This window comes from Lissotriton vulgaris, chromosome 3_1, assembly GCF_964263255.1.
Source record: "Lissotriton vulgaris chromosome 3_1, aLisVul1.2, whole genome shotgun sequence".
Taxonomy (NCBI): Eukaryota; Metazoa; Chordata; class Amphibia; order Caudata; family Salamandridae; genus Lissotriton; species Lissotriton vulgaris.
This window is the reverse complement of record NC_141689.1, coordinates 123,275,551-123,347,639: the sequence shown is the minus strand read 5'-3', so window position 1 is coordinate 123,347,639 and position 72,089 is coordinate 123,275,551. Positions and strand designations below refer to the sequence as shown.

Here is a 72,089-nt window from a genome sequence, read left to right as displayed (position 1 = left end):
GCAATCATTTGCTGATTGAACGTGTACAACAAATGCTTAGCACTACCCTCTGATAAAGCCTTATTGCTTGGCCTCACTACCACAAACAGAGAGTAAGGTGCTATCTACTTTTACCTATGCATACCTTTGGGGTTCCACTCGACTCTGTGAACACTATACCTCACTTTGGTATAGTATATACAGAGTCAGCTTCCTACAACTATTTCATGTTACCAATCTCTTTGCCTAAACTTAATGATGATCACAGAGGATCATTAGGTAAAGACACAACATAAGACGACATTAAACTGGTCATCTATAGCTTGCCTACTAGTAAAGCACCTGGAGAAGATGTGCTCCCTTAAGAATTCTATCAACTTAATAAAGGCCTAGTAAACCAAAGCTGTGTAACATGTATAATGAAATGAAAAAAAACAGGATCCATTTGAGATTAATTTAATAGGGCGAGGATCTCCTTCAAATCTAAAGATGGCAGAGACCCTATATAATGTTCCAACTATAGGCCAATACCTCAACTGAACTGTAATATGAAATTCCACACAAATATACTTGCAAACACACCGAGGACCCTCATACCATACATCTCCTTTGGTGAACTAGAAATTATATAGACCACCATGCAGCCTAATCTCTGGAATCAGAAAAAATCAAGACTCAAAGAAGTGAAACTGTATACCTCTACAAAGAAGGGAATATTGAAATTACCATATGGAATCATAGTGGCTCGCTCACCAGTTGGCATCCTCAGTTTATCTACTAGCATCACACACTCTAACTCCTACCAGGGTTCAACTAGAAAGACATTTACAAATGCACATAAGGTCCTAAGTGTTTACAACATGGTCCACTGTCGCACAGACCAGGTGGAAACCAAATGCTTCATCACACTGACACTTCAAATCCCTACTCCAAAAACAAATGTAATGCTATCGAATCCTTCACAAAGGTTCTGATAGCACATCAATACTACCAAGCTTACTTCTCCCCTTATGCTCATCTCTCCATACTGCATCCTTCAGGAACCTGTCTCTTACTGATCTTGCTAAAATCCTCAACTTCTTCCAAGACACCGCCTACGATGTTGATCATGTATTACCCTCAACACTTGATCAAAATCCTATATGGAAAGCTCTTTTAGCCTGCACATCATTCTTTACTCATGTTTTCTTCCAAGAAGGTCTCCTGAAAAGACTGACATGACCCTGAAACCATTGCTAGATACATCTCTCACCTAACCTTCTGTTGCAATACCATTGAAAAAGCAGTCTGTGCACAGTTCAAGATTACATCAATGTCAACCATCTTCTGCATGGCTGCCAATACAGCTTTCGATCATTGCTGCAGGACAGAGCCTGCTATGCTGCATATCAGAGGCTTCTTAGCAACCTTTGGTACCATCAATCACCCCACAGACATCTTTACTTCTCAATTTAGATTAATTGTCAATGCCCTTCACTGGTTCTCCTCCTACCTATGCAACCAATACTATGCTTCCACATGGGTTTCTTCAGCTCTATCATTAGTGGAGTCCACCGAGTTCCATACTGTTCCATTATCTTTAAAATTGTACAAGAAGCTCCTTGGGACTTTATTTAGCGATAACTTCAAAATGTATCAATATCGCTAATAACACTCAACTCTACTTGAAAGTCTACCCTGGTTCAGGCATGCAATGACCTCCAATGTCTGCACCTTTTCCAGCCATGAATGATGAGTACCCGCCTAAAGCTTAAGCCTGTGAAGAGAAAATGCCTTTTATATTCCAAGAACAGAAAGCAACAATGTGATCTTCGCCACACAAATCACTTTCTGAAGCAATGTAGTTTTTTCAGCAATGTAAAACACATCGGATGTACGTTGTTACAATGCATGCTTTTACCACACATGCCTTTACAATGCAGGTTTTTCAACACAAGTCAGTACAACGACTTGCGTTGGGGGGTGCTGGATAGTGAATAGTTTAATTTACTATTCCAACTCCAGTCCCCGTGGTTACTAGGGAAGGTGTTGGATAGTAAATTAAACTATTACCTATCCTAGAGTGCCCCCCAGCGCAATTCGTTGTAATGACTTGCGTTGAAAAACCTGTGTTATAAAGGTACTGCGTGGTAAAAGTTGCGTCGTAAAGGATGTTTCCCAAACACATCTACGTCAAAAGGGTATAGGAGTAACTGACACTTCAACTGGGCCCAAACTGTCCCCCTCCAGCCTGTACAAGCATCCACAGTGAAAACTGTCTATCGTCCCACCACAAGTGGTTGTAAAGCATGTGCTTTGCTAATCTATTCTTTGATGAGTTTGAAAGCTTCCTCACGAACACAGAAGACAACATGAAATATATTCCTTTCTTCAGAAACATTCTAACGCATTTAGTGAAATTTGCTATCAGAAACTTGTCATAACATTCAAACAGCCCTAAAAAGGATTATAGGTGCTCTATCTGTTTTGAAGCTGACACTTCAACTATAGATTTTACAAGACTGGGTTTAGGTTTCATTCCCTGTCCAGAGAAAATCTGTCCAATATAACCAATCTCTTTGTTTTTAAAGATTCATTTGTCCTTTCATAAGGTGGCTCCTTTGTTTTCAAGTAAACTTAACACTTTACGTAACACTACATTTTATTCATTTTTGCTGTTTGAGAACACCAAAATATCATCCTGGAATATTACTACTTGCAAGAAATCTTTGAACATAGTTGACATTCAACTCTAAAAAACTGCTGTAGCAGATGTTCTATCAAACATCAACCTGCAGAATTGGAAAGCACCATCTGGCATAATAAAGGCAGTTCAATGTCGTTAATCCTTATCCAGTGCAACCTGATCGTATACTGCCCTTAAATCCAGTTAGGTTAACCAGCTAGAATGGCCAATCTTCATAATAAAATCTTCAATTATTAGCAGTAGAAATGATCACCCAGATGGCAAGATTAACACTCCTTACATCCACACACATCCTGAGTTCCCCGGGCTTCTTTTGAGCTAACACAATGGGAGATAACCATAAAATTGCCTCAATTTTCTCAAATAATACCAATAAAAAGAATGCAGCATGCATAGCAAGAGTTAACAACAAGGATAAATAAAAGTAGTTCTACCACTTCTATGCATCCTGTTACAAAGTATGGAAGTCCAGAAGAAGTTAGTTCCAATAAGCTTTATTGAAGAATAAGTTACAGAGGTATAATGTTGTAGCCTGGATGGTAAGTAGGCCTGTAAGTATCTCTGTAAGTACGCCACACCAGGAACAGCCCTCCTAGCTGCTCAGCCTTCAGTCACCAACTGATTCAGTTCACCCATCCAATATTCCATGACATATACAACATTCCACACACACTCAGAGCTGAACAGCAAGGGGAAGAAAGAAACAGTGAAGGAGAGAAACATTCACCTTACTACATATCCCCCTTCTTTACACTTAAAAACAATAACAGAAAATTAATCAAGAAATAAATAAGACATGAAAAATGTAATAAATCATAGATAGCAGAAATGCAAACACGATAGAATATAAGAATAAGATGAGAATAGAATAAAAGAACTACTACCATAAGGAAAATAGAAATAAGACAAGGCACAAACATCAAGTCAGAATAAAGAGCTCCTACAATCAATAAAATGGAGAAACAACAAGGCACAAACACCATCCCTCTCTTTCCAAAGGGAACAGTAAACCCAAGAAAACTTGAGTCGAAAGTAGAAAGGACAGAACACACACCACAACTAGTGCGCCTGATGTCAAGGCAAACTCAAAGTACAATGAAACTGTGAAAACAGCGACCCAGCGCAGAAACATGAGAGTGAGTACTGAAGAACGTAGGCAAATAGAAAAAAGACTAAATGCCATAGCTGAAGTGTACGCCTACAGAACAAAGAAGAATATAATGAAAACGAAAAGGACAAATGCAACAAATAAGAAATAAACACCTGACGTCTCAGGTAAGCCAAGAAAAACCAGTGAGAAACTAGGCAATGAGCATATCAAAATATTACAAACTAGGCAATAAAAATATCAATATATTAGAAACGAGGCAATAAGAATATCAATGGATTAGAAACCAGGCCTAGTACAGAATATCAAGAAGAAAGAACGTAAGTATGATTTCAGACCCCCAAAAAATGCAAATGAATAGAATAATAGTGGGGTACGCATATAAGAACAGGAGGTGCAAGTATTGAAACACAGAACCAGTAAAATGTAAGTAACCTCCCTCTAAAAATTGAATATGGCCGAACATCAGACTAAAATCCAATAGACCTGCAGAATAAATAAGACAAAAAGTATGGTAAGCTAAAATCAAATGAAAGCATAGTGAAATATGAAAATGAAGGCAATAATATATAAAAAAAGAAACATGGAAATTAAACCACGAAAGAAATAACACCGGTACCCGACTTAGTACCCGAGTGTGGATTCACATGAGAAGAAACCTGTTAAAAATAAAGCAGTAAGCAATATCCAAATAAACCAGAAGATGGCGCACTGAGTACAGCTACACGGATGTCAAAAAGAGCAATAAACAGTATTCGGTGCTTCCGAAAGGAAAAAAAAAAGAAACAAATTGAAAATGTTGAGAAGAAAAGTTGTCCCGGGCCATGGGAAATAGTCAGTGTCAAATAGCCGCATGTTGACGTTATTGAAGAGTCAAAATGAAGAAATCACACGTTGTTTTGAAGATAAGAAAAGTACCTCCATAATCTCAGTGCTCCATGGGGGCGAAGTTCCCAAAACATGATTCACACTCGCTGCAGCAGAAACGCCGATGTAGAACAAGGATGAGAATGCAGTGCAAATGCTGTTGACAGAGATGTCAGCTAGGCGCAAAATGGAGGCAAGTTTCCTGCGTAGTTGTACCGTGTGGCTCCCGGCACGCAGAGGAATGCAGGCGTAAGTAGGCAGCTGAAAAGAACTTGGCATCATGAAGAGTGGAAGAGAGGCGCACAGGCATTCTGCAAGCACGCGACACTGAAGCAGGTGAGGTGCGCGTGAATATATTTGAAATTTGAATGAAGCGCTGCCGTTAGTTTTCCTCAGGGGGCAACACAAAGAAAAATGAGAATTTTACAAAAACAAAGTACAATCATTGCTTGGCCAAAAAAAAACACTGCGAAATTCAGCAAAAAGTGTAGCTCCTCTTAAATAAAATACCGTGGAAAATCACTGAAAAATGTATTTGGAAGAACGTTGAAGGAAAAAAAAGCCACAATTTAGACAAAGGTCCAAATAAATTACATATAGGTGATGACTGCTCTAGAATAATAGAGTAAAGACTCTGCTCTCGTAAATATGCTTATCACGGTGCCACTTGACTCAAACAGTTGGGGAAAACAGATAGTTTGAGTTGTAGAAAGTCACTGACTGATATAAATTACACAGAAAAATGCAGAAGGGTGATCAAGCTGACTGTAACTCTGTGAAAAGTATGTCTGAAGAGACCGGGTATTGTATGCCAGGCACTTGAATAAAGGAGATCCACTAACACACAGCAGTCATTTGATGAATAGAGTAGTGAAGCCAAGACAGAAAAGTAATATAAAAGAAGAATCACCAAGCTTGCAAAAAAGTACTGGCACGCCCGAGTTGAGGCTGACCGTGTCATTTGTCACTGGTGGGGCTGGGGCTGCCAGCAGGTAATGATATAATGGTATAAGCTTGGGTTCTTTGATGAAATCGTAGTAATGAATCCTTAGATGCTGAGATGAATCCTTAAATGATAGAAGTAGAAGAATTTCTTTGAATAATATGTCCATTGAATCGCGCAGGAAAGACCAGATTGTCACCAATGTTACAAAGTATGGAAGTCCAGAAGAAGTTAGTTCCAAGAAGCTTTATTGAAGAATAAGTTACAGAGGTATAATGTTGTAGCCAGGATGGTAAGTAGGCCTGTAAGTATCTCTGTAAGTACGCCCCACCTGGAGCATCCCTCCTAGCTGCTCAGCCTTCAGTCACCAACTGATTCAGTTCACCCATCCAACATTCCATGACATATACAACATTCCACACACACTCCGGCTGAACAGCAAGGGGAAGAAAGAGAACAGAGAAGGAGAGAAACATTCACCTTACTACACATCTCCTGGGGAGGCATAGAATTCTGATGCATTCCCAGCTGCATTAAACATTGTAAATCTGTAAGTGAGTCAGGTTCCATGGAAGTTGTGTGGAAATACCCCAGCAATAACCATGGAACACCCCTGTCATGCAGAGTAGTGCATGAAGGGGCCTATCTTTACAAGGCCACGAAAATCCACACAGGGTGGCTTTATGTGGACTTATACATTTGGGCAAGCCTATTTCGCTGCTGGTGCACCAAAAAAGTGACACACCAGCAGAGCAATGGGCTTGTAAATACAGCCCATAATCAGGGGAACCACACCTATAGTAGCTGACTTTCCATGATTGATACAATAACACACTTGCTTTGCTCGATCCTGCACTTTCCCTGTGCTCTGACATAGGCACTGATTCTTCTAAAAATGTTGCATCTTCATAAGACCCCTCTACTCCCCTACTATGTCAATTGCTTTATCAAAAGATGAATTCTTACAAGTAAGTAAGCACTCTTATATTTTCTTTGAAATGCACCTTACCCCTAATTTATCCCTAATCAACTGTGAGATAAAGTCACCAAATTTACATTTTGCTGTGAAGACTTTCAATTCTGTAACAGAGGCATCTATCCCTCGGAAGTCTGTAAAACAAATGATACCTATGTACCACTAAATTCTTAGTTTGTGAAAGATACTTATCTAACTGACTACAGCTGTGTGTAGCTGAAATGAAAGTCTAAAAACCTTGGGGCTCATTAGTATGGCGGGCGGACAATACCAGTGGGAAATGGGACCGCCCGCTAAGGGTGCAGCGGTCCCACACATCCCATTAGGATGCGCCCGCCACACTGCCATGTGCATCCTGCATTTCTGACATTGCAATGCCAGAAATGCATGTTGTGCTTTTCAATGCACAACGTGACAGGCACCGCGCAGTGCCTGCCATGTTGTACATTGAAAAGCATACCCCCCATGTGCACCTTCCATTCCCCAGAGACCCTGGGGGCCCGCAAAGGGTCCCTGCAAGAGATGCCTGCATGCCTTTCCATGGCGGCAATGCTGCCACGGAAAGGCATGTTCCGGCCCACATCTTAATATGGCAGGCAGTGTCTAACAGTCACTGCCACCATATTGAACCCTTTTCCACCCGGTCGACTTGTTGACCGGGCGGAAAAGCGGCGGAGGGTCTTTCCATCCGCCGCAGACCCCCCAACCATAGTAATATGGTGGGGGGTCTTTGCAGCAAGGATGGTGGGCGGATTGCCCCCGCTGGGCCGGCGGTGGCCCCTTGTTTTCTGCTTAATTAAGAAAAATCTTAAGAAAAATCTTGAACCTGCCCCGAAAAGCTTCAGTGCCATAACAGAGTGTTGCAATGAATTTGGCTTGTATTGCTGTTAATAGTGGTTTAAAGGTTTGGGTTTGCAAATTTCAATGTATTCACTGGAAAGCTGAGAATAGGGACGCAATTCTTGTTTTCACTAAACTCTCATGTATGTTGTGTGACAGCTGGTCTTGTAACCAAATGCTATGGTATTTGTATGATGTACCTTGGTGAATTGGTTTCCCCTTCGTGACCAGCTGCCTTTCTTATTTATTTTCCTGCCAAAAATCACTACCTGTGTTTTTGAGAAATTAATAGCCATTTCATTCTAGATACGATAGATGTTTAATTGGTTGAGTAGCCTCTATAGGCCCATCCCAGTTAAATTAATAAGGACAAGATCATCAGCGTATTGTAGTGAGGCTACTTTCCTGGATGCCAGTCTTGGTTGATGATGATTAGATGTTTTTCAAATAAGCGCTAAGATCTACCAGAAACAGATTAAATATGACAGGGGCCAAGATGCAGCCTTACATCAGGCCTCTTTTTATTGCAATTTTTTTTTTAATTGGTGTTTTGACCAAGCTTAACCTGAGTCCAGTTATTCATAAACAAAAGTTTATTAATTTTGAGGGAAGTTCCCAAGTGCACAGCTTTTTCCATTTGAGAAATTCACAAAACATGCATGTAGTAGTTGTTTCTTTGACACGCATTTGTTCAGAATCATATTGAGAGCTACCAAATTGCATATAGTACTGGCTTTTGATTGGAACCCTGTCTGATTATATAGAATACAATTTTTCATAGCAGCCTATTCTTCAAGTACTGTCAATATGAGTCCTGCAAATATTTTGGAATCACTGTCCAGTAAGGCTATCATTCTGTAGCTCCCTGGAGAAGCACAAGGGCCCTTCTGTAGAATTGAGCCATATCAAGTGTCCAGGATAGTTTCTGTGGCCAAGCAAATCTTAAATAAGATTTGAAAGCGGCTAATCCAGAAATCCTGATCTTCTTTGTATATGACCCCTGCAATGCTATTTGGGCACGACGCACAGTTCCCCCTGCTTTTCTCGATTGTTTTTGTGATTTCACTTTGTGTGAAGGACAACATTGTTTCACGTGAAACATTAGTTGTGTTTATTGACCGATTGCCTTGTATGTCAGATAGAATGGCTATATGAACCTTCCAAGCTTCTTCTGTGATGTTATTTGCCGCTGACCCAGTGCTGTGATTTTCTAATTAGTTTATTAATGATCTTAATGACTTTGAGTTGTTTTTGCATGCTTGAACTATATAATGCAACTCCTTCTTTATATTTCCCTCTATCACTTCAGACTGATTCAGATTGAGGTGAGCACATGTGTATTATGCAGCAGTGAATGAAACACAACTAAAACGCGGTAAGTGCCAAGGAAACAAGCAGAACAATACTTGCTGGCATGAGTCACCTTGAAAAAGCAGCTTAGAGAGCCCGCTTGTGGCCGAGCAGCAGCTGCCCGCGAATAAAAAATGTTATGGAATAGAAGGTAGTGTCGCTGGCAGCATGATGCCGTTGGTAGCCGAGGACCCGTTCTGGTCAGTAGACACAACCATAACCAAGTCATAAGTTTAATTAGAATAAAACAGATATTTAGGATCAATGTGTAACACTACTCACTTCTTTCAAAGTCATGAGTATGCAAAATATTCCTGCCTTAATCCCAGCATGTTGCTCCTCACAATAGATACAGTCACTTTCTGGCTCAGCTGCAAATTAAACTTTCACACAAAGACTCTCCAGCTTCATGCCAATTCAGTAGTCATCTTCTTCACACAGGGTGGGGTGGGGGGCGCGAGGTCTCTCCCCCAGGCGGATTTGGGAGGGGGAAGGTGGTGGAGCAGAGAGTGGCCATTTGCTGCTTTGGGCTGCCTGGGGAATAGCCCAAAGGCAGCCCAATTTGAATCAGGTAGTCCAAGGGTATATAGTGAGGGTCGGCACTATCGGAGCCACCATTTTAGGTACTGGTGACCTGGTGGCTGGGAGCGCTGTAGCTAGGTTTTTCTGGTGGTTGGCTGTTTGCTGGTGCCGTATTTCATCGATTTTGCAATGGCTTGTGATGATGTGCGTGTTCTGGAGGCCATCCGCCAGATGAGTGAGGCAGGGTGGATGGATTTGCTGGTCGGATCGCAGGGCGGGGCGCACCCGGCGAGGCGCGTGTCTGCCGGCGTGACGGCAGCCGTTCTGGCCTGTTAGCCGCCACGCAAAACAGCGCGTGTTCAGGTGAGGGGCCAGGGCCGCGTTGATGCCGGGGGCGCGGCCCTGGTAATGGAGGCATCTGCGGAGGGGGCCGGGTGTCGGGCGGGAGGCAGGGGAGGCTGATTTGCGCAACTGGAGGTTCTACGCCACGAGGGAGCGCTGCCAGTGGCTCCTCGCAGCCGACTGGCAATGAGGACGACCGCCCCGGTCCTTCGGGGGCGGTCGGTGCTCAGGAGGCGGGGTGCTGCAGCAGCCCGCGTGTCTCCCTGGGAATGAGGCCGGGCCACCTTTGAAAGCCACGAGGCGCGTGGAGGGGGAAGGGTGTCTCCCCTGATTGGAAACCGGTGGAGTCGGCGGCCGTGGAGGGAAGGGGGCCCAGCAAAGGCGGTATGAAGTCAAGGATGCCTGGGGGGAGAGGAGGAATGGCATCACGGAGGCTTGGGGGAGAGGAGGAAAACGCTTGAACGTGGCAGGGGATGAGGGGGCAGGGGGACACGCAGGGAGGGGGGAGAGTCCTTCACCTACGAGGAGTGGGCGGTGCCTGGGAGGGGAGAGAGGGCGGCAGGGGGCTCGAAGGGGGAAGAGCGGGGATGCGGGGCTGGCCCGGGGGGGGGGGCGGAATTGGATGCCAGATACAGGGGGGGAGTGCAAGAGGGGTACCAGGGGGTATGGGGAGAAGCACTTGGGGGTGGGGAAAGTCCCCTCTTCTCTTGGAGTCCGACAACAGTGGGAGGGCTTGAGGCTGGTGGCACCTGGGAGGAAGGGCGGGAGGCGCGGGGGACGGGTGAGGGAGTGGGGCGTCGCGATGGGGAGGTGGTGGGTTATTCGGGGTGGGGGGATTTTGGGTCTTGCAGGGAGGGGGGAAGACGGGGTTGGGAGGTTGGGGGGCATCGTCAGAGGAGGAGGGGTCCGGGGTAGGGGGGTTGGTGTGGAGAGATGAGAAGGAAGGTAGGAGTTGGGTAGAGGGCCAGGTGGATGTTGGTGGGGCATGGGCAGCACGCGGATGGGGGGTGAAGGGGAGTTGCTGAGGCGGAGGTGAAGCGCAGTTTGAGGGACCCAGCACACCGGACCTACCTTTTCTTTTGCAGGAGGACGGCCGCCGAGGGGTTGCTGACTTGGCATGGCTAGGGACGTCCCCCCAAAGCCAAGGTAAAGGGAGGGCTGAGCCTCCCGCGGCGTGCCTGGCACCGGCAAGGGATCCCGTCATGGCCAGCCCAAGAAGGCCCGTAGCTGGCTCGCCGACCACTCCACCCACAGGGCCACTATGGCTTGGGGGGCACCGACGGAAGAGGACCACCACGTCGGATATTTTTACTAGCTTAGGAGTGGTGCAGGAGGAGTTTTCGGTCTCCGGCAAGGTGCAGTCGGCGTCGCCGGCCGGCCGGAGTTATGTGTTTGGTGGGGTGCAGTTGGTTGGAGATGAGGACAGTTTGGAGGAAGAGGAGTTGAGGGATGACGAGGGTGTTAGGGGGTCCAGTAACGGTGTTGGTAGTTTCTTGCAGGTGTCAGCGGGCCCGGGGGAGAGGATGGGCCGGACATTTTACTGGGAGAGGATGGCGTCTCTGGACCGGAGGGGTGATGAGCAACATGTGGAGTCCTTGGCAGCAGGTAATCGAGGGGGTGCGGCGTATATGGTATCGGTGGCGGTATGGGGAGGTTGAGGATGGGGGGATCGGATGTGGAGAGGAAAATATGTGGTGGAGAAAGGAGTGGGCCCGGATGATGGGGCGGTGGGGTTGGTGGGAAGGTGCTGGAGGAAGTCCACAGGAAGGCAGATGTGGGGCCCTCAGGTTCGGGGCAGGCGGGCGCTGGCGGCACTGGTGTAGAGGAGGCAGCGTGCGTGGACACAGCAGGGGCGGGCGGATGCTGAAGGTGCGGCAAAGCCAGTGTGTAAAAAGTTGACGATTAAGCGGCTCCAGTATATGGGAGTAACAAAGCCGCTGGGTGCGCACTTGATGATGTCCACCAAGGAGCGGATATGGAAGGGGAGTATGTTGAGCTGCTGAAACTGTTGCACCAACAGGTGAGGGCGAAGGAGGGGTCCAATTAGAATGAGTATGAACTCCAGCAGAGGCCGAAACTGCCTCTTAAAATGGCTGCATTTTAAATTTTCGCCAACGTTTATTGTGAAAAATTTCCAGAGCGATCGGTGTCCCTGTTTAAATACATGGAAGGCACAGATCACGGGGGTGGGTACGCATGGGCTCAGTATGATGAGGAGTTCCGGGCCCGGATGACGTGGGACCCCGAGGCGAAATGGGGGGAGTTAGATTCCGATTTATGTCAGCACACCATGGGGCTGGAGGGGTCTGGCAAGACCATATTTACGGCCAGCGGGTTGCCCAATATTTACCAGCCCTTTCAGGGTGCCCCACCCGTGGAAGGGTGGAGGCAGGGTCCAAAAATCAGTCCGGGTCAGTGGGGTCCTGTTGGCATTATGATTAGGGGGCATGTGCTAGGGAACATTGCCGATTTAAACATGAATGTTCTGGTTGCGGTAAATACGGCCACCCGTGGTTCGATGTTGGGGTGCCTCGGGGCAGCACCAATCAGGGCAACAAGGGCAGGCTGGTGTGCGGTCGGGGAACACCCAACAATCTGGAGGTGGCAGAGGAGGTAAGGGGTCTGGGCCAAAGGGCTTGTTCTCCAGTTAAGGTAGATTGTTTGCTAGCTGCCTGACAGGGTTACACGAACAGTGGGGGCGCGGATCGATTACGGACTGGGTTTTTGGAAGGATTTCCTTTTGGCTATGAGGGGCCACGGCTGAGGAGATGGGTTGACATTTTGAGGTCTGTCAGGGAGCACCTGGAGGTGGTGCAGGGCAAACTGGATAAAGAAGTCAGTGAGGGCCGCATGGCGGGACCCTTTGAAGACTGGTAGTTGGAGGATTTGATTGTGTCCCCCATTGGGGTGGTGCCCAAGAAGGAGGCGGGCAGTTTCGTCTCATTCAAATTTGTCATGGCCTGAAGGTGGCTCAGTAAACGATTACATTGATGAACAGGAGACCAAGGTGTCTTACTCACCGATTGACGCTGCCAAGGCCCTGGTGGTGGCTGCAACGGCGAAAATGGCAAAGTGCGACGTCAAGTCGGCTTTCCGTCTGCTTCCGGTCCACCCAGATGATTGGGGCCTACTGGGGATCCAGTTTAGTGGCAGCTGGTACGTGGACAAGGCATTGCCGATGGGCTGCTCGATGTTTTGCGTGCTTTTTGAGTGTTTTAGTACGTTCCTGCAATGGTTTTTTACGGACGGGTCACCAAGGAGTTACTCACTACCTGGATGATTTTCTCTTGGTCGGGCCCCAGACTCCACAGACTGCCAGGTGGTGCTGGACAGGTTTCAGGAGATCATGGAGGACCTAGGAGTGCCATTGGCACAGGAGAAGACAGTGGGGCGAGGCACGACGCTGTCATTCTTGGGCAAAGAGCTGGATTTGGTGTCTATGGAGGCCCTGTTACCAGCGGAAAAGAAGCAGCAGATGAGGTATGTTGGCAAAGCACAAAGTAACAGTTTTGGAGGTCCAGGGGCTGTTGGGGCACCTCAATTTTGCTTGCACAGTTGTGCGCGTTTGGTGGACATTCTGTAGAGGTTGTGGAGGTCCTTGGCGGGGCGTATGCCCCCGCATCACCACGTGCGGTTGTCCACAGGCATTCGCAAGGATTTGCGGATGTGGCAGTTTTTCCTGCAGCATTTTAACGGGGTCCCCAATGCAGAGAGGGCAGGACCTGGTTTGGGATGTCCAGATTTTTTCGGACGTGGCAGGGGGCGATGGGTTTGGGCTCTACTGGCAGGGCAGGTGGTGTGCGGAGAAGTGGCCCCCGGAGTGAGCGGGGGTGGTAAGAGCATCGCGTTCTTGGAGCTTTTCCCTCTGGTGGTGGCGGTCTCACTGTGGGATGAGGTTTTGGCCCAAAGAAGTGTGACCTTTCATGTGGACAACATGGCTGTGGTACAGGTAGTGCATTGCCACTCTGCCAGGGATGAGCAGGTGCTGAAATTGCTGAGGGTGTTTGTGTTGGGTTGCCTGAGCCATGACATTGTTTTTCGCGCGGTGCATGTTCCTGGGATCAATAATATCATAGCGGGGCTTTGTCTTGTTTGCAGTAGAGGAGATTCCGTGGGTTAGCCAAGGACACGGATCGAGACCCAACATGCATGCCTCTGCAGCTGTGGTACGTAGGCAACACAAGATGTTGCAGCTGGTTGTAGGATCCTTGGCGGAGTCGACGAAGACAACGTATGTGCCTGCATTGGGGGAGTTTGTGGCGTCCGGGGCATGTTGGAGGGCTTCGGGGCAGGAGAGACAAGAAGATGTGGTACAGTTTATACTGTCACTGATCGCCAAAGGCCTATCGCGGATTAGGATACCGGGCAAGCTGGTGGGGATTGCCTTCATGGGCAAACTCGTCGAGGATGCTGGAAGGTTGGCCCACGAGTGTGGGAGGTCTGGCAAGGTTCGGCTACCCTTGTTATGGGCATTGTTGGGGAGGGTAGAAGGGGCCTTGCCTTTGGTTTGCAGGGATGCGAAGGAGACTTGCATCTTCGCTACCTTAATGGCTTGGATGTTTGCGGGGGCGTTTCTGGTGTCTGAGTTGCTGGGGTCGAGAACCGGTACGGGGCTACGGTGGTTGGAGGTGAAGTTTCGGAGGGAAGATGTGCGACTTTGGTTGCGAATGTCTAAGACAGATTAGAGGAGTGTGGGCAGGTGGATAGCGTTGGGGCAGGAGACCATGGGGGAGGTGTGCCCAGTACGGTCGGGTCTGCAATGCTGGGCGAGTGAATCGGCAGAGGGGTTGGTATTTTGGCATGCAGATGGGCGGGGGCGTTGGGGTCCCAGCTGTTGGTCATGTTGCGGAAAACGTTGGATCTGCTGGGGGTGTAGGGGAGGAAATATGGCACGCACTCATTTCGCATTGGCGCAGAGTCAAAAGCGCACAGGTGGGGGTTGGGGGTGAGGGGACATCATGCACTTGGTGCGATGGTGATCCAATTGTTTCCAGCGGTACGTGGGCAGCGATGAGGCCCATTGAAAGAGCAGTTGTTTTTTGTGAACTATGTATTTACCCTTGTTTCTCGTTTCAGGTTCTGTGGCTGGTCCCCTTGCCCGTGACATGGTGGTGTGGATAGTGGGCCACTCCTTTGTGAAGCGGGTCCAGGTGCAAGCACAGGATAGGTATTTTGGGGGAAATTTGGGGTTTAACCCTGCTCTTTTTAAAGTCCAGTGGTTTAGGAGAGGGGGTATGCGGTGGAAGGAATTGGTAGGTACGCTTAATAGACTGTTGGCAGCAGGTCAATGTTCTGACGTGTTGGTTCTCCACTTGGGGGAGAACGACATGGTGCAAGAAACAGATTTGGTCTTTATGAGGACCATGAAACGGGACTTGGAGGTACTTCGAAGGAGGTGGTCGGGGTGTACAGTGGTTTGGACCGAGTTGGTCCCGCGGAGAGTCTGGAGAGGTGCAGTGAAGCCTCAGGCGGTGGATATGGCCAGAAGGAAGATTAATGTCGAGATGGTAGATTAATGTCGAGATGGTGCGTTTTTGTGGGCACTTGGGGTTTTCACACGTCTGGCATCGGGAAATTAGGTATGACACACCGGAATTGTTTCGAGGTGACGGGGTTCACCTTTCTCGCATGGCCATGGACTTTTATTTGTTAGAACTACGGGAGGTTTTGTCCAGGTTGTTGGGTGTGCATCGGGAGTGAGGCATCAAAGGGGCAGGGTATCATGGCCATGGTTACCGGGACGGTGGGCAGGAAAAGGAGGAGGCGATGTAATCACCTACCCTTCCGCCTTTTCCAGGGTGGCGGAGCTATTTTTGAAGTTGGCCAAGTTTGGCTGGAGTTTGGTAGTTTATCGTTAAGTTTGGGGAGTTGGTGAACAGAAGAGGAAAAAGGTTAAGTTAAGGTTAAGTTTGGAAGTTTACATTAGAGGGAAGTTAGTTACAGTTGCAGGAAGAAAAATAGGATTGTACATTCTTTGGAGGGTTGGAGTTATAATGTATGTGATAAGATTGTATATTATGTAATGTATTGGAAGTTCTATATTGTATCATTTGGGGATCCTGGGGGTGGGGGGAGGAAATGTCAAGGGGTCAGGTAATTCGATGTTTAGAGAGGTTTTAGTTTTGTAAGGCAAAATGCCAGTTTTTAATAAAGTGTGATGTGCACCTGTTTCAATGAAGCGGCTGTTTACACACACAAATGGTTGTCAGTGCTGCTTGCCCTCCTTTCCTCCCTCCCAAATCAAGTGAAACAATGTGGTTTGGGGGGCAGCCGAGCCCTGCGAGTTCTGTCCCCGGGGAGATTTGGGAGGGGAAGGTGGGCGAGCAGGGAGCGGCCATTTGCTGCTTTCGGCTGCCTGGGGAATAGCCCAAAGGCAGCCCAATTTGAATCAGGTAGCCCAAGGGTATATAGTGAGGGTCGGCGCTATCCCAGCCACCATTTTAGGTACTCTTGACCCGGTGGCTGGGAGCGCTGTAGATAGGTTTTTCTGGCCCCTCCCACCCTCCCTGGGCTCTTGGTTTTTGGGGAGGCGTTTTTGTAGGAGGTTTTTGGTTAGGGGGCTTTTGTTGGAACAGGTGCATAGGGGTGATGTTATGTAATGTTGTTGCTTTGAACAGGTGCTGGCGGAGTTGTTTTTGAAGTTTGCCAAGTTTGACTGGAGTTTTGTAGTTTATCGTTAAGTTTGGGGCATTGGTGAACAGGAGCGGGGAAAGGTTAAGCAGTTTGGAAGTTTACTTTAGAGGGTAGTTAGTTACAGTTGCAGGAAGGAAAATAGGATTGTAGGTCTTGGGAGGGTTGGAGTTATAATGTAGGTGATAAGATTGTGTATTATGTAATGTATTGGAAGTTATATATTGTATGTTGCAGGGTGGGGGTTTTTTATCATGTGGGGATCGTTGGGGTGGGGGGAGGAAATGTCAAGGGGTCAGGTAATTTGATGTTTAGGGACGTTTTAGTTTTGTAAGGCAAAATGCCATTTTTTAATAAAGTGTGATGCACACCTGTTTCAAAAAAGCGGCCGTTTACACACACAAATGGTTGTCGGTGCCGCTTGCCCCCCTTTCCTCCGTCCCAAATCACAGCGTGAAACAATGTGGTTTATTAAGCCAAGTAAAATACGTCTACATCAAAGGGGCATGGAAGTAACTGGCACTCGAATGTAGCTCTTTGGCATATAGTCACATTCCATGATTCATCAACACTCTGCTTAACACATCACCACAAACACCTATTACAAACTTGGCTCAGCGACATGAACCTCAACAGCTTTGAACCTAAATTTAGCAAAGCCAAGGTACTTAGATTTATCCAGGACACAAAACTCATCCTGCAGGAAGAAATTGCAAAAAACACGTAGCAGGTATACCTACTGTCCCTACTGGAGAATTGAAAACTATTCCTTTCTGAAAGTGACTTTAGAACATCGGTTCAAACACACATTCTCCCAATGGCAGAAATTACCTTCTCCACATCTTTCCAGTCTCACTACTAGCCTCAGTTAAGGACATCCTGCAAGCCACAGAGCCTGAAGAAATAAAGCCATATCACCCCCACAATGATGGAGATTTAGTGGCTCCTCTTGCCGCCCCACACCATCTTTCAAACCAGTGCCACTACCTACAAAGCCTACACACCTAACAATTGGTTCAAGGGAAAGGTCGCTTAAAATGTGCAATTCAACACAGCAAATTTAGAGTTGTAAACAGTAATAAATGATTGTCTCTGGTTCAGGGTTGTTGGACAGCCCTTGTGGTTGGTAATGATTACCTTCAAAGCCATCCTTACTGGCTCCTCCACCTATTGGATTAACATGCTCACCACCTTGGGGGACTTTTGGCACACTGACCACCAGGACACCATCAGGCTTGACTAGGAGGAAACATGGCGGCTGGCTGAGACGCCGGTCAGGAGCTTAGCGAGGGGGAGCCGCTTCACGTAACTTTCACTCACCACCGCTTGTCTTGGTTTATTTCTCCTCTACTAGGGCAATCCGCTGATTCAATGGAGCATCTTTCCAGGCATAACTATTGAGGTTTTTGGGGTGAAAGGTGGCACGGTGATCTCATCCTTGGGTCGCGGCGACAGGAGCACTGAGGGAGCTTTTCTGTTCTCTGCAGCTACGTGGAAGGGAGGAGAATAGAGCTGGCAGAGTCAGCGCAAGCAGTTTGTGCTTGGAGAAAGGCTCTGCAACATTGGCTGAAAGCAAAACAAGGGTAAGGAGGTAGGTGACCTGAAATTCCTGTTGGGAAAAGGGCTGAATTACAATGAGAGAAAAGGCAAGGTAGGCACAAATGGATATGTCCTTAGGGTAGAGCCACAACATGAGAAACAAGCAGGACACAAGCAAATCATCCCTAAGAATACATAGAGGTCACACACCAGCTGTCTGACAGGCGTTCTACATTAAGATCATGCATTTGCTCACCTTGGGTACTGGAAGAGGGTGGAGAGGCTGGTAAAGCTCCCTCGCAACCCACAGTGAAGCTGCAGGTCAGTCGGAGGAAAGTAAGAACAAATACAGGTATCAACAGAGACCTGCACCCTCTATCTAAAGAGACCACTACTAAATTGATGAAGGCAGATCTGTTTTAGGAAAAACAAGCAGCAGTGACCCTAAACCCCCAGAGAATTACTCCCTCACTTAGATCCTGTTTCAAGCTTAGGATTGATGCAGGAAATGCTGAGGGAGATATAGAGAGTATGGCTAGTAAAAAGAATTTCCCCCAGCACTTAGCACTGGAGAACGGAGTAAAGAAATACAACATAAAGACTACTCCTACCAGTGAGTCTAATGCTCCTTCAGGTCCCTCAGTTCAACCAATTGTCATTTCGCAAAATCGATTCTTGCCTTTGAATATGGAGGGATTACCCCCCCAGGTTGGAGGTGAAGAAGATGATTCTCAGTACAACATCAAGGAGCCAATGGGCTTACTATCCTGGAGGGAGTGGGTGAGAGCATTAGTAGTTTGGATAGTAAGAACATATTGCAGGAGATGCTATGCCGCCTCTTTCTTGAAATTAAAGAACGCTTTGATATCTCTGAGGCCAATCAGAAAGAAATCCAGGGAACTTGCTTGAGCCTGGAGGGAAAGATAGAAGTTCTTGCCCTACGAACACAAGAGTTGGAGTTTGGTGTTCAAAACCTACAGACTAAAGCCCAAACGAACATACAGGAAGTGGAGAAGTTAAAACAAGGGAGAGAGTCCTATTGGAAAGGCTCGAAAGACTTGAAAACAATGCCAGGAGAACTGATATTAGAATCCTAGGTGGGGCTGAGGGGCTGGAAGGATCAGACATAAAATCTTGTGTGATAAACTTGCTGAAAAGTTTGTTTCCAAAGTAGGCTTCTTAATTAAACCTATTAGCAGAAATTCAGAGAGTACATAGAGATCCTTTAAAAAAACAACTCAAAAGATCCTTGTGAACTTTCTTTTTTAATCGGTAAAAGAAAAAATCTTGGGGTTAGCTCTAAAAGAAATATCACATCATGCAATGGGTGCCTCCTTCAGAGTCAGGTTGGATATCTCAAGGGAGACAGCTGATAGACAGTGGGAACTGGGTAATAGAAAGGATGAGTTAAAGAAACTGGAGGCACCCGTACAACTGAGGTCCCGGCTGTGAGAAGTTAGCCTGGCATATGATGTCCACTAGTTCTAGTGGGCACCTTGCACTAGTCTAATCGACCCTTGTTGATGGCGGTTGTAAAGTCAACCTTGTAGAAAGCTATCCTAGTGGTAGCATGGACCAGCAGTCATGAGGCTAAGACTTCAGAGAGTGTATTAAGCAAGTTGTTTTACCAATTCAATTCCCTTCAGTACCAAATGAAAGGACACCACACAAGGTATATATCAAATATTTATGTATTTATTCTAAACACAACCCCTCTGCATTCACTATGAGGTCAGAGATAAAAATACAATTCAAGTCACTGAGTTAATATACAATAAGTTGCACAGTATATGTTATGCCCTAGGGACCTCACAAACCATATACTAAAATAGTGGTATAAGAACCACAAGAGAATTAGAAAGCAGGCATGGGGCCTGTGGAATCGCTTAGGCTACTAAAAACAACCAAAGGTTAGGAAGTAGGAGGCCCACAGGAAATGCGTGCAGTGCCTAAACACAGGCGCTGGTTACCATTGACTTTCTATGGGAAATGTAGAAGTTACAAATATACAATTTAAGGACACTTCCGGATGGACTACGATGGAACCCTTTTAAACTAAGACACTTTGAGAGTCAAGACCCATGGGAGCACTGGAGTACTCGTGTTACCTCACCCAGGGAAGGTGGGTGCATGGATGTCTTTTCGTGTCGGGTTTCATCGTCGTTTTCAATGAAGAGCTGCAAAGAAGTGCTGCAGGCGACCAGAGGAAAAGTGTCCGGGGGGATCCAAGGGTGGATCGAAGATCTGAAGAACCTGAAACCAGAAGGGACAGAGTCTGGGTCACTTGCCAGTGACCAGGGCGGTGATAGGAAGATGCTACCAGATGTCGGTGATTTCAGGTGAAGATGTGAAGTTTGTCTCTTCAGCCACGAGGATCAAGGGGCATCGACGACAACCATGTTTTGATAAAGCCAAACCAAAGTTAGCATTAACCGCGAGGATTATAATGCATTTAAGAGTATATGGTATAGCTATGTCATAGAATAGCTATAAGGAGATGGTTCTGAAAGCTTCAGAGGGGCTCAGCTCATACTAGGGCACCCTCATCATATAAAACCAAGCACTCTGCCTCCAGGATTGTTAAGGCCTACCATAGGAGTGACTTATAGGTGTATATGTGTCTATATGTATATATAGATATAGGTATACTATATCTAAGTAAGGGGTGATTACACCACCTTACCCAGTCTGTGTGAACAGATGTGGTGTCAGTTTGGAAGGCAAACCAGGGGTGGCACAATACATGCTGCAGCCCCTGGTAGGTCTAGGGTGCACCTATGCCCTGGGTACCTATGGTACACTATACAGGGGCTCACAAGGGTGATCCAGTAACCAATCTGGTATGTACTTAAAGTACATGGTATCAATTTTATATGGAAAGCAGATAGACTGGGGCCTGAATAGCAGGGTCCGAGACAACTAAGTCGAAAACCAGCAAAACACCTGGAAAAAAGTGGGGGTAACCATACAGTCAGATTCCACCTTCCTACACCTGCATTTCTAAAGTGATGTGGCAAAATAAAATGCACAATTTCTCCAAACCGGTAGAGGTGGATACATTTATTCAGGAAGTGAAATTAGGGGATATAAGTAACAGATACAAGGCAGGCAGCAGAAGGAGGCGATGATGAAATAGGTCATTTGGTTCCCCTCCGGCATTAGCTCAGTAGGCAGCAGGGATGCCTATAAAAATACATATTCCTGGGTGGGTTTCCAAGGGAGAGTGCACAAGTGGTGGGGAGCAGAGGGAAAACATTTAAAAAAAGAATTTTGTCCTCAAGTCAGTGATGGAGGGCCTGTTATAAATTACCAAAGAGAAGGCTTATTGGGATACCAAAAGAGGAAATTGAAGAAGTATGAATAAGGAAACTCTGCTTATTCTTTGTTGGAACGTGAATGGGTTGGAAATTTAAAGAAGGTAGAGAATGATAGTGCAATATGTAAAAGACCAAAATGCCCAAATAATTATGCTTCAGGAGACTCATCTTCTGAGACAAGTATGCAAGGAATTCTTCTCTAGACAAAGATGGATAGCAAAGTGGATATCAACTGACCAAGCTCATCGGACTAAAGGGATAGCAATAATATTAAAGCCAAACTCTGAGATCGAGCTAATTAGGAACAGAGCAGATGAAGGCGGGCGTTGGATAATTGCAGAGATTAAAATACCCCCTGTGACATATACATTAGCAAGCTATTGCGGCCCTAATATAGATGATGTAACACTCTGACAAAGCTCTTCCCTAACTTGGTTGATTTTCATTCTCCCATTTTTCTTGGTGGAGATTTCCATGTCCTATTGAATAACGATATCGATATGCTGTCAACTAGAACTTAAATTACCTCCCCAAAGATGAGGGCATACATATTGGATATGATGGAGAACTTTAATCTTTGCATCGTTTTCCATAGCATGGAGGGCAAACATAGAGGTTATTCCATTCATAGTAAGAAGAACAGGCATTTTTCAAGAATGGACTACCTGTTCATGGACAAGAAAGAAGTGAAGTTGGTAGTCGGGATGGATAATTTGCCTATACTTCTTTCGGCTCATGCAGCATTGTTATTAAAAATTGAGAGAAAAGATATACGTACAATCGGTAGGTGGACAGCGAACAGAAGAAATACGTCACAGCCCGAGAAAATAGAGAAGGTGCATTGCAATACTGAGGATATTTTATCTTGGAACCAGGGGTCAGCCCACGTGCACTTAGTATGGGATATATATAAGGCATGGTTAAGCGGTATTGTTAAAAATTTTATAGTAAACTGGGCTAGGAAATAGATAAAATACCTACATGAAATAACGGAGGAGATAGAAAACATTGAGAAGCTCTTAAAAGATAACAAAGGCTTGGAAGGAGTAAGGGAAGAGTAGGCAGATAAGCTGGAAGGTTTATGCTTGATGTTTGGAACTAAATTGGAGGAGAAAGTAATTCAACAGTAGCAGGTAAGCAGATCCCGGGACATTACAAAAGGAGAATGTTGCAGGAAGCTTTTAGCATGGAAAGCAAAGTTGGACAGAAATTTGATAGGGAAGATTAAAGAAGGGGAGACTGGGCTCATAGTGGAGGAGAGTGAAAAAATCAGAGCTGCATTTACTAACTTCTTTTAGGTGCTATATACAGAAGACCTAGAGGTAACAGAGCATGAAATACAAGGTTGATACATCACACAATATCACGATGAAGCCCAGCTTTATCTAAAATTACAAATTTACTATTTCTTTGGCTTTGTCTGTGACACAGCGCTCCGCTGCCTTATATACAAATACGACATACATACATACATATATGGTAATTCATGCCACTATATGTTAGGTTAGGTGACTGCGTGTTATGTTTTGCCATTCAATGGCTTGCTAGGCTATGATGTGATCACAGCTGCCTCTCTCTCACTTTTGCCAACCGCTGAGATACCAGACAAGGAAGAAAAGCAGGTAATGTACATTTTTCATCTTTTTGCATGCACCAAACATAAATATGTGTTGCTTTATTCCATGAATAAATGCTGATGGCACTTTTTGTAAAAACCTTAAAAGGATGGAAGACAAGCCAAAAACTGAAAATTTTCCATGTATTCATCAAAATAGCATTCTGACTCTAAGGCTTATAAGTTCAGTGCCTCCTTGCAGCTAAACGTATGTTAGGCAAACATCAAATCCTGAATGTCCCATAGGTTTTAAATGTTCAACACAGCCAAAACATGTTGTTTTGTGTCAGCTTGTGTTAGGTGGCAGCCAATACTGCATCGTGGCCCAGAGCACTAGCTGAGGATCAGCCTTTCCAGCAGCAGCAAAAACCTCCCAAGCAATGAGGACAGACAACATGATCAGCACAGGAAGCCCAGTAAAAGATTCTCTGGCCCATGAACCAGATGCAAGCACATAGATCACCATAATTATCAACACAGACAAGTGTTAAGTTATTATGGTTCATGTTTTGTTATTCAAGGTGATTTTGAATGACATAATGTTATTTCATGCTATTCTTTGCATTTTTATTGTATGTTTCTCATAGAGCTCAGTGTTGCTTTCAATACTGTGTGACATGTAAAGCTGTCTGAAAGACAGTCCAATCTGGGCTTACAAGGTACACCCTCTCAGGGATGGTATCTTTTTTGAGTGATCGAATCTTCCAGGTTTCCTCGGTGAATGACACCTCAACGTGTTTGGCCCTCAGCTACGGGGTTCCCCATAGCTTAGCCCTAAGCCTAGCTTCATTTAATATCTATGTCCACCCTCTAGTGGATTTGGTTGAATGTTTTGGTCTGACTTTGCTTTCCCATGCAGATGACTCACACACTATTTTTTCTTTTCCGTTCACTCAGGATTTTAATTCTGAGGCCCTAAACTCCTGCCATAACCACATAGCCATATGGATAAACAACTCATTAAAATGTAATGGTAAAAAAATGAAGTTATGTTGTTGGGGAAAAATCAGTTCTTATGTGGCCCTCAGCATTGACCTAGAAACCTGTGTGCTCTCGCGCCCCAAAAGCTGAAGAATCGTGGCTTCCGTTTGGACAGCACGTTGTTGATATAGTCACAGGTTGTGAAATTGGCCGCAACATTTTGCCGTGTTGAAATGGCAGAAAAAAATCACCGGGCTTCTTCTAATTCCAGCACAAAGGACAACTGTTCAGGCCCTCATCCTGTCTAGATTAGATAATTGCAATGTCCTTTATTTATGAATTCACGAAGCTTCTATGAGAAGGATGCAAGTGGTCCAAAGCTCGGCAGCCGGGCTGCTTTACATGCTCCCCAAAACTGAATCAGCCTCCTCTCCGTTCAGGAAGCGGCACTGGTCGAGAAGAGGATACAATTCAAGGTTCTGTGCTTTGTGCACAGAGCCAGATCAGGAGAGGGCCCTTGATATCGTCATAGTCTGGTGAGACTCCATCAACCGGCTTGTGCCCAATGATCTAGTGATCTTCCACTGTGCATAGTTCTGAAAGTGAAACAGACCCATATGAGGAGCCATTGTTCTGCCTATTTGGGCCCAAAGCTCTGGAATGAATGGCAGCTTGCTTTGAGAAGGGGTACTTTACTTTCCGTTTTTTGGAAACAGCGGAAGACCTGGGGCCTCATTTATGAAAAGTGACGCATTGCTGCAAGAAAGCAGCTATGCGTCACTTTTCATTGTGCTCTCCTTGTGACACCAGCGATGCGTCATACTGACAGTACGACACATCATGTCGCAAGGAGTTACAGATACATTAGTATTTCTGATTGTCGTGTTCTATCTAGGACCCCGATCAGTATTGTGATCTATGCCCCTATACGGCTATCATCCATCCATACCCCTATAATGGCATAAACGATCAGAGCCATATTTCAGAAACTCGCCTCTGCAGCTCATTACAGTATATGACACAGCAGAAGCCACTATCTAAGATTCCTAGATTACACACCGAGTTCTTTCAACAGATAAAACCCCCAGTAACCTGGGAAAGCCCCGCTTGCTATGTTTTGATTAGTAATAGAACTCTAATGAGCACTGTAAGAACGACCGGTTCTTAGTGACATCTTTATTGACGTCTTATGTCCAAAAAACTTACGTCAAACAAGGCACCTTCCAGGTATAAATATTACCAACGTTGCCTTAAGCAAACACAGCGATGGTGGTGATAGAGAATACAGGAGCAGAACAGCTGTCCCTTGCAGAGCCCAGCAGATGCGAGAAGCCCACGGATGCTGCCCCTCCTCCTCCTTGACGCGCTGAGAAAGACGCTGTCTTTTCTCCTGCCGAGAAAATCCAGCCCCGGCGTTTCCAGCCTACCCTTGCGGGTGACTGGGATATCGAGTCCTGAGAGGAGATACAAGACCTCCAACATTCTATTTCAGAGGTACAGTGTTGACTAAACCCTTAGAGAGAATTCTTGCAGCAAACTCTTGGCAAAACCAACTTAACTGAAACTGCTACTTACTTACTCCCTGCCACGTATTAGGCTTAGGTCAGGTACACTGGGGTAGGCGAAGTTAGAAGCACCAGTTGAGTACGTTAGCTAAATGTATATATGAATGTATATATTTTATTCATTTTAACCATTGTATGGCTAAGAAACCATATCAATGCTTTTACAGTATTATTTCGCAATCCTCCTTTTACTGTACGCACTTTTTATAATAACAAGTCTTGCAATTGTGGCAATTCATTTCTCTTGCATGACAAGAAAGACTGTTCAATAAATAATACCTTTTATTGAAAACGCCCGTCTCTCTATTCTCTGCATCCTGGTGAAAGTAATCTGCACAACTTACTGAGTGAAATAGCTGTCTATTGTTTCACACGACTCTAGAGATTGACTCTTATTCTAAGGAGCAAAGTTGTCATGTTTATGTGGTTGTTGGAAAACTGAATCCCTTCTTGGCTGAGCCAGGGGAGCTGATCACTTCCTATTCACTCAAGAAAGTTTCCAGTGACCTCTGAGCTAGTTGGTACAAACCCAATTAAGTTTAGCATAGTCAGTAGAGACCTGGAAGACCGCACTTCTACGTCTACACTGCTATTTATGTTATTCCAATGCGCAGGGCCTATAGGGAAAATAGGAACTACACTACATGATGTATCTGTAATCGCAAAAATGACGCATTGTCACAAAACTCTTGCAACTCCAGCAATGGTTCATTTCACATGGGCAAATCCCATGATAAATGTGCCTGCGTCAGTCTTAAGCCTGCCATGAGGCAGGCATAAGATATGTACGCATTTGTGTCCTAAAAGTGGGGCAGTGAAATCCTATAGACTTCACTTCATTACTTCTACGACCCTTTCTTGCTTGGGAGCGCCCCCCCTGCATACATTATACCTGGGGCAGGTATAATGTGGTGCAGGGGTTTACAAAGAGACGCATCTACCTAGATGCGTCACTCTGTAAATATGGCGCAACATGGCACATTTTTTACGTCGCTGGTGCGTCACGAAAAATAACGCACTGGTGGCGCAAAAGTGAAGCAAATGCCATAAATAAATCCCCTGGTTGTTTTAGATGCACACTCTGGCTGCACTCCAACTTTCTTCATGCACAGGAAAAATCCAAGTGGGGGGATGTTGCGCTATAAAAGCTTCAATAATATTAATATGTTTTCAAGACTATTTCTCCCTCTGTAAGGTCAGCACATGCTCCCCAGGAAAGTGGGATCATTTGTAAGACTTTTACATGACATTTGCAAATAGAAAATGCATGTTGACAGCGGAATTAAATAGTGTCTTCCTCCCCAAGGTCATCGTTTTCAGGGCCAAAGTGAACCCTCTTCTCTGTTATTGTTATAGCTTCATCGAAGGGAGTGTAATACATTCTTTGAACGGATAAAAAATAAAAATGATGAAGATACCAGAGCAGTAAGATGACGTCATATGGCCTTTTTGATCCCGAGGTGCAGACTGATGCTGACTCCTCCAAATATCCATTCACTCTACAGGTCCCCCCTCCGGAGGAACTATTGTCCATTAAAAGCAACTTATGGGCGGAAATCAGGAGGAATCGGTCTCTTTCTTTCATGAATAGCTTAAAAAGTCAGTATAATCTCAGCTGAGTTTGGGATAATTCAATAACCAATTGTGCTTTTATATTTGATTTCTTTGGAAGCATACCTGACAAATCTAATCCCTAAACTGATGTCAATCAGTGTGAGCAGAGGGTTCAGGCTTAGCTTTCCTTCCCGACTCGGTATACCCACCCTGGAAATGCCGACATTTAAACTCTTATCCACTTCAGAAGGAGTCCTTTTTATCAACTTATCCGTGTTGCAAAGTACACGAGAAAGCCATTGCTGTGAACATTTCTTTCAAATGAAGCTTCGCGCAATCCTTATCTAAGGAAGATACCTCAGTTTCCCAGGAATGACACATGATCTGTGGGTGGAATGGGGCCACTCCTCTTCCTCCCACTCTCTGCCTTTCAGAGGGGGCTGAGAGGGTATAAAAGCACCCAGGTGTGGACAGAGAGACAGCTGCTGGTTCTCCCAGAGTGACCAAGACTGCCAGTGTGCTCTCAGCCTGAGAGACCACCTCCAGCTTCCCCCGAGAGTGCCAGAGACAGCCAGGACCCCAGCCTGAGAGCCAAGTTGCTGCTTCATCCCACGGTGACCAAAGACTGCCAGGGTATTGTATTATATAATAATCGCATTTATATAGCGCTTAGTCCCCCTAATGAGGCGCTGATGCACTTTACACCGAGCACCATGCTGTCCCCGAACCAAAGGCTAGTGGTTAATCAATTGTCAGTGATTATTGTTAGTTACTGGGATTGATTTAGGGTGCTCAGGCAAACTAGTCAATGCATTCTTTCTAGTTTCTTTGTGGTAGATTAAATTAATAGAAGAGGATACAAGGAATTAAGTGGGGCTGGTAGGGACAGTGAAACTGTGTGTGCATGTGGATGGCCCTGAATTGCAGCACTTCGTCTTGGCATGTGAAATGCCAAGATGCAATCGATTGTAATGTCACCATTGTATTAAGTTTGACCCAGTGTGTGCCTGTCTGTATCCGAGTTCACATATGACGTAATGTGGCAGGAACCCGGATTCAAAGAAGAAGATTGTAAAAAAGAATGTAAAAAAACAAAACCTTTTTGTTTTGAAAAAACATTGATGGAGTCTGTACACTATGTCATTTAAATTGTTCTTATATCTCTTATGATGACTGATGGATGCTGAATTCTTGTCTTGCAATTCATCTAAGTAGTTGTGCCCCTGTGTGGAATATTAAGTGACTGGTCTTCCAGATCCGTGCACCACTCTCTTTGTACTTGGATAATCCACTAGATGACAGTGATAAGTGTGATTGTAGCTGCCTCAGTCTCTTCTTGCACATACTTTGACCCTTTTTATCAACTGCATTTCCCAAAGTCTATTACTGTAATTATTAAAAAACACTTGTGGCAAATACTCCACCCTATTTCAACAATCAGGTAATAAGGGCCTATATTGTTGTTATACCCTGTCTGACGGTTTTTAAGTAATCTATGGCCCTCGTTGTAAATTTAGGGCTAAAACAGAAAATAATAAAAAAAGGAAAATATCTTACTGAAAAAATCCTATTAAAAAATGTGTTTTACCAAGCCTGTGGTGAAGGGTTTTTGAGGACCTGCGGAGGGCTTTGACCAGGCAAAAACCCTCCACCTGCTTTGGTTGTAATATTGCCTTGATATTCGTAATGCGCACACCTTTTTCAGCAAATGAGCAAAGCAGATTTAAAATCAATCTGTGAAATTGGTTTTCTCATCAATATTTCAGCTATGGCAGCGCTTCGGATTTAGGCTGTGTAGATTAATATGATCCTTTATTGAGCCAACCTTTTTATCAACCAAAAATTACATTTCTACAGCCTACGCATCTCAACTATAGCCAGAGTCAATATCAGTGATGGTTTCATTTACACTTCCTGTGTCAATATCCTGGAGCTCTTTCCTGTAGGGACACCAGAGAACGAGGGTGTTTAATCCTGAGGTTATATGGAAAGATTTTGGGGACTTCTGGTTCATTCGTAACACTTTAAGGACCCCTCCTGCAATTTCATGGAAGATGAAAGAAAATGGACGCAAAAGAAACCTGGATATATTCTTTCCCTGAGGATTCAGCTGCGGTCCTTGCAAGTAACAGATGTGAGGCAGCGCGAGGGCGGATTTGCTTATCAAGCATATCGTTTTTGAGTCATTTTCTTCCCGCTGATGGCTCCCACCCGACATGCAGGGTGGACAGGCCTTCAATTGCATCTGGCATTAACCAGGAGGTAGAAAGAAAGTGACCAGAGGGGACACAAGGAAGAGAGAGGGAAATAGAGAGAATGGATGGATGGATGGATAAAAGAGAGAGACAATGAGCAGGAGGAATGGAGGAGGTAGAAAGAAAGTGACCGGAGGATAAACAAAGAAGAGAGAGGGAAATAGAGAGAATGGATGGATGGATAAAAGAGAGAGACAATGAGCAGGAGGAACGGAGGAGGTAGAAAGAAAGTGACCAGAGGGGAAACAAAGAAGAGAGAAGGAAAGAGAGAATGGATGGATGGATAAAAGAGAGAGACAATGAGCAGGAGGAACGGAGGAGGTAGAAAGAAAGTGACCAGAGGGGAAACAAAGAAGAGAGAGGGAAATAGAGAATGGATGGATGGATAAAAGAGAGAGACAATGAGCAGGAGGAAGGGAGGAGGTAGAAAGAAAGTGACTGTGGTAATCACACCAGTGAGTCCACACATAGGAAAGTTCCAAGTAGATTTATTGCAGAGAACAGACAGCTTAAACATCCACAGCAAGCAGGTAGTCTCAACTGATCCCCCTGCTTGCTCACATTCTACATGACATCTTAAACACTCTATATGACCTATGATCATTCTAGGAATGATCTACAAAGTTCTAAGAAAGGCATAAAATAGGAATACAACACACCTCCCACCGAAAAAAACAAAAAAAAAACAACAAAAAAAAATGATAAACCCTACAAGAAAAGAAGAAAAGAAGAAGAAAAAAAACATTAGGAGCAAATATAATCCTTAAGCTTTACAGGAACATGTCTTACGCGAGAACTACTGCGTAAACTGACAGGCAAGGAAGAGCACGCCTGAGAAGCAACATTTTGAGAAACAACAACATGAGGTACACTACTTTGCGAAACAGCATGATGAGCATTAGACGGAACAACCTGAAAAGGAATGTTGTTAGGCAGAGGTACTTGAGAAGAATGCAGATGATCAAAAGCTTCATGAGAACCATGAAAACTAGAATCAGAGGCAACAGGATCTAAATGGACATGCTTCTCATTTATGACATTAGACCTGCAAGCTGAAATGCGCCTGAAGTTCCAGATCTTACCACCCTCAACTCTAACAGCTTTGCTAAAAACTTCTGTGACTTTGACAGGCGAAGACCACCTAGATATGCCTTTAGGAATGATACCTCCAAATTTCACCCTGACCAAATCACCAACAGAAATTTTGGGCGAAATTAATTTCGGGGAACAGTTTTTAATCATTTTGTCTTGGTATTTACTAATACGGTCTCTAATACTACTCATATCCAGCTCTAAATAGCCAGAATCTTTCGTTTTCAGCCACCACGGAAAAATCTTGGTACCGGGTTTCCTGCAACGCAACATTTCAAAAGGGGACAGACCAGTAACAGAGTTGGGGGACATACGATAGGTGAATAAAGTGGCCTGCAGAGCCTTTTTCCACTTCAGTCCACTCCGTAAGGCCAACTGGCAGGACTCCTTAATCACTCTGTTAAAACGTTCCACCTGGCCATTGGATTGTATAGAATAATTCGAAACCCTTTTGTGGAGAATACCACAAGTCCCTAGAAAAGTAGAAAAAACTTCGCTTAAAAATTGAGGTCCATTGTCGGAGACAATTTCTTCTGGTAAACCCTCTCTAGAAAAAACTTCATTTAAAAATTCAACAAAAACTTCAGAATTGACTTTTTCAACAATTTTTAACTCGGGCCACTTGGAAAAATAGTCTACAAGGACCACGGCAAACATATCTTTCCCTGACTGGTAATTGAAAGGACCGATGATGTCAATTCCTAACTTCCTCCAAGGCCCACACACAAATTCGATAGGAGAAAACCCAGAAGAAATAGGTTTGACAGATTTGTCGCTCACAGAACAAGGAGAACAGTTCCTTACCCATCTGTCAACCATAGCGTCCATACTAGGCCACCAATAGTAGTCTCGGATTCTCCTTTTAGTCGTGGACATCCCCATGTGACCTTCATGAGCTAACCTGCAAATGGACTCACGGACGTTGAGGGGAGGGACAATTTTGTCATCTCTGTAAACCATATCATCAATAACTGACAATTCATCTTTAACTTTGAAGAAAGAGGCTAAATCACCGCACAACTTCCTCTCTTCAGGCCAACCAGAGCACAAGAAGGTTTTGACCTTAGCAAGAACTTCATCGTGACACATAGCATCAGACCAAACGCTTTCAGTAATAGAATTTCCTACATCCTTACCACAAATTAGATTAACATCACTAAGAGAGAAAGCAACATCACATTCGTCAGAAGGAAACATGTTAGAAGAATCACCAACAGGAAGACGTGACATACAGTCAGCATGTACATTTAGTCGGCCAGGGACATAAACAACTTCACACCGGTACTCTTGCAACTTGGCAGCAAGACGAGCCAGGCGAGCAGTGAGAGTTCGACCACCTCCAGCAGACAACATGTTGACAAGAGGCTTATGGTCGGTCCTCAAAATAAACTTCGTGCCCCAGAGGAATTGTCGAAAATGTTGGGTAGCCCAAGTGCAAGCAAGAAGCTCCTTCTCTATAGTAGAATAATTAAACTCGGCGTCCCGTAAAGTCCGAGAAGCATAGGACACAACATATTCACCAAAACGGTCTTTTTGCATAAGTACGGCACCAAGCCCTACGTTACTGGCATCTACACAAACAATGCAGCTTTTGTGGACAGAGAAAGGTTTAAGAAAGGGAGCATTAACAATTTTGTTTTTTAAAGAATCAAAAGAGGTTTGTTGTTCTGTACCCCAAACAAATGTAGCCTGTTTTTTAAGCAAAGACCGCAAAGGGTGCACAATAGTAGAGTAGTCTTTTACAAATTTCCCATAAAATTCGGTGAGACCTAGGAAAGACAACAGTTGTTCCTTTGAGGAAGGAATAGGAGCATCTGTAATACTTTTTACATGATTAAGTTTTGGTTTTATGCCATCTTTAGAGATTTCGTGTCCCAAATATTCAACTTTGGGTTGCCTAAATTTGCATTTGTTAAACTTTAAGGTAAGACCTTTTTTTTGTACATTAGACAACACACAATGTAAATTTTGATCATGTTCATTGACATCTGCGCCAAAAATCAAGATGTCATCTTGGAACGCGATGGCTCCTTTGCAATCAAGAAGAACCTCTTTCATCAGGCGTTGGAACACTGAAGCAGCACTAGCGAGTCCAAAAGGCATTCGCAAATATTGGAACATGCCTTCAGGAGTCACAAAGGCTGTAAGTCTTTTGGAATCTCCGTGCAGCTCAACCTGATGATAGGCGCTAGCCAAATCGATGGTTGAAAAAACAGTAGCACCTGTGAGAGAAGAAATTAATTCATGGATGTTAGGGAGAGGATGTTTATCTACCCAAATCTCCTTGTTTAAACTGCGGAGATCCACACACAGACGGAGTTCCCCAGAACTTTTGAGCGATAAAACAATGGGAGAAACCCAAGGAGAGGATTCTATGGGCTCAATAATTTGTTTAGATACAAGATCGCTCAAAATGTCCTTTAGCTTCTCACGATAGGCCAATGGAACATTCCTGACCCTATGCCTAACTGGAATGGCATTATCATTCAGGATAATCTTGTGTTGAAAATCAACAAATTTACCTAAGGTGTCCTTGAAAACATCAGGGAACATTTTCTTAGTGTACTCTACAAACAGGGAATTGTCTTCCACATCACAAATACTCAAAACATAAGGTTCGCCTAAATAAACAGGGGGGTTGGCATTGGGATCAAGTTTAATACCAAGTAAACGTTGGTGTGGCCAACTAAAGATAGCGACACCTTTGGTGGCAACATAAACTTTCCCCTTGGCGAATCTATCAGCAACCTGAAAATCAGCCCAAAAGAAACCTTCTATGTTTATTTTTTTTCCAGTGTAACCACCTGGAGAAATATCAGAGGTAAGGAGCTCTCTGTCACCCCAGAGGTTTCTGAACAGATTCAAACCAATGATGGAATACCATGAACATGAATCCATCATTAGGAGAATGGGCTGGTTATCCACTAAGATGGTGTAAGAGGGAAACTCTTTCTGTTCAGAATCATCTACAGATAGAATACAATTGAAGCATTGTAAAACTTCCTCTTCTTCCTGTGAAATGTAATTGACCCTTTGGGAAGAACGACAAAGATTGGCAAAATGTCCTTTCCTTTTACATTTCACACAAACTCTATCCCAAGCTGGACACCCTTTATAATTTCCCAAGTGATTAGGGCTACCGCATCTATAACAATAAACATTTTTCCTGTAAGAAAACTTGTTTTCAACAACATTCTTATTTTCAGGAACTTTCTTTTCATTGTCTTTTCTAGGAGGTAACCTATTAAAATTAAAAGACGTGTTTTGGTTCTTCACTAAAGAAACTTCAGTTTCAGGAACTTGAGGTTTGGAGGCTTGACCTCTGATTCCCGAAACAAACAATTCGGATTGTTCAATTCCCTTCGCAATGTTAATGACAGCACTTAAGGAAGATTCAGTGCCTAACCAAAGTCGTTCCTGAATTTTCTTACTTTTTGTACGCATCATTATTTGATCTCGTAGAACTTGTTCGTAGGAAATAGTCTCAAATGCACAAGAACAAGCTAACGAACGTAAAGCAGAAACATAGTCTTCAATCGATTCATCCAGTTTCTGGACGCGGGAATAAAACTTAAAACGTTCCATAACTGTATCTATTTTCCTGCCAAAACGGATTTTCATTTGTCTAGAGGCTTTTTCAAACACATCAATATCTCCAGCATCATCAATGGGCGGGAGATTATCAAATTCTTTGATCCCTGCTCCACCAAGGCAGTGTCTAAGGAGTGCTAACTTGCGCTTTGCTGAACACCCATCCTTTTCCAGTACATCGACATAGGCTAAGAAGATTGGGTACCATAGATCCCACTCAATACTAGGTTCACCAGCAGTTTGTAAAAAATGAGGTGGGGCAGCAATATTGGACATTGTAATTATTGCAGATGGAATTTAAAATTGTTGAAAATATTATTATTTATTTATTTTTTTAAACTGTTACCTTGTTGAATGTTGGTAAAAGTAGTCGATACCTTCAAAAAGTAGTTTCCAATTGATTGCGCTGATCAAGCTGTTTAGTTTTGAAGAAACGCTTCGTGAAAGAGCTCTCTGTAAAAAGAAACGAGGAAAATCCACAAAATGGCGGCACGTTGCTGACGTCAGACGTCAGTGAGGTGAAAGGGTACTACCCAGGATGCACTTCGTTCGTCCGCCGGAGAGATGCTCACAGTCGCGGGATTGTTGGCAGCGCGATGGAGTCTTTGGTGTGTTGCTAAGACACACGAAGATTCAGTACTGTGGCGGGTGCGCAGGATTGTGCTGACATTCAAAAGATGCACCATACAACGGTGAGATGCACGATGTGCGGCTGAAAAGAGTAATTTGTATGGAAAAGAAAATGATTTTCACTCACAGTTGTAGCCTCGATATGAGCTTCCTCCTCTGAAAGATTCCCGTCGGCAGTAGCTTTTCTAAATCGTTGTTATTGCTGTTCTTGTAGCTCTTAGATTTTTTGATTAAATGGGTTAGAAAAAGCGTTGCTGTATAATCGTCTAGCGCGGCAATGATTTTACCGCGTAAGAGATGTAGATAAGTAAGTTCCTTACAAGTTAAGACTTGAAATAAATTTTCCAATAGTGAGCGCTGTCTTGAACTCTTCTGCAAACGGTGGTTTTGTTCTCCCGATCGTCGCCAGTAATTATGTGGTAATCACACCAGTGAGTCCACACATAGGAAAGTTCCAAGTAGATTTATTGCAGAGAACAGACAGCTTAAACATCCACAGCAAGCAGGTAGTCTCAACTGATCCCCCTGCTTGCTCACATTCTACATGACATCTTAAACACTCTATATGACCTATGATCATTCTAGGAATGATCTACAAAGTTCTAAGAAAGGCATAAAATAGGAATACAACAGTGACCAGAGGGGAAACAAAGAAGAGAGAAGTAAAGAGAGACTGGATGGATGGATAAAAGAGAGAGACAATGAGCAGGAGGAACGGAGGAGGTAGAAAGAAAGTGACCGGAGGGGAAACAAAGAAGAGAGAAGGAAAGAGAGAGAATGGATGGATGGATAAAAGAGAGAGACAATGAGCAGGAGGAACGGAGGAGGTAGAAAGAAAGTGACCGGAGGATAAACAAAGAAGAGAGAGGGAAATAGAGAATGGATGGATGGATAAAAGAGAGAGACAATGAGCAGGAGGAACGGAGGAGGTAGAAAGAAAGTGACCAGAGGATAAACAAAGAAGAGAGAGGGAAATAGAGAGAATGGATGGATGGATAAAAGAGAGAGACAATGAGCAGGAGGAACGGAGGAGGTAGAAAGAAAGTGACCAGAGGATAAACAAAGAAGAGAGAGGGAAATAGAGAGAATGGATGGATGGATAAAAGAGAGAGACAATGAGCAGGAGGAATGGAGGAGGTAGAAAGAAAGTGACCAGAGGGGAAACAAAGAAGAGAGAAGGAAAGAGAGAATGGATGGATGGATAAAAGAGAGAGACAATGAGCAGGAGGAATAGAGGGGGTAGAAAGAAAGTGACCAGAGGGTAAACAAAGAAGAGAGAAGGAAAGAGAGAGAATGGATGGATGGATAAAAGAGAGAGACAATGAGCAGGAGGAACGGAGGAGGTAGAAAGAAAGGGGGAACATCGTTTACAACTAAACTTTTACCACGCACTACCATTACAACGCAGGAATTACAACAAAAGTCGTAACAACGACTCGCTGGAGGGCACTGTTGGATAGGGAATAGTTTAATTTTCTATCCAGCACCTTCCCTACTATCCACGGGGACTGGAGTTGGAAAAGAAAATTAAACAATTCCACTATCCAGAGCCCCCCAACGCAAGTCGTTGTAACAAATTGCGTTGTAAAGGCATGCGTGGTAAAAGCATGCTTTGAAACGTCATACAACCAAAGAAAGTGAACAGAGGGGATACAAAGAAGAGAGATTTAAATAGAGAGAATTGATGGATGGATAAAAGAGAGAACCAATGAGCAGGAGGAATGGAGGAGGTAGAAAGAAAGTGACCAGAGGGTTTCCCCTCTTTCAAGAGAGAGGGAAATAGAGACAACGGATGGATGGATAAAAGAGAGAACCAATGAGCAGGAGGAATGGAGGAGGTAGAAAGAAAGTGACCAGAGGGTTTCCCCTCTTTCAAGAGAGAGGGAAATAGAGACAACGGATGGATGGATAAAAGAGAGAACCAATGAGCAGGAGGAATGGAGGAGGTAGAAAGAAAGTGACCAGAGGGTTTCCCCTCTTTCAAGAGAGAGGGAAATAGAGACAACGGATGGATGGATAAAAGAGAGAGACAATGAGCAGGAGGAATGGAGGAGGTAGAAAGAAAGTGACCAGAGGGGAAACAAAGAAGAGAGATGGAAAGAGAGAAAGGATGCATGGATAAAAGAGAGAGACAATGAGCAGGAGGAATGGAGGAGGTAGAAAGAAAGTGACCGGAGGGTAAACAAAGAAGAGAGAAGGAAAGAGAGAGAATGGATGGATAAAAAAGGGATTGTGCAAGAAGACAAAGGGAGCGCGGCTGTTTTGAGGCTGTTTGCCAGGGCTGCTTTGGTTCCCCCAGTCTGACCCTGCAGACCCACAGATCTCCTCCAAGAATACATCTCTAGTAAAAGAGGAGGTAACTTTGTGTGATCTCTAGGTTGTAGTTTTTGGAGCCCAGAGAAACAGATCCTAATCTAAACTTTTGATAACAGCCTGGAAATAAGTTTGATTTTGGGTTTATCATTATCTTTTGGTGCCTAATATGGAAAATTCATGACACAAATTACACATCCAGATGCTCTCTTCACCCCCTTGCCACTTCCTGATTCTCATTTAGTCAAAAGCAGCCCCTCCTCCCCCCCCCCCAAACGGATGGCTGTTCTGCATCCAGCACCTCATGTCTCAGACATGTCAGAGTCAATACAAATATTCCCTGTAAAGGGATCCACTCTTCCTTCAGTTGGGTCGGTATTGCCTCTAAAACAGAAAATAGAACTGATAATGGGCTGCCGAAAAAAACAACAATTAGAACTATTTTTTTCAAATCTGTAGTGAAGGGTTTTCGAGGACTTGTAAGGGGTTTCCACCAAGCAAAAGCCCTTCCCCTGCTTTTGTAGAATGACTGTCTTCACATTGGTACAAAGCGGCCCTTTATCAGCAAATAAACAGAGCAGATGTGTAGATTAGCATGATCCTTCTTAAGGAAGCAAGCCTGTGTCAATCACACGTAGACTGTCATTTCATATTAATCAGATGCACTTTTGTCACCATTACAGAACGGCCTGCGAGTCCAGCCGCTGCTTCTCCTGAGAGACCCTCACAGCGCCTTGCACCAGAGTCTGCTGACGTTAAGCGCTTACAGAAAGGACCACCATGACTTCTATCCAGTTCTTCGCTGAGGAGGGCTGCCAGGGCGCATCTTGTGTGGCTGTCGCACAAGACCTATCAGATTTGTCGCCAATTGGATTCCTGAAGCGGGCCAAGTCAATGAGAGTGAAAGGAAACCCCTGGGTCGTCTTTAAAGGGAAGGACTACCAGGGGGACTTTGAGCTCTTCCGGGAGGGGGATCACGACTCCCTGGGAGAATTTTCCAAAGAGATCTCCTCAGTGCGGGTGGTGAAGGGGGGGCTGAGAGATCCAGAAATCACCATCTATGAGCACGTCAATTACCAGGGCAAAAGCGCCACCATTACAACCCCTACTTCAAACCTGGAGTTTTCTTCTCACAAAGTTAGCAAAGGAGTCTGGCGAATCTACGCCGACGAAGCCTACGAGGGCGCCTGCATCGTGACCCTGGCCGGTGACTCCGTGCGTGCATATGGCAGCATTCCCTTAGTGGACAAAGCCCGCTCCTTGAAGCCTTACGAATAGAAAGAAAGTTCGTCAAAGTTACGAAGGGAGCCTGGCGGATCTACGCCGACGAAGACTACGAGGGCAAATGCAACGTGGCCCTGGCCGGAGACGACCAGCCCAACTATTGCGACATCGGCAGCATCGGCTTTAACGACAAAGCCCGCTCCCTGAAGCCTTACAGAGACTTACTAAGTGGGATGAAAGTTAATTAAGAAAAGAGTTTCGAGGGCGTGCCCTGATTAGCCGGCTCCCTCGTGGCTGTCATTCACTCGACTTCACACGTTCACGGAGAGACATTAATCAGCATATCTTCTCCACTGATTACACTAATAAAGCTTTTTTCCCAATCTCGCTCTCTTCATCTATTTACCTGAACAGCTGTACAAGGCGTAAATGCTTCTGCTTCCCCGGTTTCAATCCTCTGCATGAAATAAAGCAGCACTCACAAAAATGTACCTCTGATGTTGTAAAGGCATTTAGGAGTAGTAAAGTAAGGATTCCTTTACTACTCCTAAATGCCTTTTGTGAATACCGAAAGTCATAAAATTAGGATTTTGTCTCAGATTACTTTTGTGAATCAGGCCCCCTGTCTTAATCCTTGTTTCTTTTCAATTTTAACTGAGCTAATAAATTGATTATTTCTGACATTTTTCTGTAATAGCGCTTCGTAAATTCGCTGGCGTATGTTAACTTAGAGGGTGAGGGAAGAACCTTCTCTCAACGTGCTGCTAGTTTCTCATTGTCTTCCTAATCCATAGCTTCGTTTTCACTGATTGTGCCAGTCTTTTCTTAATTAAACCAGGTATTAGGATGGTAATAATGTGGTGGTCTGACCAGTCACTTGCAGCAACTGAGATTAACTTGACAGCATTTTCCTTTGAGATAATCCAGTCTAGTGTAGAGCCTTTTGAGTGAGTTAGTGAGTAAGTAATACTTTATTCAGAAGTATAAAAAACATCCATAAAAGCAACATTTAAAACACACATCATTGTACAATAAAAAAACAGAATCATTGTTCTTATGTCAATAAATAGTCAATTATCAACGGGTATTGTAACATGAAATGAAATGAAATGAAATGAAATGAAAAAGAAATTTCTAAAGCGCACTGTGGCCAAGCGGCTTCCTGGCGCTGAGGAGCACAACAGTTACTACAGAGAGTCCCATGAGAGGTTAACCGGGAAATGCCTGAAGAAAAAGAAAAGTTTTGAGGGCTTTACGAAAGTGGGAAAAGATGGGGATAGAGTGGATGGAGAGAGGGAGATTGTTCCAAATCTGGGGGGCCAAGACAGAAAATCGGGTGCCCCCGGTTCGGGATTTGCGGAAGCGGGGGACATGAAGGAAAGAAAGAGAAGAAGAGCGGAGAGAGCGACTGGGAACGTGGGAGGAGATAAGAGAGTTAATGAAAAGCGGGGCAGAACGAGCGTGCGCCCGGAAAGCCAGACAGGCTAATTTAAACCGGGACCTGAAAAGAACCGGGAGCCAATGGAGGGATTTGAGGACCGGAGTGATGTGGGAGGATTTGGGAAGACCAAGGATAAGACGGGCCGCCTGGTTTTGGATGGCCTGGAGACGGCGAGTTTCGTAGGCAGGGATGCCTACGTACAAGCCGTTGCCATAATCCAGGCGGGATGTAATAAGGGCCGTGATGATTTTTTTAAGGGCATTAACAGAAAAGAACCGGGAGATCTTGCGGATGAGGCGGAGGGAGGAAAACAAGAGGACACAACGGAACTGATTTGGGCGTGGATGGACAGATCATTACTGATCTTGATGCCCAAGGTCCGGACTGAGGAGACAGGAGAGGGGGGAGGACCAAAAGAAAGGGGCCAGTGAGCAGAGGACCAGGGATTAGACGAGCCGCCAGTGAGGACGAGCTCTGTTTTATCGGGATTGAGCTTCAAATCATTGAAGCTCATCCACTGAGAAATGAAAAGAAGAGTAGAACAGAACTTAGGAAGAGAGTCAGCTGGGGATGAAAGATCGAAGACGATCTATAATATTCTGATGAAATGTAATGGACTGCCCACTTTACAGGGACACCTTGGTATCAGATATGGCCCAGAATAATCCTTACAATGCCTTCATAGTAATGTTAATTATTTTACCCATTTCATCATGTTTCCAGTTCTTTACAAATCTTCGTCTTTCAATACTCACATAATTCTATCTTGGGCGAAACGAATACATGGCGGGAAATGACGTATACCCTAAAAAAAAGAATCCACTTATCCATCTAGTAGCGTCCACACATACGCCAAGTTAATTAAAAAAAATAATAACAATAAGACACATAAATATAGTCTGCTCATATGCTCAACTAGTTGCGGTTAAACATCTGTGTGTGTTGGATGTTACACAAGCCCAGAGATATTAAACACAAATCCATGCAGTGTATTATAATTCATTAGTCGAAGACTTGGTACAAGTATATCATAGTCTGGTGGGGTCAATAAAATGTTCTTTCTAATGTAAAAAGCTGCCTATAAAAACGACAACAGTCTGCAGCAAATCTCTCGAGTAAGTAATGATTGCATATATAAATATGCCGGCCGACATTGTGTAAAACAATATGGTTTGATGATCGGTAAAATATATTTTTTCCATAAACAACTATAGTACTTACAAAAAGAACAACATGCATTGTATCCTGGGACATTGTGTTGTCACAGGGGCAATTGATTAGGTTTATTGACCAGTCATTCATTTTTGGAAAAGTGACTACTCTATGAAATATGTCTAATCTAAGCGGGTCAAGACAAATCTATGCCTACCATTCAGTACTGCTTTGAGGTAGGGTTGCATATTAAAAGTGGTTAGGATCAGTTGATTTTTTAATACACTTGGTTTGGGGACTTCGATTAACAATCAGAGGTTCCCCAAATGCATCATCCCTGCCTCTTTCAGAGTCTTTCTAATAATGTTCAATGTTACTGGTCTTTCAAAGTACTCGATGGCCTAGGTCACTTAGGAAACATTGAACATATGCAAACCATTATATTCTTTTATTGCAAACTTAATTTAAGACTATCCTCAGTGATTGCTTGGTTAAGCACTGTGTACTCCGAGCTCCATATCTTATACCAAAAAAGAATTGGTTTCAATTTTATTAAATCTGTGATATATTGTGCCCCCAGTTCTGCATGACAAACATACACTGATGTGCTTATAGGTGTAACAAGTAAGCCTTTTATATACCCCCACAGTCCTGGCCCATATGTGGTTATACTGAGACATTTGGCTTTATAAAGTTACTCATCATCTCAGGGGGATTTGCACTACGCCGTTTCGCAAAGCTCCTAAGGGCCATACAAGATTTACTGAATTGTTGCCTCCTATTAACTATGGCCTTGTTCCATAATCCATATCTATTGCATAAGTTCCCCAGGTAACTAAAATTGTTCATAACACCAATGGTTATGCCATTTATTTATATGTCACTACTCTTCTTACTAGTCCTTCCACATTTCAAAATGAAGGTTTTTTCCTTGGTTACCTAAAAGGCCAAGTTCCTTCATATAATCTAAAAAATGTGATAGCAAAGACTGGAGGGCCAGCGGTGTTCGGGTTATGAGGACAGCGTCATTGGCATAGAGGTGGGACAGGACGTGTCCTTATTATGTTAGATTTCTAGTAGATAAAGCTAGTGCCTCTACCACATTGTTTATATATAGTGAGAACAGGAAGGGGGCCATAATGCTTCACTGTCTCACCCCTCTCTACACACCGAAGGCTTCGGTACATTCTCCCTTTTTAGCAAATCTAGCCCTAGATTTACATCCTGCGTAAAGGTCCTTCAGTAAACGAATAAATCAGCGTTTTCACCCCATATCTTTCATTTTTAGCCAGCGTTTGGAGTGTATCCCACAATCAAAAGCCGAAGACAGATCGACAAATACCAAGTATAGATTTTCCTTTTTACTATTAACATATTTTCCCATTATCATGTTAAAATTGTGGCTCTGCTCTATCGTCCCAATGCCTGGGCGAAAACCATATAGTAGATCTGATAAGCTATTTTGAGATTCTGCCCAGTCCTGGAGCCTCCTTAGGAGGATGTGGCCTACTACTTTGACAAGCGAGTCAAGCAGTGATATAAGTCTGGAGCATGCTGGTTTAAGACAGTCTCCTTTTTAGGTTGAGCCTAGCTCAGCGCGCATGCGCTGCCCTATGGTAGGCTTCCTGTGAGCACTACACACTGTTCCTAAACTTCTCTGTGGGAGTTAGTTAACTCTCACATAATCTATTGGCCTTTGCATGTGGCTTTCAGTAATAAAAGCACACAAAAGGCCAAAGACGGCAGCATGTCCCGCCTTTTCTTTTAACGTTAACTTCCCTGGCCTAGGGGGCTTGGGAGCGAGCAGCGATGCGCATTGTGCCAACTGCATACCTTCCTTATCGTGATCTTGACTCATGTTCCTAAGTAAAAAAACAAGCTCGCTTTCGCGGCCACACTTATTTTGATCTAACTGCTTCTCTCTGTCTCTCCCTACCCTTTTCTCACCCACCTTTCCCTTGTTTCCACTCTCGGTACAACTCTCCCCCTTTTTGTTTTAATTTTCAGGGCTCGCTCTCTTTCTTCACTTCTCTACACCTTCTGGTGAGGTTTTGTGCCAGTTCTGTTTTCCCAATCTCTAGCTTTCTTTCCTGATTTCAGTGAAAGTGCATCTCTCGCCCCTTTCCTTTTCCTCCTCTCAGCTGCTCCATACTTTCACCTCCTCCCCCCACCCGGCCGCTCCAGCTCTTACGGCTGCTCTCTCTGCACACGCCTTTCCTTCTCTCCGTCTTCCCACTCCATCTGCTCCCACTTCTGACACATGTACATTATATTCTCACAAGAAATAAAGCCCGACACGTTCCCGCAGCGCTGCACATACCAAAAACAACACTGTCACAGCTGCGGTGAGCAATTTACATATTTACGACTCATTGCACGTCCACAATACTATAAGCAGAACAAGAACATCTGGGGGCGCTGCCATTCTATCAATAATCCCTAAATTCTCCAAGGACCACCCTCTGACACTTTTCACAAAGTAACTGCTCTTATTTCAGACTCTCCAGTTTCATGTGGTACACCCCTCCTACCAGCCTTTAGTGGTACTCAACCCCTGGCATACCCAGAGATTTTCTTGCCATTCCAACTTTTCACGGTTGTTCTGTCCTACCACTGTCCCAGGGCATTTCTACCATGGGAATGCCCCACCATAGGATGGTTACAATCTCTAACAGAGTTCACTCCTTGATGCCCCCGCCCTGCAATCTCCGACAGTATACCGGCTCTATCAGCTCCCAGCTATATTTAAGCCTGAGCCCCCTCCTGTGGTATTCCTGCCCTGCAGCCTTCCATAGAGTTCCTGTCCCATCACCTTTAATGGGATTTGTACATTACCTGTATCCTTTGATATTCCTGCACTCCCACCCTCCTGCCCGAAAAGCCTCCAGTGGCATTCGTCTGTGTGGCTCTAAGGCTTATAAGGTCCCAAATGTGAGACCTATTGGCTATACCAATGCTTTTTTTGTTTTGCTTCAGCTCCCTCGCCATCCTTGAACCACTTAGCACCCTTAGCTGCCTTTCATGCTTTTTTCAAACCCCTCTTCCCCCCTCCCACAGCCAGTGTGGGGCTCAGGCCTTCAACACGCCTGCTTCTCACCCAGGACATTTCAGGGACTTTAATTGCGGTCCAGTTCCGCAATGGCTGCCCTGTCCCGTTTCGCTTTCCTGATGCTGTTTACACACCTATGCTGTCTCTCGCTGCTGCTTCACCCATCCTGCCAGTGTCCACCACTGCTCCCCTTCTTTTGTCATTGCTTGTATTGTTTGCTGCTAATTGTCTCCAGAACAGTTTCTGTGCACGTCTGTTCCTTGGGTATTTAGAACTGAGGAAAGCACTAGCACTGACCAGTGCTAGTGTCACAAAGGGCACTGATTTTAAGTGTGCTGGATTCACCAGCGAATTTTAGTCAATAAAGTTTTCCAAAAACTTGAAGTTGCTTTTCACTGAAGTATTTTATTCATACTTATGAAGGTATATTCATGAAGGTATTCAATAGTTTATGCTTTATATTCAATTCCTTTTACAACAATCCATATGTTCCCAACAATCCATATGTTCCAATGCATTTCGGCCCACTGGCCTTCATCTGGGAAATCTATGAAACAAGGAGTGGTATCTGTCACTGGTAATACTTCAAAACAAACAATGTTTAAATCACTAAATCTCTGTCACATATTGTCTAGCATCAGTAAGTAATGTACATGCTTGGCTAAATTCGACAATTAAATAAACACCCTTTACATTTACGCGTTCAAAATAGTTGTCAGATGTTTAAACCATTTACACTCGTGCGTTATCTGATGTTAAATGCAGTGTGGTAACGTTGCTAGTTCATCTAGCAGTCAGGTTAGCTAGCGTGGCGCATTAACCAACAGGCGTTCGTTAGCGTTTTAAAAAAATGCTCGCGGTTCAAATGCTAAGTAGATTCAGGCTGCCTCGAGTGGGCTATAAGCATTAAACGTAGCGTGGTAACGTTGCTAGTTCATCTCGCAGTCAGGTTAAGTAGCGTGGCGCATTAACCAACAGGCGTTCGTTAGCGTTTTAAAAAAATGCTCGCAGTTCAAATGCTAAATAGATTCAGGCTGCCTCGAGTGGGCTATAAGCATTAAACGTAGCTCCTTCTTACCGGATATGCAGGAAATTGGGTTCTGTCAGCGCTGTAAGCGGGACGCTCTCAGCGCGGTGCAAGTTGGCGTGTGACGCGTGTGGGCTGTACTACGATGTTTTAAAGGCGCGCATGTGTCAGTTAAAGGGCCAGTATCTAAATGTGTATGTAGGAAGGTGGATATCTGACTATGGTTACCCCCAAACTTTTTGCCTGGTGTTTAGCTGGTTTTTGACTTAGTTGGCCTGGGATCCTGCTATTCAGGGCCCCAGGCTGATTGCTCTCTCCTTAAAATGGACTCCATGTACCTTAGGTGCATAACACAATTGGAATTGGTTCACCTTATAGGCCCCTGTAACAGTGTACCATAGGTACCCAGGGCATAGGTGTAGCCAAGGCCTACCAGGGGCTGCAGCATGTATTGTGCCACCCCTGGCCTGGCCTCCATATTTGACACAACTGGCTGATCACTCAGCTGGGGTAAGTTGGTGTAATCACCTCTTACTTAGGTACAGTATGCCTGTGCCTAACCCTAAACTGGACACATATGTTCCTATCAGCCACTCCTATGGAAGGCCTCATCAATCCTGGAGGCAGAGTGCTTGGAAATATGTGAGATGGTGCTCTAGCATGAGCTGAGCCTGTCTGCAGCTGTCGGGAACCACTCCCTAAGCTGTTCCGGGATATTGCCATACCATATACTCTTAAGTGCATTATAATCCTCGCGGTTAAATGCTATCTTTGGTTTGGCTTTATCAAAACATGTCGAGTAAGGTGTCATACGAATTGGAATACTATCCCCTCGCCAGTTCTGGCGACGGGGATAGCATTCCACCCTTCTAGAGGGACACGACATGTGTGTAGCCTTAACCCCGGTTAAAGTTAAACAGAGCCTCAGCATCACAAAATGGATGCTGCCACCACAGACACAAGTCTGGCCTCCTGCTGCTGACCGAAACTCGGCAGATGGTGGCCTGGACAAAGGGTTTCCTGCCTTGGGAGGTGCGAGCACCACCCCAGACAGGATTTTGTGTATTAGGTAGGACAGGGCTGAAAAGAATCAGACATGCCCGGGGCACACAAGGTGTCCCCGTGCATAGGCCAGCCCAAACCGGTTCTGGGGCCTTCCAGCCCCAGTCCTGGCGCGGAGCTGGACAAAGGAAAGGGGGTGTAACCGCCCCCCTTCCTGGTTCCTCCCAGAGGAGGGACCTAGTAGGTGATCCACCCCCTAGATTGGAATAAGAGGGGGAGCAGTGCCATTGCACAGCAGATCATCCCGAAATCAACTTAAACTAAGAAGAAGACTGGACTTCGACATTCTGCTGCACAGAAGACTGAAGAAGAATCTCCCTTGTGGCCAAGGAGTGACCACCCTGTGAACACAGGTACCAACCAGCAACTCGACGTCTGCTTTGCCGCCGCCTCCCGCCGGAGCCCGAGCCCAGAGCCCGACAAGAACCAGATTCCCAGACCTCTCAGAGCCCGATCCACAGTCCCTGCAAAGAAGGGACCCGTGGAGGCACCGAGTGACGTGGGACCGGACCTCTTGAAAGACACCCGAAAAGCTGACTGCGCAGCTTCTGAGGCATCCTCGACGTTGTGCTTTGGGGATTGAGAACCCCCACCACCGAGCAGCCCTTGCACCGAAGATCAGCCCTCCAGCATCTCCACGATCTGCGTGGGGCCCTTTTGCATTGTGCCACTCGACGCGCCATCCCGGCCACTAGCCACGCGGCCAGCGGCCATCTTGGCGACGAACCCGAAGATTTAAACAGCAGGTCTGGTTGCTCCAGACCTACCCAAGCTCCTGTGAAAAGGAGCACCCGCTCTGACCTTGCTGGTCCGAGTGAACAGCATCTTTCAACTTCTGCGTGGCTTGCATTTGCCAAGGCCTGTTTGCTCCGATCAGGTCGCCGACACCGCCAACAGCGAGAAGCCTACGTGGGACAGCTCGTGACCGACTCCTGGACGTCCTCGACCCCGGGTATCCACGTGGCTGCAGAAAGAAGCTACCCGACAACGCCTGTTTGCACCCGACATCACCTGGTTCCACTCTGGTTCCACGGCAGTCACTGGCTAGTGACTTTGAACACTGTCCCCTCTGCTTTCAGGTCTTCACATCTACAGATCCACCCTTGGATCCACCGGAACTCTTCTCATCGAGCCGCCTGCAGCATCTCCTGCTCCAAGCACCATCGACCAGCGTGACGAAACCCGACACACCTTCGACCCTGTGCACCCGCTTCCTGTGGGTGAGGTAACTCAGCTCCGCCGGTGCTCCTGCACTGGTACACATCCCAAGGGCCTGTGTTTTAAGTTTCAGCTCCGTAGGTCACTCGGAAGGTTCCTAACTTTCTAACTTTGTGCTTTTTACGCACCATAGACTTTGTATTGAGAAGTGCGTGCACTTTGAACACTGCACCCGAGTCCTGTGGGCCTTTCCCGACTTAGCTAACTCCAGTCTCGAATAGCTCCAGCGATTCCCAAGGCCCTAGGCCTCTTCACTTTCCTCCTGGTATCCCTTATACCACTTATTTAGTATATGGTTTAGGTGGCCCCTAGGGCTCATCCATATTGTGCAACTTTTGTGTATTTTAAACTGTCTTGTGATTTTACGCTTGTGCTTCTGTGCTCATAAAGAGTCCAGGGGATTTTATAGTTAATAAATCAATATATATTTTCAATATATATATCTGTGTGGTGTCCCTTTCATTTGGTATTCAAGGGGGTTGTGTATGGTATAACAGCTGGCTTCACATGCCTTTCAGAGTTTAGCCTAAGACTGCTTTGTCCACGTTACCACTAGGATAACTGGTCTACAAGGTTGAATTACAACCATCATCATAAGGGTTGCTTGGCATGGTACAAAGTGATCACTAGAACTAGTGAGCATTATATACCAGGCCAACTTCTCACATTGGTGAGCAGCGGATTGGGATCTGAGCTTGCTGTTGTTTTACCATTACAATCTTTGAGATTATCATTTGAAAGATCATACAGGTACCTGCTAGGTACATATAAAACAAGACTAGTATACTTAAGTTCTACTGAACTTAGTTGTTGTAGAGCAAAGGGAGTAGCACACCCTAGCTACAACTACTAGATAGGTTTAGTAGGTAAACACCAGTGTAGGTAGATTGCAACACATCCACCCACACTAGAGCAATGTCTGGAGCAGAGGGGTCCAGTGGACTTACTCCTGTTGAGAGTGACCCTCCAAGGGCACCATCCAAATTTGCTATTTTTTCCTTTAAGGAATTAAGACAGCTTTGTGTCTTAAGGGGTCTGAAGACAGGGCCTTCCCCTACTACAGACCACCTAAGAGAGCTCTTAGACCAGTCTGAGACTCTAAAGCCCTCTAAAGCAAACCCCACAGGGAATGCTGAAGGAGGCCATCCCTCAGAGGATGACACTGTAGACACCCCTGCCCCTATCATCCTGGTAGATGAGGAAGCCTCCACCACTGGAGCTCCTCAGGTAGATGTAGAGGAAGAGGAAGAGGAAGAGGAGGAGGTGGAAAGCAGTGAGTCAGATGATGACAGAGATAGTCAGGTGCTGGTCAGTAGACTGAACCAGGCTAACTTAAGTCAACTTGGGAATGAATCAGGTAACAACCCATTCCGACCCCCAGGTGGACTTAACCAGGGACATAGGAGGAGGAGGAGTCACTCAGGTGAATCCAATACCTCCCATGTCTCTAGAGGCTCTCATGGTCACTCCAGGAAGGAGATGACTAGCCCTCAGAGAAGGGAACATGAGGCCAAGATGAGAGAGGCTGAGCTTAGGATCCAGAGGCAAGAGTTAGAGGTTGCCCTGGCCAAGGAGAAACTTGCTAGAGCAAGACAGCCTAGAGAGAGTGGATTAGGATCCACTGGTGGCAGCACTATCCAGAAGGATAAAGACAGGTCCTTTGATACAAGAAACCTGAGTAAGATTGTGCCCCCCTACAAAGCTGGGGATGATATCCACAAATGGATGACTGCACTTGAGAGAGCCTGCATGGTACAGCAGATCCCTCAGGAGCAGTGGGCAGCAATCCTGTGGCTCTCCTTTGAAGGTAGAGGCAGAGACAGACTCCTCACAGTTAGTGATGAGGATTCTAGAAACTACATGGTCCTGAAGAGTGCTCTGATTGATGGGTTAGGCTTAACCACTGAACAGTACAGGTTAATGTTCAGAGATACCCAGAAGACACAGACTCAGGACTGGTCTGAATTTGTTGAATGTGCCACTAAGGCTCTGGAGGGCTGGTTGCTGGGAAGTAAGGTTACTGACTATACAGGATTGTATAATTTAATTATGAGAGAGCAAATCTTAAGTAATTGTCAAAATCAGCTTCTACATCAGCACCTGGTTGACTCTGATCTGACCTCCCCACAAGAATTGGGTAGGAGGGCAGACAAATGGGTCAGAACCAGGATCAGGCCTAAGAACCAGGGTGGTGACCAAAAGAAAGAGACTACCAAGCCTCAAGAGAAGGGTGGGGATAAAAGTAAGGAAAAGACTTCCCCAGGGCCCCAAAACTCCAAGAATGGGGGTGGGTCCCAAGACACTTCTACAACCCAGAAAAAGCCTTATTGTCATACCTGTAAACAGGTGGGGCATTACAAAACAGATAGCTGTTGTCCCAAGAATGGCAATAAGGAGAATATACCTCCAGGTAAGGCTCCAACACCTCCTGTCACTGTTAGCAGTGGTCCCCCAGGTGGTGGGAGCACCCCCAAGAATTTGGGTGGGTTTACTTTTGGAGGACAGGTGGACTCTGGCCTATCCAGGTCCCCTAACTCAGATACTCTTGTCTATGAGACTGGCATGGGGTTTGCCAATTTCACAGCTTGCCCAAACACTTTGAGCAAGTATAGACAGGAGCCCCTCATCAATGGCTTGAAAGTTGAGGCCTTCAGAGACACAGGGGCTAGCATCACCATGGTGGCTGAATGTCTAGTCCCCTCAAGGCAACTTTTACCTGATGCCAGATATCAGGTGACAAACATTGATGGCATAGAAACCAATCATCCCATGGCAGTAGTCAATCTTAGCTGGGGAGGTGTCACTGGCCCAAAGAGAGTGGCAGTGTCAGCACACTTGCCTGTAGATTGCCTACTGGGTAATGATTTGGAAATCTCAGCCTGGGCTGAGGTTGAACAGCAAACCCATTCTAGAATGGTAAATCTCCATGGAAAGGTTAGTGGGGCTGTGATGGCTACAGCCCCAATCCAAGATGTCCTTCCTGAAAAGGTTGGGAGGGCTGAGCAAACCTCAACCCCATCTTTAGATAACCTCCCTCCTGAAAAGAGTAGCAGGGCTGTACTAGTAACAGCCCATACCCAAACTGAGTCTCCTCCTGAAAAGGTTGGTGGGGCTGTGATGGCCACAGCCCAAACTCAAACTGATACATGGGTAGTGAAGCCTGAAATGATGGATCACTCCACCCAAACAGAGAGCATTGAGGAGGAAGAGAAATCTCCCTCCCACCAGACTTTAGGAAAGGATCAGCCTCCTCAGGGAACTGATCTTACCCCTGATGAAGGAACTGTCCCAGAGGTTGTTAGGCCTGGCCTGACAGAGCCTCTGATGGCAGTGGACCCTTCTCAGGAGGGACCCAGTCTGGAGCAGGTAACCTGCCCCTCTCTACCTTGCCTTACTCAGCCCAGGGCTGCAGAGGACAAGAAGGACAGTGAGACCCAAAGGGCCCCCTGTCAAATAAAGCACCCCCATCAGCAGATTAGGGGCACCGAAACTAGTAGCCCTAGTGAGGTGCAAGCTTTAAAAACTCCTGAGGGATCCCCCTTAAAAGTAGTTAGGGACCTCCCCCAGATGGATATTGTTGGGCACAGCCAAACATGGGACCCTAAGGGCCCAAACCTGACCTGTCCCTCCAGTAAGCCAAACAGAGGGACCCAGCCTCCAGCTTTAGGGAGCCAGAGGTTGACCCTGAGAGCACAGTGCAACTCAGTCAGAGAAAGAAAGGCACACATGGTGGAGAGTGATTGGAGGAAGCTGAGCCCTACAGAGGAAACTCACTTCAGTACTCCATCTCAACACCAGCCTTTGACTTTGCAAAGACACACCACAGGTAGAGATTCCCTATGGTGGAGACCCTCCGATACCCTTAGGGTGAGGGATTGCTTAGTGGACCATGAGACAGGGGGTTACCAAGCCAGAGCTGGTACTTCCTTATATGGCCACTTAGGCAATATAGGCTTACCTGGTCAAGGATAGCCTTATCTCCTTTCGTTTGGGGGGGGTTATGTAGGAAGGTGGATATCTGACTATGGTTACCCCCAAACTTTTTGCCTGGTGTTTAGCTGGTTTTTGACTTAGTTGGCCTGGGATCCTGCTATTCAGGGCCCCAGGCTGATTGCTCTCTCCTTAAAATGGACTCCATGTACCTTAGGTGCATAACACAATTGGAATTGGTTCACCTTATAGGCCCCTGTAACAGTGTACCATAGGTACCCAGGGCATAGGTGTAGCCAAGGCCTACCAGGGGCTGCAGCATGTATTGTGCCACCCCTGGCCTGGCCTCCATATTTGACACAACTGGCTGATCACTCAGCTGGGGTAAGTTGGTGTAATCACCTCTTACTTAGGTACAGTATGCCTGTGCCTAACCCTAAACTGGACACATATGTTCCTATCAGCCACTCCTATGGAAGGCCTCATCAATCCTGGAGGCAGAGTGCTTGGAAATATGTGAGATGGTGCTCTAGCATGAGCTGAGCCTGTCTGCAGCTGTCGGGAACCACTCCCTAAGCTGTTCCGGGATATTGCCATACCATATACTCTTAAGTGCATTATAATCCTCGCGGTTAAATGCTATCTTTGGTTTGGCTTTATCAAAACATGTCGAGTAAGGTGTCATACGAATTGGAATACTATCCCCTCGCCAGTTCTGGCGACGGGGATAGCATTCCACCCTTCTAGAGGGACACGACATGTGTGTAGCCTTAACCCCGGTTAAAGTTAAACAGAGCCTCAGCATCACAAAATGGATGCTGCCACCACAGACACAAGTCTGGCCTCCTGCTGCTGACCGAAACTCGGCAGATGGTGGCCTGGACAAAGGGTTTCCTGCCTTGGGAGGTGCGAGCACCACCCCAGACAGGATTTTGTGTATTAGGTAGGACAGGGCTGAAAAGAATCAGACATGCCCGGGGCACACAAGGTGTCCCCGTGCATAGGCCAGCCCAAACCGGTTCTGGGGCCTTCCAGCCCCAGTCCTGGCGCGGAGCTGGACAAAGGAAAGGGGGTGTAACCGCCCCCCTTCCTGGTTCCTCCCAGAGGAGGGACCTAGTAGGTGATCCACCCCCTAGATTGGAATAAGAGGGGGAGCAGTGCCATTGCACAGCAGATCATCCCGAAATCAACTTAAACTAAGAAGAAGACTGGACTTCGACATTCTGCTGCACAGAAGACTGAAGAAGAATCTCCCTTGTGGCCAAGGAGTGACCACCCTGTGAACACAGGTACCAACCAGCAACTCGACGTCTGCTTTGCCGCCGCCTCCCGCCGGAGCCCGAGCCCAGAGCCCGACAAGAACCAGATTCCCAGACCTCTCAGAGCCCGATCCACAGTCCCTGCAAAGAAGGGACCCGTGGAGGCACCGAGTGACGTGGGACCGGACCTCTTGAAAGACACCCGAAAAGCTGACTGCGCAGCTTCTGAGGCATCCTCGACGTTGTGCTTTGGGGATTGAGAACCCCCACCACCGAGCAGCCCTTGCACCGAAGATCAGCCCTCCAGCATCTCCACGATCTGCGTGGGGCCCTTTTGCATTGTGCCACTCGACGCGCCATCCCGGCCACTAGCCACGCGGCCAGCGGCCATCTTGGCGACGAACCCGAAGATTTAAACAGCAGGTCTGGTTGCTCCAGACCTACCCAAGCTCCTGTGAAAAGGAGCACCCGCTCTGACCTTGCTGGTCCGAGTGAACAGCATCTTTCAACTTCTGCGTGGCTTGCATTTGCCAAGGCCTGTTTGCTCCGATCAGGTCGCCGACACCGCCAACAGCGAGAAGCCTACGTGGGACAGCTCGTGACCGACTCCTGGACGTCCTCGACCCCGGGTATCCACGTGGCTGCAGAAAGAAGCTACCCGACAACGCCTGTTTGCACCCGACATCACCTGGTTCCACTCTGGTTCCACGGCAGTCACTGGCTAGTGACTTTGAACACTGTCCCCTCTGCTTTCAGGTCTTCACATCTACAGATCCACCCTTGGATCCACCGGAACTCTTCTCATCGAGCCGCCTGCAGCATCTCCTGCTCCAAGCACCATCGACCAGCGTGACGAAACCCGACACACCTTCGACCCTGTGCACCCGCTTCCTGTGGGTGAGGTAACTCAGCTCCGCCGGTGCTCCTGCACTGGTACACATCCCAAGGGCCTGTGTTTTAAGTTTCAGCTCCGTAGGTCACTCGGAAGGTTCCTAACTTTCTAACTTTGTGCTTTTTACGCACCATAGACTTTGTATTGAGAAGTGCGTGCACTTTGAACACTGCACCCGAGTCCTGTGGGCCTTTCCCGACTTAGCTAACTCCAGTCTCGAATAGCTCCAGCGATTCCCAAGGCCCTAGGCCTCTTCACTTTCCTCCTGGTATCCCTTATACCACTTATTTAGTATATGGTTTAGGTGGCCCCTAGGGCTCATCCATATTGTGCAACTTTTGTGTATTTTAAACTGTCTTGTGATTTTACGCTTGTGCTTCTGTGCTCATAAAGAGTCCAGGGGATTTTATAGTTAATAAATCAATATATATTTTCAATATATATATCTGTGTGGTGTCCCTTTCATTTGGTATTCAAGGGGGTTGTGTATGGTATAACAGCTGGCTTCACATGCCTTTCAGAGTTTAGCCTAAGACTGCTTTGTCCACGTTACCACTAGGATAACTGGTCTACAAGGTTGAATTACAACCATCATCATAAGGGTTGCTTGGCATGGTACAAAGTGATCACTAGAACTAGTGAGCATTATATACCAGGCCAACTTCTCACAGTGTATCTCATGCAAAACAATACTGAAGCTTCGTGGCAAAGATAATTGTTACAATATATCGTACCATGGTAACAGTGTGTCATAGTATACAACTAACAGAATCATATATAACAGAATTATAAATAACAACTAAATTCAGTTCTTTCATTTATCCCCTGAGGGCGCAGAGTTTGTAAGTGGAATATCCAATGATTTTCACGTTTCAGTAAAGTCTTTCTGTTATCTCTCTCTTCATTTTTTTCCACAATCTCCAATATGCATGCTCTGATCTGGTTAATCTGATGATTTTGTTCAATGAAATGGTTGGCAACCGCTGATTTGGGCACTTTTGTTCTTATATTACTTTTGTGTTCAGTCAATCTTGTTTTAAGTTTACGTTCTGTTTGTCCCACGTAAGCTTTTCCGCATGGGCATTTTAACATGTAAATAATGTTTTTTGTGTCGCAGGACCCGTTAACCTGTAGCTTGATCTTGTTACCCCGCATGGGGTGAGTGATGGTGTTACCCTCCATGATATTGTTGCAATTACTGCAGTTTCTACATGGGATGGTACCTTTGAAAGTTGTTAGAGGTTTTGTGAGTGCAGGTTTCTTTATGATATCACCTAGGTTTTTGGCTCTAGTAAATGCGAATGTGGGTTCATCCTGAAAAATATTGTTGAAGTCCAGTTCTGTTTTGAGCATGCACCAATGTCTTTTGATGATTTTCTTGAATTGAGGAGTAATTGTAGAATATTTACTCACACATGTGATTTTGGTTGTTTTTTCACTTTTTTGGGAAGAGAGTAACATCTGCCTGTTCTTTGCTGTGGCTCTTTTGTGGGCATCTTGTAACACCTCATTTGGGTATCCTCGTTTCTTAAATTTGTTAATCATGATTAATGCTTGTGTCTTGGATTCCTTCGGGTCTGAGACAATCCTTTGTACACGGAGTAGTTGTGAATATGGTAAGTGTTGTTTGAGAGGGGTAGGGTGGAAACTTTGGTAGGCTAGCAGATTGTTTCGATCAGTCATCTTAGTATATAGAGTGGTTTCAAACTTGTCACCTGTTTTAAGAATGGTTACGTCCAGGTAGTTGATTTGTTTCTCATGTACTACATGGGTGAATTGTATCCTTGGATCAATCAGGTTTAATAGTTGGATGTTGTTGATCAATTGGTCTTCAGTGTCTTTCCACAGGATGAAGATATCGTCTATATATCGCAAATATAGACGTAACCCTTGTTGCCATTGAGGATTTTGTAGAATGTATTTATTTTCATACTGATGCATGAAAATATTCGCGTATGCTGGGGCTGCAGGATTTCCCATGGCGGTGCCAGACTTTTGTAGAAACCATTTATCCTCCCATTTAAAGAAACTGTGCATCAATGTGAAATTGAGTAATTCCAATAGGAATATTTTCATATTTTCGTCATATTCCATCTGAAGCAGGGCTGTTTCCACGGCCTCTATCCCTAATGTGTGGGGTATAGAGGTGTACAATGCTTGTACATCAATAGTACACATGAGTATCTTTTCATTGGGGTAACGCACAAGTGTAAATGGTTTAAACATCTGACAACTATTTTGAACGCGTAAATGTAAAGGGTGTTTATTTAATTGTCGAATTTAGCCAAGCATGTACATTACTTACTGATGCTAGACAATATGTGACAGAGATTTAGTGATTTAAACATTGTTTGTTTTGAAGTATTACCAGTGACAGATACCACTCCTTGTTTCATAGATTTCCCAGATGAAGGCCAGTGGGCCGAAATGCATTGGAACATATGGATTGTTGGGAACATATGGATTGTTGTGAAAGGAATTGAATATAAAGCATAAACTATTGAATACCTTCATGAATATACCTTCATAAGTATGAATAAAATACTTCAGTGAAAAGCAACTTCAAGTTTTTGGAAAACTTTATTGACTAAAATTCGCTGGTGAATCCAGCACACTTAAAATCAGTGCCCTTTGTGACACTAGCACTGGTCAGTGCTAGTGCTTTCCTCAGTTCATAGTACATACTCCAATGCAGGGAGTAAACGAAGGAGCATGATCCACGCCTTTAGCCTAAGGATTACCACTTAGCTGTGCACGGCTATCATCTAAATCCTTGGGTATTTAGGTCATTAGACCGATTTAGGCAGATGACTTCCGATTTTCATTAGCAAAAACAGCTTTGTTGTGTCCCTGATGTTTTTTCAAAATATAGCACTTTCGTGTTGTGAAACACTGGCATGTATGTTTATGTACGTTTCCAGTTGAAGGGCGCACTCCCTGTGACGTGGCTAAGGGGGGTTAAAGTGCCCAATGCAGAAATGTTTGTGATACTTGCAACTCATGTGGGCCTGCTCCAGTAAAGTATTTCAGAGCATGGGGTTAATATGCTGAAAGCAGCGCTCTCAAGGGGTTAATGTTCTGAAAGCAGAGCTCTGTGTATGAGCTTAAGTTTTAAATATGTTTAGTCGTATTTATTATGCTCGTTGAGAGTGGACCCAAACTGTACCCCCTTGGCATACACAGGCTGTCTGGCCGAAGCTTGACGTGGCATTGGCGTGAGAGTCCGGGCAAAGGGCAGCTGCATCGCTGTCTATTTAGCCAAGCCAAAGATCAAAGTGAAAATACAGAAGGGCACCCTTAAATAAGACAACCTGCCAACTCTTTCTTCAGGGCTGCCAAGGGCTTCATGTCATGAGTTACTCTTGACCCAATTATTTTTTTTATATATATTCCCCGTCATTTTGTATTGACTGGCTTGTAGTTGCACGCCTCCCTGTATAATTCTGGGACTACAAATCCCAGACAGAAAAGCAGGATTTGGTGAAAGTCAGGCCTGGTTGGTGTTGTCACACATATTATGGGTCACATTACTTTTTCATCTCATCTCTTCCACCAGACACTTTCCTTCTCCCACAAACCTTCTCTCTTCCTTTATGTTTCCTTCTACCTTTCTCTCTTCCTGTCTTCCTCTTCCGATTAATTTACTTTCTTTCTCTCTCACTGGATTTTCTCCCACAAGTCTCTGTCTCACTTTTTTCCCCTACGACCACTTGTGTTTTCACTATACCCACTGTCAATATGAGAGTGGCCAGGCCACCGGTTCTCTTTTTCTGGGACTCGTTTTTTACTTATGGGTCAACAGTAAAGGATGCTGGACTGTTCCTTATAGAAGGGAGTATGTGTATCTGGCGAGACCGAAGGTGCAAATGTGACACCTTAGGGCATCCATTTTGTTGGATGTATTTGCCTCACACACCCTCACAGGTGTCATGCTTCATCATCGGCGTTGCTCCTCGTCGGGGAGGCGGTGCAATCCCCGACGGGCTCACCTCAAAGAGGGGCTCTTTGGCGGAGATCTTTTGATCCAACTGCCTTTTGGGGAAGTGCAGGTGTGCGGGGATGTAGTATGTAGCCTGGGTGGTGATTTAAAATGTAGTAGAGGGTACCGGAAACCACTTAATTCTGGGGGTCCCCTACTGCAATTAAAAACGTGAATCTAACTCACTAGGTGCCAGATAGTTAGGTATACTGGCCCTAGATTAGATTAAGAATTAAAAGGGTTTGGTCGACATGTTTCTCGCCTGGGTAATTAACCCGCGATTCATCAGGACCAACGATGGATGAAGACAAGGTCTACAAACAATCAACAACATGCTAGTGTCATGTGCCTTATACCAAAATACGGTTATTGTTACCTCTGTGGCTTTATTCTATGCCTGGATGGGGAATAAGAACACAGGGTTAATAACACATAGTAATCGCCAGAGATACTACATGGTCCGGGATCAATCTTGCACACAGTGTCATGCTAGTGATAGTGAGTTTATACTAGCTCGAAATTAACATGAGTATTTATGTTACAACGTGAAGTGTTACCGTCACACCAACACATTGTAAGTGAAAGAAAAGTTTAAAAACAACAACAGCAGTCCATCAGGAGGATAACTCTCCTTCTCGTTTGATAAAAAAGTTTAGTGTGTGGAGAAATTGTTAACACTAAATGTGCGTAGGGTCGCGATGGACGTAACCCGACTCACCTAATGGTCAGGGATTAAATGCCACAACAAGGCTCGGCGGGTTGGTACATCAGGGTGGAAACCATCAGGTATGGCTAGGGAAAGTAAACGTTTACAAGATCAGGTTGTGATAAGGTCAGGGTTAAAGCAGCCCTCTGCAGGATCTGGGTGGAATCCTCCGGTACTGCCATAAGGGAATTACTCCCATTCAAGAAACCCAAATCGCCCCTCGGGGGTTCTCCTTACCTCTCTACTCCCGTGTCCTTACTTCTTCACCTACCCATCACCGCCGAGCTCGGATAGATGCTGGAGCTCAGTGGCGGTTGCCATTTCTAGGCGGAAGCGCCTGAACGGCGTCCTAGCTCCGCCCACTGCGTTCGGTCAGGTGGTTTCCCTGGTTACTGTGGCGGCCATTACAGACTGGAGTTGAGAACCCGCATATCCAGGTGTTGGACTAAGCTAGGTAGTAAGTCCGTGAATTTCTAGAGGGGTTAGGTTTGTGGGATGGCGAATTGTGTATGACCTAATCGCCGTTGCCTTCAGAGGTGAGTTAGGTATGTTTAGGTAACGTAACTAGCCCCCTATGGAAAAGGCATGTCTCATGTATTGCAGTGGTGGCGGCTGTAAAAAGATGGAGGTACGAGCCAAGGGTGGTTTGGACCGAAAAAATGCAGGTCTGAACTATTTGTATTTAATTCGGTATAAATATATGTATATGAAAAATGAAGTACTACAGATTCATAATGAGTGTCACGGAATGTCCTCATTCAGGCCCGACTGTCTGCTGATAGTCGGTGGACACACCTTTGTTCTTTGTGAAATAACGCTTGTTTAGGGCAATTGGGGCTGGATTCTAATATAAGCAATTTGAGCGAGTCTGCTGTGTGATTGGACTCCACATAATGTTTGCACATCTTGGTGTTTGTCTTTCTACAGCGAAAATTACTGCGGTGTTCAGTGATGCGGATTTTGATCGGGCGTGTCGTTATTCCAATATACTGTAATCCGCATGGGCAGGTAAGCATGTAGATACAGTGTGAGGTGTTACAATTAGGGTGTCCCCTTAGCTCCCAGTTAAATGTGTCAGTAAGTTGTATTGTCTTATGCACGGCTGTGTATGCACATACTACACAGGAGCCACATGGGTAGTGACCCTTCACATGAGGTAAATTCCAGAGTGTCTGTTGCGCCACCTTCTTAGTGACTTTGGGTCTCGTGCTGATCAGGATGTCTTTTACATTCTGCGATCTCTTGAACGCAAACCTTGGTTGTTCAAAAGTTAGGTTGCCTGTGTTCAGAATAGCCCAGTGGCGCTTGATCGCATTATTGATTTTGGTTGACACAGGGGTGAAAGTTGTCACGCAGGTTATTGGTTGGTTCTCAACTGGTATCGGCTCCCGTTGTTCAAGGAGAGCTTCTCGGTGGTTGTTCCTGGCTCCTTTTTGTGCTTTAGAGACTTCCCTCACCGGATATCCTCTGTCCAGTAAATTACGGGATAGGATTGCTGATTCGTTCTTATAGTCAGTTAGGTCACTACAATTTCGCCGAATCCGGAGAAATTGTCCAAAGGGGAGATTGGTACGTAAGGCTTTGGGGTGGTGGCTGGTGTAATGGAGCAGGCTATTGCTTTCAGTGGGCTTTCTGTACATCGTGGTACTTAGTGATCCCTCTTTCAATTTTATTGTCAGATCAAGGAAGGCAATTTCATTGGGTGATGTAGACATCGTGAAGCGTAGGTAGGGGTTAAGGGTGTTGACCCACTCAAAAAAGTCCTCGTGCGAGGTCGGTGGTCCTGTCCAAAGGATCAGGATGTCATCTATAAATCTCCTCCATAACTTGATGTTGTTGAGGAAGGGATTGGACTGATGTTGTATGTGTCTGCCTTCAAAATCAGCCATGTATAGGCATGCCACTGAAGGGGCAAAAGTACTGCCCATCGATGTGCCTTGGGTTTGATGGTAAAAGTTCCCCTTGAATTCAAAGTAATTCTCCGTTAACGCTAGGGTAGCGCACTCCATGATGAATGCCGGTGGAGTGACTGAGTTCCAGGTTTCAAGCTCAAGTATTTCCCCTATTACTCCTAGTGTGACACTCTGAGGAATATTTGTGTAGAGGGCCTCAACATCAAGGGTAATCAAGAGGTTGATCTGTCCGGTATCCTGGAAAGTATCCAGTATGCGCAGGACATCAGAGGTATCTTGGACATACGAGGGAATGCGCCTCAATAGAGGCTGTAGAAAGTAGTCACAGAATTGTTTTCTTTACTTTTCACATTATTACTGTGGCCTGCAAGTCCCAGCATGCGCTGTTGGCGAAAACCCAGATTCCTGAAACTCCGTATCTTGGCTTAGATGCATTGTACACCTGCCTCTCTCATTCGTTAATGTGTATGATCGAACCACCTGTCTCCATTCTCGCTTACCGCTTTCTCTCCATCATTTGTCTGACTCTATCGCCCCTTTATTGGTCCTGTGCAGCTCTCTCCAAAGCATCTCTTCCCCTAGCTCCAAGCTTTCTTCCTCAGTTGGCTGTTTCCTCCCTCTAACTATCCAGTTGCCTCTTCCCTAATTCTCTTGCTCCCACTTCACCCATCTTCCCTCTCTCTCTCCTTCTGTCTCACCATTTGCTTCCTTAACTTTCGTAAGTCTCTTTTCTGCTCTCCCACCCTTCTCCCTCCCACACTTCTCCTTTCTCTCTCTCTTTTTTTCTAGCTCGCCCACCTGCCTCTCTCCATTATAAACTTCTCCCTCATCCCTCTCCCAGCATTCTGATCCACCTCTCCGATAACCCCTCTGCAGTGGTGTCATGCAAAATGATGGGTTACTTGATGAGTGTGGCGAGAGCCCCCGGGATGCATTAATCTTGGAGATTTATCAGGCCCTATGCTAAACTGTTTCAGGGACAGATGATTGTCCTCCTCCTGACCCTTCCCCGTGTGATTGTTGTAGGTGCCTCCGTTACACCTCTGCGACCATTTTACTCTCACCTTTTGGTCCCCCCAACTCATTCCCCTCACTCTCCCACCCTTTTCACCCACCTCTGTCTCTCAGACTTGCCGCTCCCATAAATTTTTCTTGAGGCAAGTATTTATTCTTGAATCAGACTGCATGACCCAGTGTGTAGTAATTGAAATGTCAGCCTTGTTGGAAGCTCTTTAAGTATGGGTAACAGATAAAAATTATGCAATTTATATAAAACAACTATTTACTCATCAAACTGGAGTTCTCTTGTGTTCCTTATGATTAAATTGTTTTTGATCTAACACGTGAGGATTTTACATAACAAATAAGATAATTGATTTACATGCACAAGAAATGAGCTTAGCATACCCGACAGAACCATTGTTTTTTCCATGCCCTAGATTTAGCCAGTGGAGAATCCACCGCCTCTTCAATCAGGGGTTGCAGATCGGATCAGAAGATCTATAAAACCTCCTTCTCTTTCCCTGGTTGCTGCTCCACACGATGCTGCTTTTGCTGAGCTTTACTGCCCTCCATTTTAAATGAGGGGGCGACGTCCTACAGCAGAGCCCTTCCTGTTTAAATAATCACCTGGCACAGAGTCCCCGTCAACCATGAAATTGAGCCATGTGTGCAACCACACACTCCCTACAGCTCAAGATATCCCTGTGCAGCTCCTGACTGGCCTGACTCCCCCATCCCAGCCCAGCACATGGACAGGGAGCGCATCAATGAGAAGAGCACAGTAAACATTGCTGCGCCCGCGACAGCAAAACAGGTTCATATAAACAGAGCATAAGCAGTAAAACACAGAAATGTAGCATAGCTTACCTACTTTGTTGAAGGGAGGGGTATTATGTTGGGGATGTAGAAATAGAAGAAGGCTTTAGAAACGGATCTTAAGGTGTGGGATAGCTTCCTATCTAAGGTGGAAACCACCTCATAATGTTAGGTCTGGGATGAGTGTGATGGCGGAGGGGGCCACTGAAGCTCATGGTGTGAGCGCTGCTGCCGCAATAATTACTCAGGACACTCGTGCTCTTTTACTGCATAGTCCCCACTGCTGATCCTGGGAGACACCCCCTTTATTTATAGCTGGCACGTGAAGACATGTGCCAGCGCCAGTGTAACTTCTCCGATGCGGGTAGACTGCACCGCTATCTCGCGTAGGAGATCGGAGGACACTACATTCCTTCTAACCTTTAATAAATAGCAAACAATAATCAAGTAGATCTATTACCAGTCACTAGAATTCCAGTCCCAATTCGTCACACCATGAAGTCGGCAAGCCAGGAGGATGGAGCTGGCTTTTTTCGCAGGCCATACCTGGAGTGCTTCCCTGTGATGATGGCAGAGACGGGCCACCCCTCGCAAGGCTTGGCTCACCTGGGATCTTGCGGGAACACTCAGCGGACTCTCAACTGGTGCTCCCGGCAGGGAAGGTGTGCCCTGATCTGACCAGATTTCGTTTCCAGTGGTGGTTGGCTCGTATTCACAGTCTGGGACTTCCTCCTCTGCCGGTTGACGAGGGCTGGTGTCCATGTTTTCTGATACCGGCAGGTCTGGAGTCCCGGTATCCACTTTCTTGAAGAACGAGATGTTGCGGGTGACCTCCTCCATTCTTCTTCTGGCTGTTATCATGGTGCTGGTCCTGCAGACAACTATTCAGGGCCTATGTTCGAATGGAAGCCGGAATTTGCTTCCTGGGTACCTGTCCTTGAAATAGACGGTGTCTCTCACTTGAATGACAGACATCTGGGCCCATCGGTTGGCACTGGCCTGGCCATTGGAGCTAGTCCTGTTAGCTAGGGTATTTTCCACGTCGATCTGGGGCAGGGTCCAGCTTGGGTGATGTGGGATGGTGTCTAGCACTACTCGGCCCATGCTTGCTGGTCCCCGAGCTGCCTCAGTCGTGAGATGGGGCGTCAAACAGTATTTCCTCAGGAATCTGTATATGGCCCTCTTCTTGAGCGGTGATCCATTGGCATGCGCAATGCATATCACTTTGTTGAGAGTACGCATGAATCTCTCTACTTCCCCATTTGCCGGATGCCAGCGCGGGGTCACTTTCCGATGTTGGATCCCGAAGGCTTTAAGATAGTCCGCAAACTCCTGTCCCTGTCTGTCTTCACCACTTCAAATATTCCTGACTGTTTGTTCAACCAGTAGGTCCATTCCTGGGAACTACACCTTGGCTCTCAGTCGGCTCTTGGTTTTCACCATGCCTTGGTGTCACCTGTGTGTGAGGTCCACTGCCTGTTGAGCCAGACTTGATGGTATTATTAGCCGCGGGCCTCGGAGCAGAAACCCTCTGCTATTGACCGAAAGTTCATCTTTGACTCGCACAATTGATTTAAGAACAGTCTTTGATTGTGGCGTCCTTCGGGTCATTGTGTATTGAATGGGCCACCAGTCATTCCATTGGACTGCGCTTACGGCCAATTGCAGGCACTCATCACTCCGGGTAGCTTCTACAATGGCACCGGAACTCACCCCCCTGCATCAGAACGCCTACATGTGGCGCAGGGCTTTACAACGTGACGCATCTCCCAGAAGCGTCATGTTGTAAATACCCCACAGTGTGGCGCTGGCTTTGCGCTGCCACTGCATCATAAAAGTGACGCAACAGCGGTTTAAAAGAGGCGCATGGGGCTTGTAAATCTGCCCCTATGCCTATAACCTTAGCATTATCCTAAACAGTAAACTCCCCATGAAACGCTGTAAACTCTTTCTCTTCAGCCTGCTTCCACACTCAGCACATGCTCCACAAAGACATCAAGTTGCTCCCCATCAACACCATGTAACTGGTGACACAGGCAGTCATCTCCAGCAGACTGGACTATGCCAATGCACTCTATGCAGATCTCACCACGAAAATCTCGTGAAGACTCCAGATGATCTACAACACAGCAGACAGAATCAACCTCAACCTGCCAAAGAAGACCGACATCACCCAGCATCTGACGGTCCTCTACAGGCTCCCCATCCAGAAAAGAGGACAATTCAAGGTCCTGACTCAATTTTACAAAGCCCTCCATGACCAAGGACCCGCCCTACATGAACGGTTGTTTGAACTGGAGTGGAGTGGTGTGGCTCACTGGATAGAGGCGGCAGACCCGGAAGCAGAGGACGGCCCGGGACCAGGGTTCAATTCCCGACGCGGCAGGGTTGTGAACCAGCGTCAGCGGACTCGATAATTCTCACCTCGGTGCCTACTCTAACCAGGGATCACACTCTGCAACTCTGGGCATTAGCTTGCCTCATCTCCACAACGGCCCCCCACAAACGTCGGGGATGCCTGGTTTCACCTTGGAGATACCCAGGAGGAAACATCTCACAGGGAAAGCCAGGACGGGTTCCCCAGCGGTCTATAGCGCCAGGACGCCTCCGGGTAGCAGTGCACTTTACAAGACACACACATTTACATTACATTTACATTTACCTTTACATTTACCATACTTCTAAGAACCTCCAATCAGTCAATCTCACCCTCACACATATACCACACATCTGACGTGCAGCACAAGAGGATGCTCCTTTTCCCACCTTACCGGCAAGACCTGGAACTGCCATCCAATCCACCTCTGCACTTCACCCTTACTGACCCACTTCAGGAAGGTCTCAAAACCCTGGCTTTTTAATTGACTCTGCAGCATCGCGCCTGGATACCCTCTAGGGTGAGAAGAGTTGCTTTATGAGTATTTGATTGATTCTAAGCCTTGCTGCTCAGAGCCGAAGCTACCCATGGTCAAGCTAAAAGGTGAAACACCAAAACCTACTGGCCCTAAAGGGGTTGATAAGTGTGTTACACAGTGAGGTCACACCATATAATGCACCTCATTTGCTCACTCTGACCATACAATACACATAATAAATACCACGTTTGCTAGGGTAATACTAAACTGTAATGCATTTAATTTGCAAAGGAACAAAATGAGGGGGTTCATTTTGCCATAGAAATTATGATTAGTGCTGAAGAAAGAAAAAGTAGGGCACATTTTGAGTGACTTCCCAAATCCTCTTCTATTTCATTAAAACAATTCTGTTATGCAGTCTTCCTAGATGGCCACCAGAGACAAAAGAGCCCAAATGTAGCCCAAATATCAGCCAGATGTAGCCCAACTATAGCCCAATGACAGAATGTCCCAGAGTGTTCTAAAGAACAACTAGAACGCTAACAGTCTTACTTATGACAAAAGTATGGCACACCTGAAGTCATCTTGATTGGAATAAAGTGGTAACACTTAACACATTTGATTTGAAAAGGAACAAAATTAGGGGTTTCATTTTGCCATAGAAATTATATATATATATATATATATATATATATAGTGATGTCATCAGTGATGTCATTTGAGATGTCATCAGTGATGCCATTTGAGATGTCATCAGTGATGTCATTTGAGATGTCATCAGTGATGTCATCAGTGATGTCACTGACCATGTCATGAATGATGTAATATGTGACATCATCAGCAGTGGATTGCGGGTGCGCGATATATAGTTAGCGCATCTAACTATATATGGAATTTCAATGGTTTTATGCGAGTAAAATAAGGTTTTCTAAATGCAAATCCCTAACTATATATGGCCTAAAACCAATGTTTTTTTCATTGAATTTTCAAGGTTTTGTAAATGCAAATTCCTAACTATATATCGACTATAACCTATGGTTTTTTCTGTGAATTTCAATGGTTTTTTAATAGCAAATATCAAAAACTGTCAAATGTCAAGTACGTGATAGGTAAAAACGTTTCGTATTTATGCACGCTGATGTGCTTTGAACGCTGCCCCCCCCCACTCCCCTCTTTTCTCTTAGTAGTACTCTCTCTTTGCAGATAGTGAACGGTAGTTAACGCAGACCTTTACCCCTGTTGTAATCCGTCGTACCTGCTTGTCTCTCCATTTGATTGATTATTATCCAAGCATTTACTGTTTTACAATTGGTTCTCTTTGGATCATTCTCTATTTACAAACAAGCACAAAGTCGCAATACTCTGTTTAGTCTTTGCAGATAGTGAAAAATCGTGTAAAAAAATAAAAGTAATCGAGCAAAATCAGTAGACCACTAATTCGATCTCTTTTTGACCTCGGTAAAATACAAACATTAGGAACAACCCTTCATGAGAAATACGAAAATAGTGAAATGAACTGAGCTCCACACCATGAGGGCTGCAAGACAGCTCGACTCCGCCACCCACACCGCCCAAAATAATGACAAACCCTATGCAAATATTATAAATATAGACAACACACCAGCAAAGAAACAGAGTAAAACATTTTATTAAATAACTATTCACATAACTATTTTATACTTTTTATTGCCCGATCCGGCTAGCTCAATCGATCGAGCATGAAACTCATGCACTGATAGCAAGCGTTGAGAGTTTGTAGAACGATGGCTTCAGATTTTCCACATACGGTGTAGTGGCGCGAACTGGCAGGGGGCGTTTGGATTCTACCCCTTCCCCAAATAAGATTTTCATACGTGAATGTTCGTTCATGCTTTTTGTCCCTGAGTTGCTTCCATGTCACTGCCTTACACAAATGGCATAAGTCCTGGTTGTTGAGTGCCATACTTCAGAGTTCTAAGCAGCTCTTGTAACACTGTTTAAACCTTATTTGCACCTGCTGCAGCTTCACCATTCAAAGTAAGTGGGGTCCATTTGTGGACCTGACTGCATTGGAAAACAATGTGATACGGTGCCTCCCTAAACAATACATACAATATATGCCAAAGACAGAAATGGAGGTGGTCCAACCAATTTGGTCCACAAATTGAGAAAGCGAGGAAGCATGTAAATAAATCTGTTTCAGCTTTCATGAGAGACCATGGAATGGGCTCCCTGTACAATAATAACTTGCGTTACTACATGCAAGATATCTACAGAGGAGATGGAGTTCACTTCTCAGATGAGGGCAACAGAATTTTCATTCTGAATTTAAGACTGTGCATTGGTACCTACTTATAAGTACCTAAATGGAACATAAACCCAAAAGCTCTTCTCAGAGCTACCCTTCATCTGATCACTCACAATTAATACTTTTCTCTAACTTATTTCTGTAATTTTCAACAAACTACGCTCAAAGAGCGCTACCCGGTACGCGAACTGGAAGCTAACCGCCGAAAATTATTTAAAAAATGTTTTTTCTCCGCACATATGGTCCTCCTCAGCCACCCTCAGAAAACCTGGGGGGTCAAAATACTTGTACCGTGTCCCCTTCTACCCTTTCTGAACATTATTTAACCTCCATTTTATATGTTAATTCGACCGAAACACAAAATGGTGGACTCTCGTTACGCTTCTAGTTCGCGGACTAAACTGCTTCCCGGGAAGCGGCCCAAAGAAAAGGTGGGAAAGTAATTCACAAAAAAAAAAGAACTGGAGACACTCTCACCAAATATAGATTAGCTCATACTACATAACAATCCCTTTCATTTTCACAAATTTGATTGAAATTCCATTTAGCCATTAAGCCTGTAGAACTCTCTAAATACCTTGAGGTAAATTACTTCACAAAACACATCTGAAGTGTTGGAATTGACAACCAATAAAAATCTTACTTTCATTTTCTACTTTTATTACCTGATATTTGATTGGTTATATACCTGTATATATATAAAGGAAGAGAAGAAAACACAGCCATTTTGACTGCTACTTCTTGTTGTACATCACATTACAAAACTTACCTAAGACTTCAACTTGTTTCTGAAGGTAAGTTGTTATTTTTAAAAATGAAGTATATTGTGCACTATAACTTGATATGGTACACTTTTTCTTAAACATATACACTATCCCTCTGTAGTAGTTATGGATTTAGATAGACTTCTCTGTTATAGTTAGGAATGGAGTTAGGCTTCTCTTCGTTAAATCACATACACTTTTTTATAGTCATATTTCCACTCTGATACTATACACTGCCAAAAGAAAAATTCACTGATAAAAACTACCTATCTAAAATTAATCCCAACAGTGCCCAATCTCTACTAATATATATTTTTTTATTCAAAATTTCAGGCAAAATGGAAGGCGAACAACAAGTTACATTTTCAATTGAACTGAAGGAGAACAGCCAAGACAAAATTGATGACTTTATGGATGACAGTAGAGACCACAAACTTCTACAATGTGTTGAAGCAGTGGACAACCTGCTTCAAAATGAAAAAAAATTACACCCTATAATAAATTATGACATTTCTGACAATGAAATGTTAGAAAATTTAATAAAGTATGAAACACAATCATAATAATAAAAAAAAAAAATAAAGAAAACAAAAAAAACCAACAAAAACAACAAATAATTAACATACAGTATTAGAAAAGTCTATCATTCTTTTATCCTTATAGTACGCTGCCCAGAGCGCTTCCCGGTTCGCGTACTAGGAGCTCACCACGCATAAATAATTTTTTTTTTTTTTTTGCCCTGCAGAAACCTTTTACAACCTCCACATAAAACCTAGGGGGTCAGGGAGGATCTACTATGCCCCCTTATCGAAATTTCCCCCTTTGTTTTGGCCTCCTCTTATCTCTCGATCCTACCGAGAGACAAGATGGCGGCCGCACCGGACTGTTTAGAATGTTGACAGACACCAGAGAGCCAATCAGCTTCACTTCGCATAGTTCCGATAAGCGAAAAGTACGCGAACCGGATCGCTGCCCGGAGCGCTGTTACAGATATATATCTTGATTTAAACGTTAATTTCTCAAAATCCACTGAAGCACATATATTGAGACCTAGCAAAGGCACATCGGGCTAACAGTCCCTACAATTTTGCCAAGTTTCGTGCAAATCCATTCAGCCGTTCGAGCTAAAAGTGAGTCCAACCGCCCTATGGAAAACTCAATGCAAAAAACGCGTTTTGGGACCCCCCTTTTTTCTCAGCCCCCCCTTGATGAAACCCCCCCAAATTGTCAGGAGCTGCTCAGAAACAAAATGTGCCATGTTCCTGAAAATTTCAGCCGATTCCGTCCACAAACGCCAAAGTTATTAGACATAGAATTTTCAGAAATCCCATAGGGAAAAAATCCTAACTATATATACCTACTGGCGACCGCCAGTAGGTAATATATATATATATATATGTGTATATATATATATATATATATATATATATATATATATATATATATATATATATATATATATATATATATTATATATATATATATATATATATATATCTTATGAATTGGAAGGGTAGGAAGGGTAGCACCTCAGGTATGACTGCATATGAATGAGAGTATGATACAGAACTGACAGACCTTATGTGACAAAGTGGCATTGTAGCATTTGTAGTTAGCCATCCTGCATTTTAGATTCAATTAAGGGCAGCATGGGTGCCCAGTGGCACAGGTCAGTTGACACTATGCACAGTTAATACATGAGTGTCTTATCCATGAAGCCTGCACCATGCATACCCCAGGTATTTTCCATTGACTACCAGGAAAAAGGCCACCCATCCCACAACCGGTGTTTTGTCCCTGGTCTCAATGTTGGTGAACCTGATGCCTTTTGTCCTGAACAACAGAACTTTTTGCAGAACTCAAATCAACTGTTTCTCAAAGAGAACTGCAATTACCTATATGAAAACATTGAAAGAGTACATTTTTGTAAATCGAGAAATAAAAAAAACACAAAACATTACATTGAAAACAGTAATCGACGTGTGTAAGACTGTACTGGCTGCTGTCTTGCTTTATTTCCTATGTAACCATCACTGCAGTTCTCAACACTCTGACTTTGAATTTTGCAGTCACAAAGCCTGTGATTTTGTGCATCATAGGTTTGAAAACCACACATTCCATTTGTAGAGCATTTGTTTGGTTGGATAGGGAAGCAATAGAAATCTTATGGGGCTCACCAATCAATCAACCAATGAATCAATCTGTATTTATAAAGCATGGCAAATCTACTGTGAGGCTCTCCAGGCATGGGGGTTGCTAGCTGCTTCATTAAGAAGTTCCTGTGGTGAGGGTAGGGTGCTGGGAGGTGGTGGGAGGGGCTAGGTAGGAGTCAGGAAAATGGGCAGGTTGGTGTAGTAAATGACGAAAAAAAACAAGGAGAAGCAGTGAAAACCAAAGGAATGGAGAAAGCCCTCAGAAAAATAGGGGAACGGAAGGAGAAAGCAGTGAAAAACGAGACAAAAGCAGGAAAAAATAACCCAGCAAATGGGGGAGAGGATGGAGAAAACAGTAAAAATGAGGGAAAAGCAGGAGAAAGCACTCAGAAAAACATAGGGAAAGGAAGCAGAAAGTAGTAAAAAATGAGGGAAAGGCAGGCGAAAAAAAGCCCTTGGAAAAATTGAAGGAACAGAGAAGAAAGCATTAAAAAATGAGGGAAAAGCCAGGGAAAGCACTCATAAAAATGGGGATGAAAACAAAGAGGTGTAGAAGCATGGGAGAGCTAGGCCTTGGTCCTCCTAAATGGGGTTGTGCTGCAGCCTCTATTAAGTAGGTCCTGGGAGGAGAAGGAAGTACCACTGGGACATGTGGGTGGGGCTAGACAAGAGGCGGGAAAACGGGCAGAATGCAAGAGTGGCAAATGAAAAAAAATAAGGAGAAGCAGTGGAAAACAAGGGGAAAGCAGAAAAAAGCACACTGGAAAATGGGGAACAGAAGGAGAAAGCAGTCATTACAAAGGGCAAGCAGGAGAAAGCAGCAAACTCCAGAATTCAGAAAAAAACGGGGAGGGGGAGGAATTAGAGTGCAGTAAAAAATAAGGAAAAAGCAGGAGAATGCACTCAGAAAAATGGGGAGGAAACAAAGAGGTGTTGAGGCATGGGAGAGCTAGGCCTTGGTCCTCCTAAATAGGGTTGTGCTGCAGCCTCTATTAAGTAGGTCCTGGGAGGAGAAGGGAGGACCACTGGGACTTTTGGGTAGGGGTAGACAAGGGGTGGGAAAACAGGCAGCAGGAAAGAGTGGCAAATGAAAAACAATAATGAGAAGCAGTGGAAAACAAGAGGAAAGCAGAAAAAAGCACTCCAGATAATGGGGAACGGAAGGAGAAAGCAGTCATGACAAAGGACATGCAGGAGAAAGCACTCAAAAAAACTGGGGGGGAATTAGAGTGCAGTAAAAAATAAGGAAAAAGCAGGAGAATGCACTCAGAAAAACAGGAGCATGCGCAGGGTGTTGAAGCACGAGGCTGAGACGGCGTTGACTTGTCTGGTCATTGACAGGGAGGAGTCCAGGATGAAGCCCAGGTTTCTTGCATGGTCCGTTGGTTTTGGAGTGGTGCCCAGGGCCGGGGGCCACCAGGAGTCGTCCCAGGCGGAGGGTGATGATCCCAGGATGAGGACTTCCGTCTTGTCTGAGTTCAGTTTAAGGCGGCTGTTTCTCATCCATACGGCGACGTCTTTCATACCTTCGTGTAGGTTGGCTCTGGCGGTGGTGGGGTCGTTGGTGAAGGAAAGGATGAGCTGGGTGTCGTCGGCGTAGGAGATGATGTTGAGGTTGTCCTGGCGTGCGATGGCAGCGAGGGGGCTCATGTAGACGTTGAAGAGAGTGGGACTGAGTGATGATCCTTGTGGTACGCCGCAGATGACTTCGGTGGCCTCTGATCTGAACGGAGGGAGGCGGACTCTCTGCGTTCTTCCGGTGAGGAACGAGATGATCCACACCAGCGCTTTCTCTCGGATTCCGACGTTGCTGAGGTGCTTCACTAGGGTGTGGTGGCAGACGGTGTCCATTCCTTGTGACCTCTTTCTGCATCAAATAGAACCCTTTGCAGTGTACTGGAGAACCTGGCTCTCCCTTCTCCAGTGTGTCCCCCCGCCCAGCTTACAGGAATGCACAATACAAATATCTATCTGGGTGGATTCCTATACCTCCTTGTGTGCCCCCAGATAGCCCTGGGTCTCCATAAATGGAACCAAGAGTCTGCCATGGACTGTACAAGTCACAAATACACCCAGCACATGCAAACAACATAATCTCACTGCACAGCACTACACCCTTCAAGTATTGTACCCTTCGCAGGCACACATACACACAGGACATACATGCACTGCACAGTATTGCATTGTCTCTGTATTTTACCTTTCACAGGTACACATAAACCCACCACATGTACATCCCACATGCACTATGCAGCATACACACGAACCCGATGTAAGTCTAAAGTTGTCCGACAGCCTTCTGGCAAATATTGTTTAGTTTTGTCATGGTTTTGCAAAACTTTAATGTTTGATTACATGCCAGGCCCTCATCAATCTTAAAAAAAAAATTGCTGCAGGCAAAAAAAAATATTTAGGTCTTAGAAAAACCTGACATTGTTATAGTACTCCCTGGCACTGAAGGCATCTACTTTGTGTGTGAATGGTGTGACAGGGGAGCATGCTCTAACTCATAGTGCAGTAAGCCAATAGCTGATGTGGGCTGATGCATTGCTCCTTAATGCATGCCTGAAGAGGGTGGAATAAAAATGAGAAGAAAAGAAAGAAAGAAAGAAAGAAAGAAAGAAAGAAAGAAAGAAAGAAAGAAAGAAAGAAAGAAAGAAAGAAAGAAAGAAAGAAAGAAAGAATGAAAAAGGAAATTAGGACAGAACAAAAAAGTAAAAAGAGG

At 45.1% G+C, this 72,089-nt stretch overlaps 1 long non-coding RNA gene across 1 annotated transcript; it reads left to right on the top strand.

Annotated features, from left to right (window-relative positions):
• Window positions 1-34,944: 34,944 nt before the first annotated feature.
• LOC147726065 (uncharacterized) lies at window positions 34,945-36,509 on the top strand. Its single transcript, XR_015309261.1, has 2 exons — window positions 34,945-35,665; window positions 36,053-36,509. It is a non-coding gene; the product is annotated as an uncharacterized LOC147726065 (long non-coding RNA).
• The last annotated feature ends 35,580 nt before the right edge of the window (window positions 36,510-72,089 follow it).